The sequence below is a fragment of the Lolium perenne genome, chromosome 5 (genome assembly GCF_019359855.2).
Source record: "Lolium perenne isolate Kyuss_39 chromosome 5, Kyuss_2.0, whole genome shotgun sequence".
NCBI lineage: Eukaryota > Viridiplantae > Streptophyta > Magnoliopsida > Poales > Poaceae > Lolium > Lolium perenne.
Genome location: NC_067248.2, coordinates 62,657,835 through 62,729,923, shown reverse-complemented (window position 1 = coordinate 62,729,923; position 72,089 = coordinate 62,657,835). Strand labels below are relative to the sequence as shown.

General features: G+C 43.6%; 1 protein-coding gene across 1 annotated transcript; it reads right to left on the bottom strand.

Moving 5' to 3' along the window:
• Positions 1-32,130: 32,130 nt before the first annotated feature.
• Positions 32,131-33,377, bottom strand: LOC127304674 (protein PHOSPHATE-INDUCED 1-like). Its single transcript, XM_051335290.2, has one exon. It carries the CDS (start codon positions 33,346-33,348, stop codon positions 32,392-32,394), a length of 957 nt encoding a protein of 318 aa, XP_051191250.2. The 5' UTR covers positions 33,349-33,377; the 3' UTR covers positions 32,131-32,391.
• Positions 33,378-72,089: the final 38,712 nt, after the last annotated feature.

Sequence of the window (72,089 nt, the reverse complement as noted above, 5' to 3'; positions counted from 1 at the left end):
TGGTTCGATAACCTTGGTTTCTTACTGAGGGAAAACTTGCTGCTGTACGCATCAAACCTTCCTCTTGGGGTTCCCAACGGACGTGTGCTTCACGCGTTATCACACGACGAAGTGGGGTATGGACTGATTGTCCTGATGTCCAAGTTGGGAGACATTTTTTTTCTTTGCCCGCTCTATAGGACTGTCCAAGAGAGCGGTCATGATCACTTCTCGGCTCAGCTCTCTTTATTCTCGTCTCGGCAAAGTGCTTCATTGTATGCAGTGCAATAAACGTCTTCTTCGGCGCAAGAAACGCCTTTTGCTCATCAGTCTGCTCATGTGGTAACAACTCTGGAGTCTGTGCTCTCATCAGAGTTGATGATCTCTTTGGAGCTGTAGGAGGTGCTGCGGTTAGCTTCCTCTTTTGCTTAGGTGGAGGCGGCGGAGTCTCCTGACGAGGAGGAGGAGGTGGCGGAGTATTCTCACGCGTGGGAGCCGCCTGTGATTCATGAGGAGGAGACTGCTCATTGATACGTCCAAAACGTATCTACTTTCCCGAACACTTTTGCTATTGTTTTGCCTCTAATTTGTGTATTTTGGATACAACTAACACGGACTAACGCTGTTTTCAGCAGAATTGCTTTGGTGTCTCGTTTTTGTGCAGAAATCCAACTTTCAGGAAAATCCCCGGAATTAATGCCCAAGGGCTTATTTTTTCAGAAGATTCACGGAGCTAGAAGGACAAGCCAGGGGGGCCCCACGGCCCCCACACCATGGGCTGGAGCGGCCTAGGAGGGGGGCGCGCCGCCCTATGGTGAGGCCCCCTCGGCCGGCCTCCGACGCCCTCCTCTGGACTACTTAACGCCTTCGACCTAAAAACGCACGGGGGTTAGACGAAATCGCCAGACGACATCCAGAACGCCGCCACCATCGCGAAACTCCGTCACGGGACCAGAAACTCCGTTCTGGCACTCCGCCGGGACGGGGAATTGGAGGAGATCATCGCCATCATCACCACCAACGCCTCTCCATCGACCAGCCATTGTTTCCCCCATCCATGTGTGAGTAATTCCCCCGCTGTAGGCTGAAGGGGATGGTAGGGATTGGATGAGATTGGTCATGTAATAGCATAAGATTGTTAGGGCATAGTGCCTAGTGTCCGTAATTGGTACTTCTATGATATTGTTGCATCTTGTTATGCTTAATGCTTGTCACTAGGGCCGGAGTGCCATGATCTCAGATCTGAACATGTTATTGTTTCATGATGATATTCATTGTTTTATGATCTTACCTGCAAGTTGTATACACATGTCGCCGTCCGGAACCCGAGGCCCCAAAGTGACAGAAATTGGGACAACCGGAGGGGAAGGCGGTGATATGAGGATCACATGTGTTCACGGAGTGTTAATGCTTTGCTCTGGTGCTCTATTAAAAGGAGTACCTTAATTTCCAGTAGATTCCCTAGAGGCCCGGCTGCCACCGGCTGGTAGGACAAAAGATGGTGTGCAAGTTTCTCATTGCGAGCACATACGACTAATTATGGAACACATGCCTATTGATTGATTAGTACTTGGATACCGTTTTATTACTATCTGCAAATGCCCTACCTTGATTGTTACATGAGTTTCTCTCATCCATGCAACACCCGTTCATCCATCCCTGTGCCTACAGTATTTTAATCCTGTTGTTTACTATAATCACTACTGCTGTCTTTGTTACACTGTTGCTGATATTTCACTACTGCTACTGCTATAAAACTGTTACTACTGATAAACTCTTGCGAGCAAGTCTGTTTCAAGGTGCAGCTAAATTGACAACTCCGCTGTTAAGGCTTACAAATATTCTTTGGCTCCCCTTGTGTCGAATCAATAAAATGGGTTTTACTTCCCTCGAAGACTGTTACGATCCCCTATACTTGTGGGTCATCAAGACTATTTTCTGGCGCCGTTGCCGGGGAGCATAGCTTTATTTGCAAGTTCACTTGGATTGATATTGTTCGCTGCAAATTTTCCATCATGGGTAAACCTCGCGATACTAAAGTCGCCATATTACCATCCACTACAAGAAAAGGTACAACTCTGAGTACCTCTGCTGCTCTTGATTCACCATCTGTGATAGGTAAACTTGTTTCACCACCACAAGCTTCACATGCTGGTACTTCTGCTGAATCTGAAAATTCCTCTTATAATTTTGATGATGCTTCTGCTGTGCTTGATAATGATGGTTCATTAGGATCTTTTCTAGATGCTACAATTGCTAGGTCTAGACAAATTGAAAATACTGAAACTCCTAATGAAAATGCTGCTACACCTGTTAATTCACCTAAGTCTGTTGAATACTCTAGTGACGATCTTGATGAAGATTATGTAGAACTTGATGATGATTTCATTGATAAATGCAATGCTACTACTGATGCAAGTAATATTAAAAAGCTTCTTGCACAACGTGCTGTTAGATATAAATTGTCTCCTGATCCTAAATTTTCCACATCTCCTATAAACATTAAGGATAAGGATTATGATTTTTCTCTTGATTTATCTCATATATCTATTGTTGAGAAAACACCTTTTTGTGGTACTGAAAAAAAAAGTGTTGTAGAACACATGATTGAGCTGTCTACTCTAAGTAGCTTATTTTCTGATGATGTTAAGAAGTGTACTTATTTCGTTGCTAAAATTTTTCCTTTCTCATTAAAGGATGATGCTAAAACTTGGTATAATAATTTGCCACTTGATTCTATTAATAGTCCAAGTGATTTGCTTGATGTTTTCTTTCGGAAATACTTTTCCTGCTAGTGCTCAACATATTGCTTTGCAGAGAATTTATAATTTTGACCAGGAAGATGGAGAGAAATTGCCTGAGGCATGGGCGAGATTTTGCTCTCTTATCAGAGCTCGGCCTGGACATGATATGGAAAAAGCATGATTTACTTGATATATTTTATAGTGTACTAACCATTGAGTCTAGGGCATACCTGGATAGTTGTGCTGGTTGTGTTTTCAGGAAAAGAACTCAGGGCAATATTTGAAGAATTATTGGCTAGAATAGGCCGGAATCATGATGATTGGGCTACACCTGAACCAACCCCGACACCAATATTGAAGAAGAGGGGAATGATTAAATTAAATGATGAAGATATGAGGGAAGCCAAGAAATCTCTTAAAGAAAAAGGTATTAAATCCGAAGATGTGAAGAATTTACCTCCCATAGAAGATTTATGCAAGATAACTCCCCCTTCATCCATGATTGAGGTACACTCTCTTCAACGTTTTACTAGGGAAGATATTCCGTATTCAAAACCTCCTGCTCAATGCTTAGATGAGTTTGATAATTATATTGTTAAGCAAAATAATTTTAATATGAGAGTAGAGAATCATTTAATGGAAAATTCTCGAGCCATTAGTGAATTGCATGGTATTGTGGAGAGAACCTCCAATGATGTTAAGATGCTTTGTAAACATTTTCATATGGTTCAAACTCAAATTGATCAACTCACTAAAGTGCAAAATGACTTGTTAAAAAATAATTCTAAAGAAAAACATGCTTATGAAGTAACAACTAGAGGCGGTGTTTCTACCGAGGATCCTCTATATCCTGAAGGGCATCCCAAAAGAGTTGAACAAGATTCTCAACGAACTAAAACTAGTGCTCCTTCTAAGAAAAAGAAAAAGAAACATAAAACTGTTGTAGAATCCTCTGAGCATGTTAATGATCCTAATAGTATTTCTATCTCTGATGCTGAAACTGAAAGTGGTAATGAACATGATAAAGATAATGGTAAGAATGATACTTCTGATAAAGAAGAAGTTGAAGATGAACCTGAAAAGCATGCTAAAAATAAAAAGTATACTAAAGAAGATTTTATTGCTAAGAAACATGGTAGTGAAAGGGAACCTTGGGTTCAAAAGCAAATGCCTTTTCCTGCTAAGAAACTAAAATCAAAGGAAGAAGAACACTATAATAAATTTTGTGATTGGATGAAACCTTTATTCCTGCAAATCCCTTTGACTGATGCTATTAAATTGCCTCCTTATTCAAAGTATATGAAAGATATTGTCACTAACAAAAGGAAAATTCCTAATGAAGAGATTTCCACTATGCTTGCTAATTACTCTTTCAATGGCAAAGTTCCAAAGAAGCTTGGCGACCCAGGTATACCGACTATTCCTTGTTCCATCAAAAATAATTATGTTAGAACTGCTCTATGTGATTTGGGAGCAGGTGTTAGTGTTATGCCTTTCTCTCTTTATAAGAGACTTTATTTAGATAAGTTGATACCGACTGATATATCTTTGCAAATGGCTGATAAATCTACTACTATTCCTGTTGGTATATGTGAGGATGTTCCAGTTCAAGTTACTAATAATTACTTTATATTAACTGATTTTGTTGTGTTGGAAATGCCTGAAGATGATAATATGTCTATTATTCTTGGGAGACCTTTTCTTAACACCGCAGGGGCTGTTATTGATTGCAATAAAGGAAAAGTTACCTTTAATGTTGATGACAAGGAGCATACCGTTTATTTTCCCAAGAGGATTGACAAAGTATGTGGAGTTAATAGAATTTCTAATTTGAGAACCATCAAAGTGGGAACTATTGATTGTCCTATATATGAGCCTAAGCAAGGATATCAAAGTATTATGATTGGATCCATATCAATTCAATATAAGGTAACATGATTGATTTGAGGTTTATTTCTTCTTATGCCGTGTAAAATTTATTTGGTGGCAAGACTTGATCAACCTTGTTAACAAATACATTTTATATGCATAGAGGAGCTAAACAACATTTCTTTCTTCCTCCATTTGCTTTACTTGCTGTAGCACTACTTATTTTGCAAGATGCTTTGTTGCTTAGGGGTTTGAAAATCTTTTTCTGTCCTGTAATAATAATTTTGACACCCAGAAATGTGCATTTTTCAAAGTTCTCAAAAATTCACAAAAATTATACTGTTGGTCTTATTTTTCGAAGAGGCATCTGGGAGGACCTGGGGATGACCAGTGGGGCACCACAGGGCTGCACCCCACCAGCCGGCGCGGCCAAGGAGGGGGGCGCGCCACCCTGTGGTGTGGGCCCCTCCTTGCCCCACTACTTCATCTCTTCCTCCCATCTCACTCTCTCTCCCGAAAAAACTCGTACTCATTTTCTCTCACTCGCGTTTCTGCTCAAGAGCTCAAGATTTCTCGATCTCTTTGCTCAGCCCAGATTTCTGTCTGAAATTTGGCACATTTGCTCTCCGGTATGTGACTCCTTCGATTATCCAAGTAGAATTTTGTTTAGTTGAGTATATCTTTGATATTTTGCTGCTGTAGGTAACATGTTTAGTGAGCTTGCATGCTTGTTCTAAGTGATAAAAACTAGTTTTGATGCATGCTTAGTACCCTAGCAAGTTCCTATAGTAGTTTCCCTCAATTATATGTCACCAAATCAAATTTTATAATGTTTGTTGAAAAATTTCAGAAAATGGAGTGGAATAGGCACCAACTCAACCAACAAGAATTGGAGGTGCAACAGGTTATGAGAGTTCACCGCGAAGAGGGAGTATACCCCTCTTACTACCCATGCGTTGATTGAGAAGTGCAGGAATCTTGCAAGATGTTCAAAATCTGATTTCCAATGCAGGTTTGGGAAGTTTTGTTGTTGGTGAACCATACCAATATGCAAAACTGACCATGTCTGTAGTGCAGGATTTTGAATTCAATTGGTCCCAGACTAACCCCTTGGTTCAATACAAAATTTATAATAAAACTGTCAACTTGCCATTCGATGATTTTTGTGCAGCAATTAGAGTGCCACAATGAGGATCATGCGAGAAGATAAGGGGACTGCCGTAGGAGCTCTTGAATCTCTACAAGATGATTTTTCAAGGAAGGAGCTTCTCAGAGGATAGTGGTAAAATCAGTAGTATTCAATTCCCAGCTATTCGCTACTTTGCTTATTTCATCACCAAGTGCGTTCTTGCTAGAAAGAATGCAAGTAATTTATCTATCCAGGATTTGACTTTCCTAGTTGCTGCATTACAAGGTGATAGGACTTATAACTTGGGTGCTTTGATAGCCTATAGACTTGCTACTAACCGTGAGAAGGGAGGAATTTATGGAGGTCTCATCGCCTCTCGCTTATTAGCTATGCACGGTGTAGAACCTCACCATCTTGATATTGAGCTCTCCATGGAGAAACTTGACATTGTCTCTATGATTAAACATGACTTTGTTTCTGATTTGTCTAATTTAAGTAACCTGTCTTACAAGATAACATTTTATAAGAAAACTTGGAGAACAACTAAGAAAACTGAAAGGCTAGTAGGATTACCTGCACCTGCTTTGTTTAATCTTGATTCCAGGAAGGATTGGTCAGTCATTAAAGGTGAACTGAATGCATACATAGAAGGGGAAGGCCATCATGCAGGGGAAGGCACAGAGGAGGCCGAGGAACACCTCGACTTATCATCCGATGCAGCAAGTTCTTCGCATCAAAATTTTGGGCATGAGGAGCCTTCACCCTTTTCTTCTGCACCGGGACCTTATTATGATCACGCCATGTATGATCCACCGGCGTGGAACCCTGACCCTCGCTGGGGTTGATCTCCACTTAGGCCAAAAGCCTAAGCTTGGGGGGAGGTATACCGACATCACTCATTCTTTGCATATTATAGTTGTTGGATACTTTTACATACTTGTTTAGCTTCTTAAAGTGGTTTTCTAATGAGAGGGAGATGATATTTGGGGAAGTGCTGATTGAAAACAGATTCTGGACTGATACCAAAAAAATTCTCAAAACAGCCAGAACGTTATTTTGCGAAGCCAATTTTTGAGCATGTTCCCCAGGTTATTATCCAACTTTCATTAGTTGAACAATTTTCGAGCTGAGCAGCGGAAGAATTTCTTAAAAATCGATTACTGTACTGCTGTCAAGTTTGACGAATTTCTGCTGCTTTGTGTTTATGTGACTCTTTTAGTTTTCATTTTCTTGTTTTTGCTTTGTTTCTTTCCTAAAACACAAAAAGACCAAAAATATTTTTGTTTTTTCTCTTTACCATTTGTTTATTTTGGTTTCTTGCTTTTATTTTGCTTTGTTTGCTATCGTTGGTTTGCTATAAGAAAATCCAAAAAGATTTTGCTTTGTTTGCTTGTTTCCTTTTGTTCTTGTTCCAATTCGAAAACACCAAAAATATTTGCTGTTTTTCTTTGGTTTTGTAAAGTTCATTATGGAGTTCAGTGGTCTTTGGTGGCGGGAGCTTGGTTTTCATTCCATATTATTCAAGCTACACAAGTGAAAAGCAATAATGATGATCTACAACAATTCGACTGTGGTGAGAGGCTGGTATGAACTCTATTTGTTTTCATTTTTGTACATATACTCATCCATGTGAGCATGTTTAGTTGGTTCATGTGAGGTATATGTCATTTAAGAAAGTCTAGTAGTTCATGATCTCTCATGCTTAGCTCCAATTTATTAATATGAGTATCATATCATAAATATGTGCTTGCATTGCTTTATTCATAGATAGGTATGACATTGTGGTATCCTCCTCTGAATAATTCACTTGAATCAACTTGGCACATGCTCACGCATGCATATGACTGAACAAAAGTCAATTAAGCCTCGATGATTTACCTTACCTCAGAGTTCTTGTATCACTTTTATGCCTCCGTTAATTTATTTTGTCGCAAGCATGATTATGACGGTTATTGCTCTCTTGATTGTCGCTTCCCAGTCTATTGCTAGCCTTCACTTGTACTGAGCGGGAACGCTGCTCGTGCTTCCAAACCCCTGAAAACCAAGTTATTCCAAAGTGTCCACCATAAATACCTATGCATGGCATTTCAAACCATTCCAAGTAAATTCTCATGTGCTACCTTTAAACCTTCAAAATGCTTCTCATTTTGTGTTAATGTTTTATAGCTCATGAGGAAGTATGTGGTGTTTATCTTTCAATCTTGTCATTTACTCCTGACAGACTTTCATAATGGACTAGTGGCACATCCGCTTATCCAATAATTTTGCAAAAAGAGCTGGCAACGGGGTTCCCAGCCCCAATTAATCAACTTTCATTAATAATTCTCTTCACATGTTTTGCCCTGATTTATCAGTAAGCAACTTAAATTGCAAATAGACACTCCTCCATGGTATGTGATTGATGAAAGGCACCTGAGGATTCGGTTAGCCATGGCTTGTGTAAGCAAAGGTTGGGGGAGTGTCATCCATAATGAAACTAAAATATATGTGTAAACAAAAGAGAAGAGGGATGATTTACCTTGCTGGTAGAGATAACGTCCTTCATGGGAGCCTCTCTTGAAAGTCTGGTTGACGAGGTAGTTAGAGTACCCACTATCATTCGTTGACAACAACAAACACCTCTCAAAATAATTTTACTCCTGTTTTACAAATGAAAATCTCTAGCACATGTTAATCCCTGCTTCCCTCTGCGAAGGGTCACTCTTTTACTTTTACATTGTGTCTCCATCCTTTCTTTGAGCACCTTCTTGAGAGCACAACTGTCATTCTTAGTACAATATGCTTGTCCCAAAATGTGATTAACTGTGGTATAACTTTGATGCTTTTATCTTTGATAATCTCTACTTCCAGCCTTCCCATGAACTTCAAAGGTGCCCGAGCATTTACGTTTTGCTGTACAAATACGGGCAAGCGAGATACCACTTTATCATATCCTTTTATGAACATTGAAATCCTACTGATAGAGACATGATTCATGATGCTTATTATTAATTTGTTGGTACCTTTTCCATGATTGACATAGCTATTATATGATTTTATTTGCATGTATCTTATTATGAATTGCTTAAGTACTTGCCATATCATGAGAATATTTACATCACATGAACAAATGTGTTCGTGAAAGTACTTTTATCGCACTCAGTTGTTAACTGAATTGCTTGAGGATAAGCAATAAGCTAAGCTTGGGGGGAGTTGATACGTCCAAAACGTATCTACTTTCCCGAAAACTTTTGCTATTGTTTTCCCTCTAATTTGTGTATTTTGGATACAACTAACACGGACTAACACTGTTTTCAGCAGAATTGCTCTGGTGTCTCATTTTTGTGCAGAAATCCAACTTTCAGGAAAATCCCCGGAATTAATGCCCAAGGGCTTATTTTTCCAGAAGATTCACGGAGCCAGAAGGACAAGCCAGGGGGCCCACGGCCCCCACACCATGGGCCGACGCGGCCTAGGAGGGGGGCGCGCCGCCCAATGGTGAGGCCCCCTCGGCTGGCCTCCGACGCCCTCCTCTGGACTACTTAACGCCTTCGACCTAAAAACGCACGGGGGTTAGACAAAATCGGCAGAAGACATCCAGAACACCGCCACCATCGCGAAACGCCGTCTCGGGACCAGAAACTCCGTTCTGGCACTCCGCCGGGACGGGGAATTGGAGGAGATCATCGCCATCATCACCACCAACGCCTCTCCATCGACCAGCCATGTTTCCCCCATCCATGTGTGAGTAATTCCCCCGCTGTAGGCTGAAGGGGATGGTAGGGATTGGATGAGATTGGTCATGTAATAGCATAAGATTGTTAGGGCATATTGCCTAGTGTCCGTAATTGGTACTTCTATGATATTGTTGCAACTTGTTATGCTTAATGCTTGTCACTAGGGCCCGAGTGCCATGATCTCAGATCTGAACATGTTATTGTTTCATGATGATATTCATTGTTTTATGATCTTACCTGCAAGTTGTATACACATGTCGCCATCCGGAACCCGAGGCCCCAAAGTGATAGAAATTGGGACAACCGGAGGGGAAGGCGGTGATATGAGGATCACATGTGTTCACGGAGTGTTAATGCTTTGCTCCGGTGCTCTATTAAAAGGAGTACCTTAATTTCCAGTAGATTCCCTAGAGGCCCGGCTGCCACCGGCTGGTAGGACAAAAGATGTTGTGCAAGTTTCTCATTGCGAGCACGTACGACTAAATATGGAACACATGCCTATTGATTGATTAGTACTTGGATACCGTTTTGTTACTATCTGCAAATGCCCTACCTTGATTGTTACATGAGTTTCTCTCATCCATGCAACGCCCGTTCATCCATCCTTGTGCCTACAGTATTTTAATCCTGCTGTTTACTATAATCACTACTGCTGTCTTTGTTACACTGCTGCTGATATTTCACTACTGCTACTCCTATAAAACTGTTACTACTGATAAACTCTTGCGAGCAAGTCTGTTTCCAGGTGCAGCTGAATTGACAACTCCGCTGTTAAGGCTTACAAATATTCTTTGGCTCCCCTTGTGTCGAATAAATAAATTGGGTTTTACTTCCCTCGAAGACTGTTGCGATCCCCTATACTTGTGGGTCATCACTCATGCACAGGGGAATCATCATCGCGCATAGGAGAATCATCACGCGGAGGAGACTGCGCAGGTGGCGGAGGAGGCGGACGAGGTGGCCTGCTTGGTGGCTTCTCACCTGGAAACACAATGTTCTCCTTCCGCCATTGCACGGTGGTTCTACGGGCTTCTCCCAGTTCTTTGATTTCCCCATCTTCACCTGCAGGGTGCTCAAGCAAAAACTCCTCATAATCTCTCAACACTTCATCCACCATCACAACAGCAAAGTCGTCTTGGACCGAACGGCAATGGTAAGTCCTTGTAGGTAAGAGGATGCCGACCGCCGCCTTGAAGGATAGGTTGAAAACTTTAACATGCAGCTCACAAGGACGGCTCTCACTGAGATCATCCGGGGGGGGGGGTAGCGAGGAGGCTCGACCACCTGGTCATCATCATCATTATCCACCTGCTGAGTGGAAGCCACGCTGCTTTTCCAGTGTTGAGATTGCAGCGGGACGATAGCATTGAGCAATGCAGGATCTACAGCCTGCCCATGAGCCATCTGGGATGTAAGTACTTGGGTTACTATGGTTAATTGGGCTTTCATGGTGCTCATAGAATCCTCTAAGGATGCTATGCGGTCTGTTTCCCTTGTCTTTCTCCTCTCATGGCTTTTATCAGGAAATCTCTTCCTTTCCGCAGGAAACCCATACTTCCACGGAACGGAGCCTTCTGTGCCCCGTGTTCGTCCGCCGTGTTCTTTGTTCCCAAGGGCGCATGTCAGCTCATCGTTCTCTCTTTCGGGCTGGAACCTCCCATCCTCCATGTCCTTATGTGCTTGTTCCAGGGCTTCAATGGGCTGCTTCAGATGAGCTTTCTTATAGATGCACTTCCCTGTTTCTGCATCCAACTTTCTCCCAATCCTGTAGAACCACTCCTTTGACCGTTCAGTCCAACCGTGTGTCCCTAATCTGATCCCTTTCCTGGTTAGTTCCGCCTCAGCTGCCTGCCACTTAGGACGGTTAGCCCTGTATCCACCTGGACCCATAACTTGGTGATATTTCTTCAACGCAGCATTTGCCTTATTTTTTTCTGACCTTTTCTTAAATTCTTCTGACTCCGTGTTGTACTTCACGAATTCATCCCAGTGATTTTTTACCTTCTCACTGTCCGGAGTCTTGTGTTTCTTGATAAGGCCGCACAATCTTTTCTTGTGGTTCTTGAATAGTTCGGCCATCTTCTTCTTGGCAAAGTCACGGACTGCCTTCTCCATCTTTGCCTTTTCATCGGCATCCCCCTATGGAGGTACTATGTTGAAGTGTGCCATGATCTTGGTCAGAATGCTATCTTTGGCTACATCATCGATATAAAGACCTTGAGCTTCTTCCTCTGCAGACAGCACTAGTCCCTTCGGCTTGTTCCAATCTCGAACGGTGATCGGGACATGGTCCCTAACAAGCACTCTGCATTGAGCTATAAACGACTTTGCATGGTTCTCAGGAGCAATCGGTTTACCATCCTTAGTGATATGGGTGATGTCGTTCCTAACACCGTCATCCAACTTTTTGGCCGGGCCTCGCTTCTTCGACCTTACAGAAGAAGTGCTCGATCCGGAGGGCTAAAAAAGAAATAATTCATCGTCAGTACAATTTAATTAGTTAATGCATCTAGTCGATCAACAACGGCTTAATTTATATACCTAGGTGATAATTACGGTTCCGGAGCCATTATGATGATCTTCTTCCTCGCCGGAGCCATTAGGATCTTCTTCCTCATCGTAGCCATCTATTTTTCGCTCAATATTCTCCGCTCCCTCACCGGAGTCATCCAAAAAAGTTGCGGTGACATCGTCACCGCCATCATCTGGAATAACGTCTTCGTCGCGATCATCCAGAGTACCGTTGGCTATGAGGTCAGCCATGAATTTTTCTGAAGCTTCATGTCCGTGTCCCACCATGCTTTCTACAATGACATGCAAGTTATATATAGGAACCATCATATGATCAAATTAAGGATAATGCAGAAAACTGAAAATGGAGTTACATATGTAGTTCTTAACTAAGGACCGATAATATAGTGCTGAAAGCAGATAGTGCAGTTACATGCATACATAGATCGGGTTCATGTTTATTTAACCCTAATACATCAATCACAACTACAACCTCTCAACCGCGCCGACCGGGTCCTATAACATGCCGACCGGGTCCTGAGCCACGCCGGGTGAACCCCCAAAGCCATGGAACAGTCACGGGAGCATAGCTAACATGAGATCCCTACATTTCTGACCATCCGGTCCTATACATGGTGTCTAACGCATACATGTAACGGCGAACGTGCTCGTCCTCCGCTGCAATGCGCTGAGCTACCTCCTCCGGCGGGGCCGGCTCCCTCTGAAACGATCGTGGCCCATAAGACCTCCACCAGAGAATATCCGGGTCAACGACGGGACCCGGATTCCGCACCAAGGTGCGCGCCCCGGAAGCTAAGACCTCCCAGTGCCACCCCGGCGGAGCCCAGTCCCGTACCTCCCCCATCTGCTGCATCTCCTCTAGAATAGTCACACCACAGCACGGCGGCTACCGCAGCATCGTAGCTACGAAACCAAAGCATATATATATGTACCAACATAAATAAAGAAATTATAATATTGTGCTAAATAAAATAACTTTTGTACTAACAACTATTTCTAACATATAATTTCACGACCGCGTCCGGGGTTCGGGATCGACGCCGCGTTCCACGACCCCGGATCGATCGATCCGGATCGGGGGTCGGGAACGACAGCGGGAGCGGTAGCGGGAATTGAACGACAGTGTTTTGGGGGCGCCAGCAGGGGCGCCGGCACTACCGGCACCGCCACGGACTCGGCGCTCCTCGTCTCGCTCTTCTCTCTATTTCGCGACCCTAAATCTATGTCGCGGCGGTACCACCACGGACTCGGCGCTCCTCCTCGATGTCGCGGCGACACGGCCGGTGGTGGCACTAACATATAGGGGTATGGTACGGTGGCGGCACTAATTAACATATAGGGGTGCTGGCACTACCGGAGTATGGTGGCGGCACTAACATATGGTGGTGGCGGCACTAACATGTATCTAACTAGCCTAACTAACAAAATTATTTACTAACAAAATTATTTACTAACATGTATCTAACTAGCCTAACTAACATTATTTACTAATTAACTAGCCTAACTAACAAAATTAAAAAAAAGGAGGAGAGAAGGGTGGGGCAGCGGTGCTTACCGGCGGAGAAGGTGGCGGCGGCCGGTCGGCAGGGTGGCGGGGGCGCGGCGGACGGCAAGGAGGTGCCGCCGCGGAGGGAGGCGTGGTGGCGGCGGCGGCCGTCAAAGAGGAGGGAGGCGCGGTGGCGGCGCAGCGCGGTGGCGGCGCAGCGCGGCTCGGGCGGCTTGGCGCGGCGCGGGCGGCGCGTTGGGCGGGCGCGGTGGCGGAGGCGGTGGCGCATGGCGGCGGTGGAGGCGGTGGCACGGCGGCGATTCGGCAACCTGGCGGCGTCAACTGCTTCGTCTCCGCGGGATTGATCTCCGCGGAGATGAAGTGTTGGCTTATATAGCGGAGGACCCTTTGGTCCCGGTCCTTTGGTCCCGGTTTGTAATACGAACATGGACTAAAGGCCTTTTTTCTGCGATTTTCGCTGCGCGCGCAAAATAGGCCTTTAGTCCCGGTTTGTATTACAAACCGGGACCAAAGGCCAATTTTTTAAAAAAATTTCGTTCCCGCCTTATTTCAAATCAAAAAAAGGCCTCGTACTGGCCACCGCCGCCGCCGTACCACCGCCATCACCGTGCCACACGTGTCCACCGCCGCCGCCGCCACCGCCATGTACTGGCCACCACCGCCACCGCCATGTACTGGCCACCGCCGCCACCGCTGTGTACTAGCCACCACCGCCACCGCCATGTACTGGCCACCGCCGCCGCCGTGCCACACGTGTCCCTTCCCCGTGCGACGTGTCCCTTCCCCGTGGCACGTGTCGCCGCCGCTTCCACGTGCCTCACCCCACCACCGCCGGCGTGCGACGTGTAGATGCCGCGACCACGTGCCACACCCCGCCGCTTCCCCATGTCACGTGTCGCCGCCGCTTCCACGTGCCTCGCCCCGCCGCCGCCTCCTGTTTTGTTGACCCATTTGCACCTAAACAAAGGGACCCTAAAACAAGGTCCATAGTCAAGTTCCCATATATCCTCTATGTAACCATAATATGTGTCATTTGGGCCTTCATTCATTATTGCATCAAATCGGACACCACTGTTTTGGTTGTTGCTCTTTTTATGTTGGGCGATCATGTAAAATGTATTCCCATTTATCTCGTACCCTTGGAAAGTCACTACAGTCGAAGATGGTCTCTGGGCCAACAAGTACAGCTGATCTTCAATATCGATGTTATTCAGGAGATGTTTTTGCAACCAACCGCCAAAAGTTGACATGTGTTCACGTCTAATCCAATTGTTCGACTGCCCCGGGTTCTGGGAGCGTACAAAGTTCTTGTGGTCACCGATATACGGAGCCACCAATGTGGAACTTTGTAGAACTGTGTAGTGTGCTTGAGTCAAAGAAATCCCGTCCCTACATATCATTGATTTCCTTCCTAGCGTGCCTTTTCCACTTAGTCTCCCCTCATGCCGCGATTCAGGAACACCAATCGGCTTAAGGTCAGGAATAAAGTCAACACAGAACTCAATGACCTCCTCTGTTCCATAGCCCTTGGAGATGCTTCCTTCTAGCCTAGCACGGTTATGAACATATTTCTTTAAGACTCCCATGAACCTCTCGAAGGGGAACATATTGTGTAGAAACATAGGACCGAGAATGGAAATCTCATCGACCAGGTGAACGAGGAGATGTGTCATAATATTGAAGAAGGATGGTGGGAACCGACGTATCGATAATTTCTTATGTTCCATGCCACATTATTGATGATATCTACATGTTTTATGCATACTTTATGTCATTATTATGCGTTTTCCGGAACTAACCTATTGACGAGATGCCGAAGTCCAGTTCCTGTTTTCTGCTGTTTTTGGTTCCAGAAATCCTAGTAAGGAAATATTCTCGGAATCGGACGAACTCAACGCCCAGCATCCTATTTTTCCACGAAGCTTCCAGAACACCCGAGAGCCGCCAGAGGAGCGCCCTGTGGGCCCCAGACGACAGGGTGGCGCGGCCCAGGCCTTGGCTGCGCCCCCCTAGTGTGTCGTCGCCTCGTCGACCCTCCGACTCCGCCTCTTCGCCTATATAAAGGTCCCTGACCTAAAAACCTCGAGACGTTCGACGAAACCGGAAAAAACCTTCCAGAGCCGCCGCCATCGCGAAGCCAAGATCTGGGGGACAGGAGTCTCTATTCCGACACGCCGCCGAGACGGGGAAGTGCCCCCGGAAGGCTCCTCCATCGACACCACCGCCATCTCCATCAACGCTGTTGTCTCCCATGAGGAGGGAGTAGTTCTCCATCGAGGCTCGGGGCTGTACCGGTAGCTATGTGGTTAATCTCTCTCCTATGTGCTTCAATACAATAATCTCATGAGCTGCCTTACATGATTGAGATTCATATGATGATGCTTGTAATCTAGATGTCATTATGCTAGTCAAGTGGGTTTTACTTATGTGATCTCCGGAGACTCCTTGTCCCACGTGTGTAAAGGTGACAGTGTGTGCACCGTGTGGGTCTCTTAGGCTATATTTCACAGAATACTTATTCACTGTTATGAATGGCATACTGAAGTGCTTATTTATATCTCTTTATGATTGCAATGTGTTTTGTATCACAATTTATATGTGTGCTACTCTAGTGATGTTATTAAAGTAGTTTATTCCTCCTGCACGGTGTAATGGTGACAGTGTGTGCATCGTGTAGTACTTGGCGTAGGCTATGATTGTGATCTCTTGTAGATTATGAAGTTAACTATTGCTATGATAGTATTGATGTGATCTATTCCTCCTTTCGTAGTGTGAAGGTGACATTGTGCATGCTATGTTAGTACTTGGTTTAGTTATGTTGATCTGTCATGCACTCTAAGGTTATTTAAATATGAACATTGAATATTGTGAAGCTTGTTAACTCCGGCATTGAGGGTTCGTGTAATCCTACACAGTTAGTGGTGTTCATCATCCAACAAGAGGGTGTAGAGTCTAGCATCTACTACCTCCGTTTCAAGGAATAAGGCGCACGCGCATTCCAAGACGAACTTTGACCATAAAAATTAAGCAACAAAATCTTAATTATATTATATGCATGTAACACCGTTGGATTCGTATTGAAAAACACTTTCCAATGATGCTAATTTCACACAAACAATCTTTATATATTTGAAGTAATTCTTGGTCAAACAAAAAGCTCGTAAAACGAGGACGCCTTATTCCTTGAAACGGAGGTAGTATTTATTTATTCTGTTATGTGATCAATGTTGAGAGTGTCCACTAGTGAAAGTATGATCCCTAGGCCTTGTTCCTAAATACTGCTATCGCTGCTTGTTTACTGTTTTACTGCATCTATACTTCCTGCAATTTTACTACCATCATCTGCACGCCAGCAAGCACTTTTCTGGCGTCGTTACTACTGCTCATATTCATTCATACCACTTGTATTTCACTATCTCTTCGCCGAACTAGTGCACCTATTAGGTGTGTTGGGGACACAAGAGACTTCTTGCTTTGTGGTTGCAGGGTTGCATGAGAGGGATATCTTTGACCTCTTCCTCCCTGAGTTCGATAAACCTTGGGTGATCCACTTAAGGGAAACTTGCTGCTGTTCTACAAACCTCTGCTCTTGGAGGCCCAACACTGTCTACAAGAATAGAAGCACCCGTAGACATCAAGCACTTTTCTGGCGCCGTTGCCGGGGAGGAAAGGTAAACAGCACACACACACCGGACCCCGGCAACTAGCCACTTTTCTGGCGCCGTTGCCGGGGAGGAAAGGTAAAAGGCTCTCATACTCCGGTCCCAGGTAAAGTACTTTTCTGGCGCCGTTGTGTGTGTGCTCGAAGCTATTTCCTTTAGATCCTGCAATTGCATCTTTTTGTTTCTTGTTTACACTAGTTAGGCATAATGGACAACAATGAGCTTCTTATTCTATTTCCTGATTTAAGACATGGATGATTTGATGCGAAAATTAAAAAACCTATGGAACATATTAGTATGAACGCTTTGAACACCATTGTTGCTAATGATATGGAAAATTCTAAGCTTGGGGAAGCTGGCTTTGATGAGCATGATATTATTAGTCCCCCGAGCATTGAGGAGAAAATTTACTTTGATGATACTTTGCCTCCTATTGATGATGATTATAATGATATTGGTCTTTTAGTACCGCCTGTTATGGAGGATAAATTTGATTAGATTACAATATGCCTCCTATATTTGATGATGAGAATAATAATGATAGCTACTTTGTTGAATTTGCTCCCACTACAACTAATAAAATTGATTATGCCTATGTGGAGAGTAATAATTTTATGCATGAGACTCATGATAAGAATGCTTTATGTGATAGTTATATTGTTGAGTTTGCTCATGTTGCTACTGAAAGTTATTATGAGAGAGGAAAATATGGTTGTAGAAATTTTCATGTTACTAAAACACCTCTCTTTTTGCTGAAAATCTTGAAGCTGCACTTGTTTTATCTTTCTATGCTTGTTGCATCATGCTTCATGAATTTGTTTATTTACAAGATTCCTTTTCATAGGAAGCATGTTAGACTTAAATTTGTTTTGAATTTGCCTCTTGATGCTCTCTTTTGCTTCAACTATTATTTCTTGGGAGTGCATCATTGAAATTACTGAGCCCGTCTTAATGGCTATAAAGAAAGCACTTCTTGGGAGATAACCCATGTGTTTATTTTACTACAGCAATTTTGTTTTATATTTGAGTCTTGGAAGTTGTTACTACTGTAGCAACCTCTCCTTATCTTATTTTATTGCATTGTTGTGCCAAGTAAAGTCTTTGATAGTAATGTTGATACTAGATTTGGATTACTGCGCAGAAACAGATTTCTTTGCTGTCACGAATCTGGGCCTAATTCTCTGTAGGTAACTCATAAAATTATGCCAATTTACGTGAGTGATCCTCAGATATGTACGCAACTTTCATTCAATTTGGGCATTTTCATCTGAGCAAGTCTGGTTCCATTTTAAAATTCGTCTTTACGGACTGTTCTGTTTTGATAGATTCTGCCTTTTATTTCGCATTGCCTCTTTTGCTGTGTTGGATGGATTTCCTTGTTCCATTAACGTCCAGTAGCTTTGGGCAATGTCCAGAAGTGTTAAGAATGATTGTGTCACCTCTGAACATGTGAATTTTTGATTATGCACTAACCCTCTAATGAGTTTGTTTCGAGTTTGGTGTGGAGGAAGTTTTCAAGGGTCAAGAGAGGAGGATGATATACTATGATCAAGAAGAGTGAAGAGTCTAAGCTTGGGGATGCCCCCATGGTTCATCCCTGGATATTATAAGAAGACTTAAGCATCTAAGCTTGGGGATGCCCAAGGCATCCCCTTCTTCATCGACAACATTATCAGGTTCCTCCCTTGAAACTATATTTTTATTTGGTCACATCTTATGTACTTTACTTGGAGCGTCTGTGTGCTTTTATTTTTGTTTTGTTATTTTCATTCTCTGGATAAATACATGCTTGTGTGGGAGAGAGACACGCTCCGCTGGTTCATATGAACACATGTGTTCTTAGCTTTTAATGTTCATGGCGAAGGTTGAAACTGCTTCGTTCATTGTTATATGGTTGGAAACGGGAAATGCTACATGTAGTAATTGATAAAATGTCTTGGATAATTTGATACTTGGCAATTGTTGTGCTCATGTTTAAGCTCTTGCATCATATACCTTGCACCTATTAATGAAGAAATACATAGAGCTTGCTAAAATTTGGTTTGCATAATTGGTCTCTCTAAAGTCTAGATATTTTCTAGTATTGAGTTTGAACAACAAGGAAGACGGTGTAGAGCCTTATAATGTTTACAATATGTCTTTTATGTGAGTTTTGCTGCACCGGTTCATCCTTGTGTTTGTTTCAAATGGCCTTGCTATCCTAAGGCTTGTATCGAGAGGGAATACTTCTCATGCATCCAAAATCCTTGAGCAACCCACTATGCCATTTGTGTCCACCATACCTACCTACTACATGGTATTTCTCCGCCATTCCAAAGTAAATTGCTTGAGTGCTACCTTTAAATAATTCAAAATTTATCACCTCTTATTTGTGTCAATGTTTTATAGCTCATGAGGAAGTGTGTGGTGTTTATCTTTCGATCTTGTCATTTACTTCGGATAGACTTTCACCAATGGACTAGTGGCTCATCCGCTTATCCAATAATTTTGCAAAAAAGAGCTGGCAATGGGGTGCCCAGCCCCAATTAATTAACTTGCATTAATAATTCTCTTCACATGTTTTGCTCTGATCTATCAGTAAGCAACTTAATTTTGCAAATAGACACTCCTCCATGGTATGTGAATGTTGGAAGGCACCCGAGGATTCGGTTAGCCATGGCTTGTGTAAGCAAAAGGTTGGGAGGAGTGTCATCCATAAATAAAGAAAAACTAAACTAAAGTACATGTGTAAACAAAAGGGAAGAGGGATCATCTACCTTGCTGGTAGAGATAACATCCTTCATGGGAGCCGCTCTTGAAAGTCTGGTTGATAAGGTAGTTAGAGTGCCCACTACCATTCGTTGACAACAACAAACACCTCTCAAAATTTTACTTTTATGCTCTCTTTATGTTTTCAAAACCAAATCTCTAGCACAAATATAGCAATCGATGCTTTCCTCTTTGAAGGACCTTTCTTTTACTTTTATGTTGAGTCAGTTCACCTATTTCTCTCCACCTCAAGAAGCAAACACTTGTGTGAACTGTGCATTGATTCCTACATACTTGCATATTGCACTTGTTATATTACTTTACATTGACAATATCCATGAGATATACATGTTATAAGTTGAAAGCAACCGCTGAGACTTAATCTTCTTTTGTGTTGCTTCAATACCTTTACTTTGATTTATTGCTTTATGAGTTAACTCTTATGCAAGACTTATTGATGCTTGTCTTGAAGTACTATTCATGAAAAGTCTTTGCTTTATGATTCATTTGTTTACTCATGTCATTACCATTGTTTTGATCGCTGCATTCATTATATATGCTTACAATAGTATGATCAAGGTTATGATGGCATGTCACTCCAGAAATTATCTTTGTTATCGTTGACGAGGCGATTCCTCGGCAATGCCCACCATGAGGGGCTTGGGTTTTAGAGAAAGGCGACGACGGAAGTTCCGGGAGCGAGGCGGTACACGACGTACCCAGGTTCACGCCCCCGCGGTGGAGGGTCGCTACGTCCTGCTAGCAATCCACTATATGAATATATGTATACAGGGGGCCGCCATGGGCAGAGCAGTTGTATCTAGTCTAGTTCTAGTTCGCGGGTTACGATGTCTAGGCGTGTCGCCTCTATGATTATGCTTCTGATTGTGCTTGTCCCTAAGGGGTGCCCCTGCCTGGCTTTATATATCAGCCAAGCTAGGGTTTACAAGAGTCCTAGTAGGATTCATATTGGAGTCTTCTTTCCTTGTAGTCCAAGTTGAGGCGCGTGCAGGTCCAGCTTGTCGAGTCCTTGTGCTGGTCCATCTTCATAGTTTGCACCGGGTATGGCAACGTCGAGTACCCGAAGGGTTATGCCCACGTCAGTAGCCCCCGAGTGTCTGGCCGAAGTGAAGCTTCGGGCAGGGACTAAAGTTGTCTTCGCCGAATGTCTTGATCATCTGTTGAATCTTGTGCTTGATGTAGAGTCGAAGTTGCTTTTCTGTCGGGTGCGCGAAGCGCTCCCGATGGGAGTAGCCCCCGAGTCTATGGGCGGGTCTTTGCAGCCGCGCATAGACTCAAGTTGTACTACTGGAAGATCTTGATTGTTGATGCCGATGTCTTCAACTTTATTCTTCTTTGTCGGCGAGGTTGCCATATTTTTTATCGGGTGCGCGACTAGCGCTCCCGATGGGAGTAGCCCCCGAGCCTGTAGATAAATATGAAATAGTTATGTATAGGGTGTTAAAAAATGCTAAGTCAAATACCGTACATGTCCTCGCGTTCCGAGAACATGATGCCGATAACTCTGATGATTTCACTGATAGAGGAGTTGATGATTCAGATGATATCCCAGAGGAGCCGATGATTGAGATGATGGCCCTGAGGAGACGATGATTGGGATGATGGCCCAGAGGAGCCGATGATTCAGATGATGGCCCTGAGGAGCCGATGATTTAGATGATGGCCCTAAGGAGCCGATGATTTAGATGATGGCCCTAAGGAGCCGATGATTGGGATGATGGCCCAGAGGAGCCGATGATTCAGATGATGGCCCTGAGGAGCCGATGATTTAGATGATGGCCCTAAGGAGCCGATAATTTTATCGGGTGCGCATCCAGCGCTCCCGATGGAAGTAGCCCCCGAGTTTGGGCACTGATGCTTGCAACCGTGAGTAGACTCAAGTCGAGCAACCCGATGTTTACAGTTTTCTTCAGGTGCCGTTGACACATTATTGTTTATTTCAAGGGGAAAAACGCACCTTGAGCATCGTTGATGCCATTGTTTGTAAGTTTTTTGGTAGGTACATGTATATGCACTTTTACTGTGTCAATGCCGTTGGCAAATTTTGAAGGAGCAAATCTTAATTACCCGTTTAAGTGTATGTGTATTCGTTGGTCAGCAAATTGTTTGAGTGATCAGCTCGTGTTGCAGGTCTTGCTAAACCCGTTGTATGTAAAACTTTGCTTTCAACCGATGCATGTCTTGACCGTTGGTCATTTTCGTACGTGTTTCATGATCCTTGTTATCTGAAGCACTCTTTGAGGCATCTATAGCAACGGAAAAGAGCAAGGTCCCCGTTGCTTCATGATCTTTGCTATTTGCGGCACTCTTTGAGGCATCTATAGCAAAGGAAAAGAGCAAGGTCTTCGTTGCTTCATGATCCTTGCTATTTGCGGCGCTCTTTGAGGCATCTATAGCAAAGGAAAAGAGCAAGGTATTCGTTGCTTCATGATCCTTTGCTATTTGCGGCACTCTTTGAGGCATCTATAGCAAAAGAAAAGAGCAAGGTCCCCGTTGTTTCATGATCCTTGCTATTTGCGGCACTCTTTGAGGCATCTATAGCAAAGGAAAAGAGCAAGGTCTTCGTTGCTTCATGATCCTTTGCTATTTGCGGCACTCTTTGAGGCATCTATAGCAAAAGAAAAGAGCAAGGTCCCCATTGATTTTGCATCATAGCACTCGTAGTTTCAGAGGCTTTTTTAGGGTGCAATCTCTGGGCGTATTTTCCATCGCACCGATGTTTGTTGGAATATACGAACCTGACGATGTAGTTCGGGTGTCCCGAATTACTGCAATTCTTCAAAACTTGAGTCTTCATATCTTCTTGGGTCCGGCGCTCCCGATGGGAGCAATAGTCTTCATATCTTCTTGAATTCCAATACACCGGTGCTCCCGATGGGAGTAATAATTCCAGCACACCGGCGCTCCCGATGGGAGTAATAGTCTTCAAATCTTCTTGAATTCCAATACACCGGTGCTCCCGATGGGAGTAATAATTCCAGCACACCGGCGCTCCCGATGGGAGTAATAGTCTTCAAATCTTCTTGAATTCCAATACACCGGTGCTCCCGATGGGAGTAATAATTCCAGCACACCGGCGCTCCCGATGGGAGTAATAGTCTTCAAATCTTCTTGAATTCCAATACACTGGTGCTCCCGATGGGAGTAATAATTCCAGCACACCGGCGCTCCCGATGAGAGTAATAGTCTTCAAATTTTCTTGAATTCCAGCGCTCCCGATGAGAGTAACCGCAATAGTCCGAAGATACTCCAAGAGCCCCCGAGTAATTCCAGTGCTCTCGATGGGATCGCATTGGGTCGATATTAAATAAGATGATATCCATTGAATATTCCAGATGATGAATCCACCAACCCGAGAGTGCATCGGGAGAAGATATATCCAGAGCCGAAGAAGATAAATCCATCGAGTGATCATAGATGATGGAGAAAATAAATCCACTGATTCGGAGAAAATAAATCCACCAAGTAATCGAGAGTACTGGAAGTAACGATGTAATGGTGCCTCCCCAATCATCGGGTGTGGCGAAAGAAAGAGGAACACTTAGTTCTGCAGGCGCAGTCGAAATAATTGCACAGCCAAAGATAGTTCGTGCGGCGGGCGCAGCCGGAATAATTGCGCCATCCAAGATAATTCACGCGGCGGGCGCAGCCAAGATAATTGCGCCATCCAAGATAATTCATGCCGGCGGGCGCAGCCGAAGTAATCCCGCCATCCAAGATAGTCCATGCGGGCGCCAGGCAAACGTGGTCGATGACGAGGACGCGGTTGTCATAGCCGATCCGCTGCGGGTGAGCATCCGAATATATCGGGTCTGTAATGTCGTGCTCACGACAGACGAGTCTCAGTATGACGAGTGCGTGACGGCGGGCGCGGTCAGCCGAGCAGAGCAGTCGACGAGCGAGCTCCCGAATATATCAAGTCCACGATGCAACAAGCAGGGTCCCGAGTGTGGCGATTGTGCGCGGTGAAGTAGTCGAAGTAGTTCCGTGGCCAGAGATAGCCCATGCAGCAGGCGCAGACGAAATAATTCCGCCACCCAAGATAATCCACGCGGCGGGTGCAGTCGAAGTAGCGGACCCGCGACAGGTGAGCATTCGAATATATTTGGTCCGTAATGTTGGGTCCATGACACGCAAATTCCCGAGTACGGCAAGTGCACAACAGCTGGCGCAGTGACAGGGCGCAGTCGACCGGGCAGAGCAGTCGAAGATTATGCCCGATTGATGATCTTTGTATCGGATGGTTATCCCTGATTTAACTTGTGATATCTCTTTACTTGTTTGTATGCAGCATCACCTTAATTAGAACTTTGTAATATAGACCTCAGCAGCGCAGCCCAAGCCATTTGTTTCTTTCATTCTTTTCTTCTTGTACGGAGTATGATACTGTACATGATATCAGACTTGATGTCGGTCCAAGTCCAAGCAAATCCTTTTCTTTCCTCTTTGCAGTTTCCTTTTGTAATAGCCAATTGAGATAATAGCGATCCTCCAAACAGAGGCCCAGCCCTTAATCGTAGACGCCCGTGGTCCTTGAGAGGCCTTTCCTTTTTCTTTGCACTTGCCTTTTCCTTCTTTGTGAAGTAGAACCGATCTGGCACTGATTTGGCGGATCAGGCGGTCGCGAGTTAAACCAAACCGCCACTTAAGAATCAATGGAACTGGATTTGAGCAGTAGGATACGAGGGCGTAATTGCGCAGAGCCCCCCGTACGTAGCAGACGCAGATGGCGATTGATATCATGAATAGTAGACCATGTTCTGCGTGTTTGAAGACATCAAAAGATCCCGCCCGGATGATAAAATCCAGTCGCCGCGTTTCCCACAGACGGCGCCAATTGACGAGGCGGTTCCTCGGCAATGCCCACCATAAGGGGCTTGGGTTTTAGAGAAAGGCGACGACGGAAGTTCCACGAGCGAGGCGGTACACGACGTACCTAGGTTCACGCCCCCGCGGTGGAGGGTCGCTACGTCCTGCTAGCAATCCACTATATGAATATATGTATACAGGGGGCCGCCATGGGCAGAGTAGTTGTATCTAGTCTAGTTCTAGTTCGCGGGTTACGATGTCTAGGCGTGTCGCCTCTATGATTATGCTTCTGATTGTGCTTGTCCCTAAGGGGTGCCCCTGTCTGGCTTTATATATCAGCCAAGCTAGCGTTTACAAGAGTCCTAGTAGGATTCATATTGGAGTCTTCTTTCCTTGTAGTCCAAGTTGAGGCGCGTGCAGGTCCAGCTTGTCGAGTCCTTGTGCTGGTCCATCTTCATAGTTTGCACCGGGTATGGCAACGTCGAGTACCCGAAGGGTTATGCCCACGTCAATCGTTTACCTGTTCGGGACGAGCAGGAACTAAGCTTGGGGATGCTAATACGTCTCCGACGTATCGATAATTTCTTATGTTCCATGCCACATTATTGATGATATCTACATGTTTTATGCATACTTTATGTCATTATTATGCGTTTTCCGGAACTAACCTATTGACGAGATGCCGAAGGGCCAGTTCCTGTTTTCTGCTGTTTTTGGTTCCAGAAATCCTAGTAAGGAAATATTCTCGGAATCGGACGAAATCAACGCCCAGCATCCTATTTTTTCACGAAGCTTCCAGAACACCCGAGAGCCGCCAGAGGAGGGCCCTGTGGGCCCCAGACGACAGGGTGGCGCGGCCCAGGCCTTGGCTGCGCCCCCCTAGTGTGTCGTCGCCTCATCGACCCTCCGACTCCATCTCTTCGCCTATATAAAGGTCCCTGACCTAAAAACCTCGAGACGTTCGACGAAACCGGAAAAAACCTTCCAGAGCCGCCGCCATCGCGAAGCCAAGATCTGGGGGACAGGAGTCTCTGTTCCGGCACGCCGCCGGGACGGGGAAGTGCCCCCGGAAGGCTCCTCCATCGACACCACCGCCATCTCCATCAACGCTGCTGTCTCCCATGAGGAGGGAGTAGTTCTCCATCGAGGCTCGGGGCTGTACCGGTAGCTATGTGGTTAATCTCTCTCCTATGTGCTTCAATACAATAATCTCATGAGCTGCCTTACATGATTGAGATTCATATGATGATGCTTGTAATCTAGATGTCATTATGCTAGTCAAGTGGGTTTTACTTATGTGATCTCCGGAGACTCCTTGTCCCACGTGTGTAAAAGTGACAGTGTGTGCACCGTGTGGGTCTCTTAGGCTATATTTCACACAATACTTATTCACTGTTATGAATGGCATACTGAAGTGCTTATTTATATCTCTTTATGATTGCAATGTGTTTTGTATCACAATTTATCTGTGTGCTACTCTAGTGATGTTATTAAAGTAGTTTATTCCTCCTGCACGGTGTAATGGTGACAGTGTGTGCATCATGTAGTACTTGGCGTAGGCTATGATTGTGATCTCTTGTAGATTATGAAGTTAACTATTCCTATGATAGTATTGATGTGATCTATTCCTCCTTTCGTAGTGTGAAGGTGACAGTGTGCATGCTATGTTAGTACTTGGTTTGGTTATGTTGATCTGTCATGCACTCTAAGGTTATTTAAATATGAACATTGAATATTGTGGAGCTTGTTAACTCCGGCATTGAGGGTTCGTGTAATCCTACACAGTTAGTGGTGTTCATCATCCAACAAGAGGGTGTAGAGTCTAGCATCTATTTATTTATTCTGTTATGTGATCAATGTTGAGAGTGTCCACTAGTGAAAGTATGATCCCTAGGCCTTGTTCCTAAATACTGCTATCGCTGCTTGTTTACTGTTTTACTGCATCTATACTTCCTGCAATTTTACTACCATCATCTGCACGCCAGCAAGCACTTTTCTGGCGTCGTTACTACTGCTCATATTCATTCATACCACTTGTATTTCACTATCTCTTCGCCGAACTAGTGCACCTATTAGGTGTGTTGGGGACACAAGAGACTTCTTGCTTTGTGGTTGCAGGGTTGCATGAGAGGGATATCTTTGACCTCTTCCTCCCTGAGTTCGATAAACCTTGGGTGATCCACTTAAGGGAAACTTGCTGCTGTTCTACAAACCTCTGCTCTTGGAGGCCCAACACTGTCTACAAGAATAGAAGCACCCGTAGACATCAGGAACACCAGCTCAAAACTAACGAGACATTGGACCATATCATTCTGCAACCTCGGTAGAATTTCTGGATTTATTACCTTCTGAGAAATTGCATTGAGGAATGCACATAGCTTCACAATGGGCAGTCGAACATTTTCCGGTAGAAGTCCCCTCAATGCAATCGGAAGCATCTATGTCATTATCACGTGACAATCATGAGACTTCAGGTTCTGGAATGTTTTCTTCTCCATATTTAGTATTCCCTTTATATTGGAGGAGAAGCCAGACGGGACCTTGTTACTGCTCAGACATTCAAAAAATATTTCCTTCTCTGCTTTTGTAAGAGCGTAGCTGGAGTAATGACAGTCCTTTATCTGTCTCATGCAGTTTTTTGGGGTCTTTCCTACGTTGCTGGTCCTCCCGTGCTTCTGGTGTATCTTTTGTCTTCCCGTACACGCCTAGAAAGCCTAGCAGGTTGACGCAAAGATTCTTCGTCACGTGCATCACATCGATTGAAGAGCGGACCTCTAAGACTTCCCAATAGGGTAGATCCCAAAATATGGATTTCTTCTTCCACATGGGTGCATGTCCGGCAGCGTCATTCGGAACAGACCGTCCGCCAGGACCCTTTCCAAATATTGCATCTAGATCCTTGATCATACCAAATATATCAACACCATCACGATGGGGAGGCTTCCTCCGGTGATCAGCCTCACCGTTGTAATGCTTGCCTTTCTTTCTTACGGGATGGGTATGCCTAAGAAATCGACGATGCCCCAGGTACACGACCTTCTTACATTTTTCCAAATAATCACCTTCGAGCTCATGTAAACAGTGCGTGCATGCATTGTATCCCTTGTTTGACTGTCCTGAAATGTTACCAAGAGCAGGCCAGGCATTGATGGTTACGAAAAGCAGCGCTCTTAGGTCAAATTCCTCCTGCTTGTGCTCGTCCCACACAGGTACACCTGCTATGGACCACAGCTGTAGAAGTTCTTCGAGTAATGGCTTCAGGTACACATCAATGTCGTTCCCGGGTTGCTTCGGGCCTTGTATGAGCACTGGCATCATAATGAACTTCTGCTTCATGCACAACCAAGGAGGAAGGTTATATATACAAAGAGTCACAGGCCAGGTGCTATGGCTGCAGCTCTGCTCTCCAAAAGGATTCATGCCATCTGTACTTAGACCAAACCTTAAGTTCCTTGCATTCTGTGCAAAGTTTGGGAACTCTCTATCGACTTTTCTCCATTGGGATCCATCAGCAGGGTGCCTCAACATCACATCTTTCTTACGGTCTTCTTTGTGCCATCGCAACAACCTAGCGTGCTCTTTATTTCTGAACAAGCGTTTCAGCCGTGGTATCATGGGAGCATACCACATAACCTTGGCAGGAACCCTCTTCCTGGGGCGCTCGCCCTCAACATCACCAGGGTCATCTCGTCTGATATTATACCGCAATGCAGTGCACACCGGAGATGCATCCAAATTCTCGTACTCACCGCGGTAGAGGATGCAGTCATTAATGCATGCATGTATCCTTTGCACATCTAATCCTAGAGGGCAGACAATCTTCTTCGTTTCGTACCTACTGGCGGGCAATTCGTTACCCCTTGGAAGCTTCCTCTTAATTATTGTCAGCAACTTTCCAAATCCCGAGTCAGTGACACCGTTCTCTGCCTTCCATTGCAACAATTCCAGTGTGCTACCTAGCTTTTTATGGCCATCTTCGCAAGTTGGGTATAACAATTTGTTGTGATCTTCTATCATCTTGTCGAAGGCCAACCTTTCCTTTTCAGTTTCACATTCTCTCCTTGCATCAGCAATGGCCCGACCAAGGTCATCATCAGCAGGCTCATCTGGTGCCTCTTGATATTCTGCTTCATTGCCTTCTGCATTCTCTTCCATCATCATCCTCTTCCTCTTCTTCATTCTCTTCCATCATAACCCCTCTTTCTCCGTGCTTGGTCCAACAATAGTAACTGGGCATGAAACCATCCCGCATAAGGTGGCCATGAATGGTACTCGAGTGAGCGTAATTTACGGTATTCTTGCAGTCAACACATGGACAATACATGAAGCCACCATGTTTGTTTGCCTCAGCCACGGCCATAAATTTACTGAGGCCCGAAGTAAACTCGTCAAAGCATCGGTCAATGTACATCTATTGCCGATTCATCTGCATGATATAATTAAGCTGATCAAAAACCATTACAGAACATCACGATGTATATATACACATGCATTTTATCAATTACAGATGAAAGGATAAAGTTGTTAACCTCGATGGAGAAGAAAAAAGCAAGTTAAGTGTGGCTTGATTTGTGTAAACTCAAGTGGAAAATCCTCTTAAGCATTTCATCGAACACCTCTTGTGCATGTGAAGAAGAGAGCAAAGCAATACACCCCTCTTGTGAAGAAAGTGAAAAAATGGCTAAGTGTGACTCACACTTGGGCCGGGGCAAGGTTATATAGGCAGATTGGGGACTTTGTCCCGGTTTGAATTACAAACCGGGTCCAAAGGGTGGGCCTTTGGACCCGGTTTGTACTACAAACCGGGACTAAAGGTTCCTGAGGCCTGACACGGCCTGCCGCGCCCTGCCACCGACCCTTTAGTCCCACTACAAACCGGGTCCAAAGGCCGCTAACGGACAGGCGCCAGCGAGTGGGGTCGCCCACCGCGAAACGAACCGGGACCAATGCTCACCTTTAGTCCCGGTTTGGTTCAGAACGGGGACATTTGTTCCCAGAGGCTTGGGACCAAAGGTCTCTTCTCCACTAGTGGAGGGGCAAAGGAGCGGGAGCATGCAGGGATAGAGAATTAGAGATGGATATATGTACCATTGCATATGAGGAGCGCACCAGTGAAGCAGGCGGAGACAAGGAGCGGGACGACGAGCAACCAGGTGCCAAGCCAGGGTTTTAACATAGGGGGTGAAAGAGACGATAATCCCAAATCAAATACTAGTACATATCATCCACTACCATTAAAATATGAAGTCGCACATGTTTTATTTATCTTTTCAACAATTGTGGCTTATTAGCTCTGTGATTACCTACTAGATTGTGTGATTTTGCAAATATAAACAAATATTGAAAAAGCTATTGGTTTAAATTATCTATGCCATTACCTACAACTACAAGATTGTGTGAGTTAATATTTCATCAGGGCTGACTGAATCTAAATCCCAATTTTCAGCGCTGAAGGACTTGATCTTTTGAAGCGCTCATCTAAACTAACTAATGAATTAATGATTTAGGCATTACGGCATCAAATCAGATTAGCAGTACGCGTGTACCTTGAGAGGTAATCTGGTGATGGGTTCCCACGAGACGATGGTACTGGCGGGCGGCAAACCGGCGACGGTGATTGGTGGTGGCCGTCGAGGCATCGACCACGGAGGAGGAGCAAGCGGCAAAGCTAGTGCACAAGCGGCGGCAGCGGCAGCGGCGAGATCGGTCAACTTGCATCGACCACGCCTCATATATACTTTTTTTTAGGGTGGACCACGTCTCATATATAGTATAGTATGTAGCTGTATAGGTGTTGGGGCATCTAATTCATGAGTTTGCTAGGGTTGGCCCATGTGGCATTAAGGCGCATGGTCTAATGCCCGTAAATAAGTGGTAGGATTAACACAACTGGTAGGCACATGCCATATAGAAAGTGGGATTTTTTTTCTTTCGAAATGGGGTTTCACTCTAGCCGCTGCATGAAAATGATGCATATGGCTGATATAGAAAGTGGGATAAGTGAGATAAATGAGAACCGAGGTTGGATAGTTAATAGGGCAGTAGCACCTCTATTCCATCAGAGTTTTAATCTTAGATTTGACACTTTGACGTCTTATTATAAGGCGAAATATTCTTCAGTGGGATGCGGTGTTCCCTTCGACAGCAAGACCCTCATGGTGACTTCGTTAATCTCAAGGTTTGTCGGATCAGTTTATTGAACTCTGATGTGACTTCGTCAATCTCAAAATCTGTTGGGTCAGTTTATTGGACTCGGTCTCTCGGAAGTGTTCTCAGGTGTGAGTGTATGTTCATATGTGTGAATGTCTACATCTATATTGTGTTTCACAAAAAAAAAAGTGAGATAAATGAGATAAATCAAATCATCCTTTATTGAGAAGCAAAATGGGAGTCTAGATGAAAGTCAAATGAAACTCAATTCACTATTCCACTTATCACATTTGTCCCACTTCTACATCATTGGCCATACTTCAGGTGACCGGTTCATTGGGGTTGGGTTTCCCACGAATTCACCAAGGAGTAGACATATAATCTGATTACAGGGGAAATTGGAAAGGAAATAAAGGGGAATACAATAGTTTTCTTCTGTTCGAACTGAGATGAATGAGGACGGTAGCTTAAGAGTGGTCATTGTTATTTTTAAATACAATACTACTCCTATCTAGGACGACGTTCTAAGAGGAGTAATAAATCTAGGATAACCATAATTAGGAATTTCAAAAAAAATGATGAGAAAAAATGCATTATATTGGGAAGGTGGGAGTTCCAGGGACACGCAAATTTGCAAGTTCCAACTCATATTTATTCCAGGGTTATGCTTTGGGGACTAAGCCATGCGACGCCAAAACTTTTCTAGGGACTTACCTGCAAAATTACAGCCCCAGTCAGCGCCAGGATGGCTACCACGTGCCAGTTTCGGATTGATTGGGTCTCATTTACACAATTAGACAAGGTTTAGGACGACCGAGCCCCATTCTAGAAGTAATAGGATGAAAATGCACATCCATGCCAACTTGTTGGACGGCAGGTGTATTTAACTCTTATGTAAAAGTCAAATTAAGCAATGAATAGTAGTGCTTGCCATTGGAAAAATCAATCAATGTTTTTTCATATACATTTTGCCTTTTGGTACTATTTATTGGTCAGTTTGGCATTTTTATAGCTCCTAAACAATTTTGAGTTTCAACATGAACATTTATCGTGTGTGTAAAACTATACCTTCCCAACATAATGTGTTTTCCTTGAATTTTTTCAGATGTTTCAAACATGATTTTTACGTGGTTTTCATGGGTTTCCTTCGAAAGTTGATTTTCACGTGCGCGAAGGACTTCAGCGGGCGCATTCCGCCTTTAGAATTTCCCAAAATAATTAATTGTTTTTCTCATTCACAAGAGAAACATCAAAACCGAATGTATGGATAACAATTTGAAAACATGTTATAAATGTGTCGATTTAGCGCAAAATACATGCAAGTCTTGCGAAATCTGCTCTATATATGTCCCGAACGGAGGTCATCTTCATCCTGTGCTGCATCCTTAACCACGCAAGTCTAGTGTGTTATGACTCTGCGTGTGCACGTACGTGACAATGTAGAGATCGATGAACGCCAGCAAGCGAATTTCATGAAGTCTCCTCTATAAACGCGCAGGACTCGACGGCTTGGTTGATGAGTCGACTAGGCCATGATCAGGCAGGAGTAGTTGGTAGGATCGACCAGGGCCGGCACGAGGTACCTCCTGCCGTTCCTGCCCACCGCGTTGTACCCGGGTAACCCGGCGCCCGTGGTCGTGTCCAGCCTCACCTTGCCGGGATAGCCGGGGTACGCGCCGCGGCCGTACACGCCGGGACACCCGGCGCCCACCTCCACCGGCGCGCCCGCGTCGCCCTGGAAGTACCCGTGCCCGTACGGGTTCGTCACCGCGCCGGCCAGCAGCGCCGCCAGGTTGATCACCATGCCGTCCACTCCGGCGTCCCCGTTGGGTGCGCGGAGCGTGTCGCCGCTCCTGTGGCCCCCAATAGGGTAGCCGTCCGCGGCGTGGAACGGCCACGCGCACCTGCCCGGGCACTGCACCGCCGCGTTACCCACCCACACGTGCACAGACCCGCCGGGCGCCGCCGAGCCGTGCAGCCCGCAGGAGCTCTCGCAGAACCCTTCCACGGCGACGTCCGCGGCGGTGAGCACGACGGCCACGCCCCCGGGCGCCACGCCGAGCCGCGCCGCCAACTGCTCGACCTGGAGCCGGGACAGGCGCTTCCCCAGCGAGCACCCTTCGTCGGAGACCTGGTTGGTCAGCAGCACACGCGTACGCTCCCTGCCGGCCCTCTGCACGTACCGGTCCACGGTCTCCCACCACCGCGCCACCGACGGCGACGCGGCCGCCGGGGCGCCGAAGGCGTGCGGGCGCGCGCGCGGCGAGAGCGAGAGCAGGAAGTCGGCCAGGATGGCCTTGTGGTGCGGTGAGAAGGCGCCGTAGTAGAGCACGGACACCGGCACGGTGCCGTCGAGCACCGCGCCGTGGTGGTAGGCCATGACCGGTGGCGGGGGCACGTAGAGGGAGGCCGTGCACGGCGACGGGCGCGTCAAGCCGACGAGCAGGGCAAGGAGGAGGGAGCACACCGCGTGCGATTTCATCTTCGTTAATTGTTGTAAGCGTAGAACCATGCAATGCAGCTAGGGCTTATAGGCAATTGTGGTGATGGTGTGGTTTACATGCTTGATCCGTTGGTCTGTTTCTTGCACGAGCGAACGAGTTGCACTGGATCGGATACCCAGCGTGCTCCTGATTGGAGTTCCTTCCAAGGCAGGTTTACGCGCCGTGCTGGTTACAAATGCTGCTCCCTCCGTTTCATAGAATTTATTTTAATTTTGTTTAATTTTAGATGTGTCTAGACATTAGGTACATCGAAATTTAGAAAAAAATACGAATTGGAGGCTAGTATGATTTTCACAGTCGACTAAAGCTTAAGTCATATAGTATTTCAAATATAGTATAAATTTAGCGCACTATTTTTTTCCTAGGCTATCTCTACTATTAAGAGCAAACTGGTGAATGCCTGGTGTCACATTTTCAGGATGGACAATAATACCCCCCACGTCCTCAATTCATATTTCCTCCCTCAAACCACCCGGTCCGCACTCCTCAAAAATAGCTAACCATCTTATCTTATCTTATCTTATCTTGCTAATAGGAACACCTACCTTGATGGAGTTATCACAGTTTGACTCAATTTACCACATGCATATCATCATGGCAACCCATCGTTTCCGACTCTGGTGGCGTGGCATCGCCGCACCGATGGGTGGGACTGCCAGGCGCAAATCTGGAAGGTGTAGCAGTGCGAGTCGGCTTTCCCATGGTGCGTGCACGTCGCGGCCGCCGGTAGCTCTTTGGATGAACGGGGTGACTGAATTTTTTCGGCTCTTTGGATGGAGGAGGGAGGGAGTAGATCGAGGGTTAAGCAGCGACCATGGCGTGTGGTCTACCGCGTACGCCTCATTTGCCGTGCGCAAGAGAAATTGAGAAAAGAGATGAGAATAGCTGGAGACATAGATTTGGCTTGTGTGTTTACTGCTGCTGCCGCTGACTGCTAGCGTGTGTGTTTGCCTGCCAATTGCAAAGGTGTGTTTCCGCTTCGTCTTATTTTATCTCAGAATGAGCGCGTGTGCTTTCTTGTGTATGTCGCGGCTGCTAATTGCTATTGATGCTGCTTGCTAGCACGTACAGGAGTGTTTGCTTTCCTGACTGCTGTAAAACTTTTTGTTTCCCAGCGCCTTAGGCCGGCAACCAGCGGGACACGCCTCCATTTAACGGCACCGCGTTCAGGTTTTTTTGACATACGAAGTGGTGATCCTATTACTGCTTTGTTGACTTCTGTCATGTCTTTGTCATGTCTTTGGATACTTCACCGTTCAGATTATGTGGTGATCTTGCTTAGCTTATGTAAGTAATTAGTCTGAGATGTTTGATTTATTGAGATTGCAGATTCGATATTTTTTTTCTCTCCCCTGAAGTCTCCGATCTGTTTATTTGTTCTATAATTGCTTTTGGATTCTGTATTTTCCTGTTTTTATCACCGATGTATTCATGGATCCTGGATCCCCCAAAATATGTTTTGCTTGTTTGTTAATATATGCAGAATCTGTGATATATTCATGATAACCTGTGACCGTGGAACATGATTGTAGCCTGATGTAAATTTCTGACGTGGAGAGGGCTCACGTTGGTCCATGCATCTTATTTATCTACTTCATGTTGCAGAAAATTCTTGTTCATATACTCCATTATATTTATTGAGCCAATCGTTCTTGTTCAAACAGATTTTTTTGTTGAAGGGAATCTCAAGAACAAATGCTTCAGATCCAAATGTCAATGGATGGTTTGTTCTGAATAAAACTTTTGTTTAATCTCCATATGTGTAAATCGTGTTGGAATTCTGTACCATTTTTTATGGGTAATATCAGAAATTAATTTCGTATCATATAAAAAATATGGCAATGTCAGAAATAAATTTCTATCATATGAATTTTTTTGTTGTGCCATGAGAATGGGAAAGAGCGGAGAAAAATGAACGGTAAAGTTTGTGTATTATAAACCAATTTTACGGTTCAAACTAATCTATTGAATGATTCTGGTTCATGCCATATTAATTTCCCATTCTATCCTGGACAGAACTACATCGAGGTCGACCTTGTTTTTGCTTATAGTCAGGTCACCGAAACTATCCATTTGTGGTAAAGGAATATTTCCAAAAATAGTAATAGTGGGCCCGCGTGGGAACCAAAGGAAAGCACGGGCAACTCTTCAACGGCGGAGTAACAACCGTGCGGCTGATGGAGGAGTGGTTTAGCTCCGGAGGGCGGGGAGGTCGGCAGCCTGAACCGTCCGCCGAATGGCAGGGAGGCAGGCAGCCGAAACCGTGCGCCGGGGGGTGTGGAGGCCGACGGTGAGTGGCTTGGCGCTGGAGGATGGGATGGACGTGAGAGAGCTAGCCGTGGACGGGCGCCAAACAGCGAGTGACCTTGGCGGCGTGTGTGGCCACAGGCGGCAGGAGTAACCCATGCGGTGGTGTCGGGAGAATGTGAAATCGGGAAAAGTTTGTTATTTTAAAATTAAAGTTGGGGAAATTTGGGTGAGGAAGAAAGCAGGATTGTCCGACTTTTTTCAGTACTCCAATACCAACAAGCACTGACATGTGGTTTTCTGTGGTTATCATTACAAAAAAAGTATTATCATCCTAATGACCAAGAGATAATAATATTTTCCATTTATTTGCAAAAAATTGTTTGGTTACTTAGTATTTTCTTTTATGCTTTCATGCGATAAATGATTTGTTCATCCAATTTGCACCGGGAGTACTTTATGTTCACATTCTTATATTTTTATGAAAATAAAACTTCATGCTAACTCGATAGATTGATTGTGCAGGATGGCTACGAGTTGACAAAGAGATTTTTGATACACATACTCAAGTACCTTGCTAATGACATTGAAAATAACATACATGATGTTGTGCGAGCATATGTTATTCACGATCAAGAGAGCATGGATTTAATAAATAATATAAGAAATAATATGTCGGTCTCGTTGCCTTTTTTATAATTATTACACTAAATTATGTGATATGATCTTATGATATTTTAAATATTATGTGGTTATTTTTATGTACTTAAATATTTTTGCGCATCATTTACACTTGTAATATTTGTGAAACTACATAAAGTAGAGATCCATGTAATATTGTGACTGGCATAAGGTAGGGAGCCGTGGCGAAGCACGAGCATTCCACTAGTTGGCATTTTTTTTCGAAATGGGGAGTGAAAACCCCGGCTTCTGCATCATGATGATGCACACGGCCTTTTATTAAACGGTTAAAAGTACTAGTTGGCATAAAGTCCTGAGTTCCCTTCTTAAGAAGAAGTAGCTTCCTTTTAGCCATGGTGATAAAGATGAACTGTAATGTGCTGGTTCTTCTGAATTGGAAGATGCCGATGACATCCCTAATGATGGTGATTCTATGTTGTGTAGTCGTGGCATGTTGATAGGAAAACTATTCTTGCATGTGGTTATGCATGTATTTGTTAAACGACAGTTCAGATCGTGATAGGAGCGCTTCATAGCCGTGACTTGCACGCTAAATTGTAGAGAAGAGATTCATACGAATCTAGTTCTGGTTGTTGTAGATCTGAACCATCGTGATGTATATCTATCCTGTACGTACATGAGCTGTATATATATATGACAAAGGCCGATGCATTGAAGCACGGCAAACCAATCTCATCTCGTCTCTTTTTATGGTATCAGAGCCTACGCTCCCAATCGACCTAAGCCATGGCTCCCAACACATCTGGAACCCTCACCACCTCCAGCGCTGCCTCATTGAGCTCCACCGCATCTGCTAGCTCCTCATCTCTGCCGCCCTTTGCTAGCTCCATTACCATCAAACTCGATCAGGAAAACTACCTTCTGTGGCGTGCCCAGTTCGTCCCTGCTCTCCACGCCCATGACCTGATGGGCTTCGTCGATGGGACGATCAAGGAACCAGCGAAGATGATCGCTGGTGCAGGAGATGATGCCGCCAAGGTACCTAACCCCGTTTATTCAACCTGGTTTCGTCTTGACCAGCAGGTCCTGAGCGCCATCCTGGCGTCGCTCACGCCCGGACTTCTCGGGCATGTCCTCTTCATGGCAACTGCGGAGGAGGCATGGAAGGCGCTGGAGCAGATGTTCGCCTCTCGCTCCAGGGCACGTATCGTTCAGCTGCGCGTGCAGCTCGCCACGACATAGAAGGGCGACATGTCGATGGCCGAGTACTACCACCGCATGAAGAATCTGGCCGACACCATGTCGTCGATCGGCCAGCCACTCAGCTCCGCTGAGATCGTCTCCTACATGCTCGCCGGCCTCGGCGACAACTACGACAACCTCATCACGTCGCTCACCTCCCGCACCGAGGACGTCTCCATCGGTGAGATCTATGCTCATCTCATGAGCTACGAAGCGCGCCACCCGACGCGTGATCAGATCTTCCAGCACTCCGCCAACAACTTCATGCGCGGCGGTGGCCGCGGTGGTGGCTGTGGCCGCGGCGGCGGTGGTGGGCGCAACGGCGGTTTTGGCCGTGGTGGTGGCGGCCGTGCTCCCAGCCACGGCGGCCGTGCCGGAGGAAACAGCGGAGGCCACGGCAATGGCGGCGGCCGTGGAGACTACGGTGGCCGTGGAGACTACGGTGGGCGCGGGAATGGCAATGGCGGCCGTCCCAAATCCACGTGCCAGATATGTGGCAAATACGGCCACGATGCTCTTCGCTGCTACTCCCGCTTTGACCACGCATACCAGCCGGAGACGAAGATGGCTGGACACACAAGCACGAGCTCGGATTCCTATGGCGTTGATCCGAATTGGTACATTGATACCGGAGCAACTGACCATCTCACCAATGACGTCGAGAAGATGAACGTCCGGGAGACCTACAAGGGTAACGACCATGTCCAAGTAGCTAACGGTAATAGTCTCTTTATTTCACATGTTGGTAATTCTGTTTTATCCAGCTCGTCCCGATCATTACATCTTAAGGATGTCTTACACGTTTCTATGTGCTAATCCAGTATTTCATGCACGAACAAAGCATATCGAAATAGATTTCCATTTTGTGAGGGAAAAGGTGGCAGCAGGAACACTTCGAGTTCAGTTCATTCCTTCACGAGACCAGCTTGCTGATATTTTCACGAAAGCTCTTGGTCGAGAAGCTCTGGATCGTTTGAAGTTCGATCTCAATCTGGTGCACACCAGTTTGGATCAGGGGGGGCTGTTAAACGACAGTTCAGGTCGTGATAGGAGCGCTTCATAGCCGTGACTTGCACGCTAAGTTGTAGAGAAGAGATTCATACGAATCTAGTTCAGGTTGTTGTAGATCTGAACCATCGTGATGTATATCTATCCTGTACGTACATGAGCTGTATATATATATGACAAAGGCCGATGCATTGAAGCACGGCAAACCAATCTCATCTCGTCTCTTTTTAGTATTCTTCTGGAAGTTTTGGACTACATCCTTTATTCATGCTGAAATACTTCGTTTTTTTGCTATATGTATTTTTTGAAATAACTATTTATGAGATAGCACCATATTAATACGATATATCATGTATAACATTGATCACCATAGGATGTGCCACATGCAAAAGTCCCCTCTACTAAGATTATATCTCCATTGTGGTGGGGATTTGTTTGCCTTTTCCTTGACCGCGTGAATACCATAGATGCACATGGGTGGTGGTTCTAAAGGGACATGTGTCGCTCTAGGAAGGCGGGGGATCGGAGAAATTATCCCCTGAGAGACGCTCAATGCTCACCATGAATAAAAAGCAGTGCAACATATGTATCTTACAATAAATAAGGCTACAAGGATAAATAAGATTTTAATGTATTGACATCATCTTTATCCAACAAGATATCATTAAGAAACCGTGATAAAATTGCCCTATTTTTTAGAAAGTATTGATCGGTTCGTTGCATGGAAAACAAAAAATTTCTACCGTGAACATGAACAAAAACCAAGATCCAATCTAGGAAGAAGCAAGATCTAATCTATCAAGATCGAAGCAACGAGAAGATTGCGAGACTAACCCTCGAAGATTCCAAAGCCTATGAGATTACATCTCGTTGTTGATGTAGTCGACCGTCCGTGCTAAATCCGGCAGCACTTCCGTACTCGGTCGTGCGTACGGTGTCGATGAAGCCCGTCCTCTCCCCGTTCCAGCGGGCAGCGGGGGTGTGGTAGATCTCCTCGGAATCCCAGCAGCACGGCGGCGTGGTGATGGTGGAGGAGAAAAGATGCAGGGCTTCGCCAAGCCGGAACAGCAATATGGTGGAGGAAGGGGGCGGCCAGAGCTTAGGATGAAGGGGTGGCTGCGCCCCCTGCCCCCTCCCTTCATTATATAGGGGGGAGGTCGGTTGGTGTGGCCCCCCCTTGCTCATCTAGGGCTAGGGCCGGCGGCCAAGTGGGGGAAGAGGGAATTCTTCCCCCCCAGGTTGATCCCCCCTAGGGCTTTGGGGAAACCCTAGGGGTTTGGCCGGCTGGGCCTTGGGGGGAATGTGCCCCTGGCCCATTAGGCTAGGGAGCATCCCCTCGGCCCATGCTAGCCTCCTAGGGTCATGGGCCCACTGGTGGAACCCCCGAAACCTTCTAGAACCTTCCCGGTCTTCCACCGGAAAAATCCCGAACTTTTCCGAAACCTAGAAATCAACTTCCCTTATATGAATCTTATTCTTCGGACCATTATTCCGGACCTCCTCGTGATGTCCTGGATCCCATCCGAGACTCCGAACAAACTTTGGTCTCCATCTCATATTCCGAATCTACTTATGCGACATCGAACCTTAAACGCGTCACCCTACGGTTCGTGAACTGTGCAGACATGGTCGAGACTCCTCTCCGACCAATAACCAATAGAGGGATCTGGAGATCCATAATGTCTCCCACACATTTAACGATAACTTAGTGATCGATTGAACCATTTACATACGATACCGATTCCCTTTGTCACGCGATACTTTACTTGTTCGAGGTTCGATCATCGGTATCTCCATACCTAGTTCAACCTCGTTACCGATAAGTACTCTTTACTCGTATTGTGGTATGTCATCTCTTCTGACCTAGTCACATGCTTGCAAGCTAATCAGACGACATTCCACCGAGAGGGCCCAGAGTATATCTATCTGTCATCGGGATGGACAAATCCCACTCTTGATCCATATGCCTCAACTCGCACTTTCCGAATACTTAATCCCATCTTTATAACCACCCATTTACACAATGGCGTTTGATGTAATCAAAGCATCCTTCCAGTGTAAGTGATTTACATGATCTCATGGTCGAAGGATTAGGTATCTATGTATCGAAAGCTTATAGCAAATTGAACTTAATGACTTGATCTTATGCTATGCTCATTTGGGTGTGTGTCCATTACATCATTCAACCAATGACATAACCTTGTTATTAATAACATCCAATGTTCATGATCACGAAACCATGATCATCTATTAATCAACAAGCTAGTTATACAAGAGGCTTACTAGGGACTCATTGTTGTTTACATAACACACATGTATCAATGTTTCGGTTAATACAATTATAGCATGGTATGCAAACATTTATCATAAACACAAAGATATTATAATAACCACTTTATTATTGCCTCTTGGGCATATCTCCAACAGTCTCCCACTTGCACTAGAGTCAATAATCTAGATTACATTATAAGGTACCTAACACCCAAGGCATTCTGGTGTTGGTCATGCTTTGCCCTAGGGAGAGCTTTAGTCAATGGATCTGCCACATTCAGATCTATGTGTACTTTGCAAATCTTTACTTCACCATCTTCGATGTACTCGCGAATCGAATGAAAACGCAGCTTCATATGCTTTAGCTTCTTGTGTGACTTTGGTTCTTGTGCATTGGCGATGGCACCCATGTTGTCATAATAGATGACTAATGGGTCCAATGCACTAGGAACCACACCAAGCTCAACAATGAACCTCTTCATCCATACCGCTTCCGATGAAGCCTCCGAAGCCGCTATGTATTCAGATTCAGTTGACGACTTCGCCACCGTGCACTGCCTGGAACTCATCCAGCTTACCGCAGCACCATTCACTATAAACACGTACCCAGACTGAGACTTAGAGTCATCAGGATCAGTGTTCCAACTTGCATCGGTGTAACTGGTTACAACAAGCTCTTGGTCACCGCCATAACAAAGAAACATATCCTTAGTCATTTTCAAGTACTTCAGGATATTCTTGACCGCTGTCCAGTGTTCCATTCCTGGATCACTCTGATATCTGCTGGTCAAACTAACAGCATGTGCGATATCCGGTCTAGTACACATCATGGCATACATGATAGAGCCTACTGCCGAGGCATAGGGGATCTTGTTCATCCTCTCTCTTTCTTCTGCCGTAGCGGGACCTTGAGTTTTACTCAAGACCTTACCTGGCAACATAGGCAAGAACCCTTTCTTGCTTTCATCCATTCTAAACTTCTTTAGAATCTTGTCCAGGTATGTACTCTGTGAAAGCCCTATTAGGCGTCTTGATCTATCTCTATAAATCTTGATGCCTAAAATGTACGCTGCTTCACCAAGGTCTTTCATTGAAAAACACTTATCAAATAACCTTTAACACTGGTTAGTAGTTCTATATCATTCCCAATCAATAATATGTCATCTACATATAATATCAGGAACGCTACAGAGCTCCCACTCACTTTCTTGTAAATACAGGCCTCACCATGAGTCCGTATAAACCCGAAGTCTTTGATCACCTGATCAAAGCGTCGGTTCCAACTCCGGGATGCTTGCTTCAGTCCATAAATGGAACGCTGAAGTTTGCAAACCTTGTCAGCATTTTTAGGATCAACAAAACCTTTGGGTTGTACCATATACAACTCTTCCTCAATATCACCATTAAGGAACGCCGTTTTGACATCCATCTGCCAAATCTCATAATTGAAAAATGCAGCTATTGACAAAATCCTCACAGATTTTAGCTTCGCTGCAGGTGAGAAAGTCTCATCGTAGTCAACTCCTTGAATTTGTCGAAAACCCTTTGCGACAAGTCGAGCTTTATAGACAGTAATATTACCATTGGCATCTGTTTTTCTTTTGAAGATTGTGGTGACCCTACATACCACTGCATGTTGTAGTATGCCAGTCGTTGATATAACATTCACGAAGTACCATTCCGCAAATATTACATCCCTCAGAGTAGTACAACAGAACATAGCAGGGTCCATAACTCATTCACTTATTATTACAAGCATCAAACATATATTGTCTTGGAGCTCCTCTTGAGTCCTAAGAGGGATACTCCTGGGTTCGAGGTGAACCCAACTCAGCTTACAATATAGGAGTCTCATTAAACTATTCATTTATTGCCTCGAGCAGCTAAATACTAAGAGTTCGGGCTGCTCGGCTACTACTACTACTCTCGGATATCTCTAGGCTTGTTCTCCTCCGGAAGCCTCCCCGGATCCGTAGACTATGAGATAGTCTACGCCTTCAACTCCTCCTGAGAGGTCTGGTTCATCGTAGCCGATGATCTCGGCTCCTTCATTGTTGTCGTAGTCCTCCTCCAGACGATTCAGACAATCTAAGCATGGGATTTAAGAGTGGTATGAGTACGAGCGTACTCAACAAGTTCATTATAGATAAGAGGTGTTTAATGCACTAGCTACGATATTAGACCAGAAAGTCTAATACCAATGCAAGTTTTGATAAACATTTCTTCAAGAGATTGCTTTTATTTCAAAGAGCTATGTCCGTCAGCCTTCACCGGTTTACTAGAACTTCATGGAGCTCCTTTCCGGCCGCGTTCGCAGTTCCTTATCCCGGAACAGGGAGTGACAGGTCACGGTTCTTTACACTCTGCAGAGGTGTGTTGCTTTACCCATAAGAGATCTTAACCTTGGTGCCAACCGGGCAGCTTTCCCGTCCACACTTCCTTCGGTGTGAGGCCCGGTATAAGGTCTAGCCAATCATGTTCCTCCGCTACCTCGCACACCCACCCTTTGTTGCATACCCCGAACCTGGGTCCTCGTCGGTCCCATTATTCCCATAGATTTCAGGGTGGACCCCGACCACGACGACAGTTTGGGACTCGTTAACCAAACTCCTTCGCCGGTAGCTGCAACCCATCATAGACCACTTACCGTGGGGAATTAGAATGGGATCCCCACCCCACCGCTTGCCCAACCTGGGTCAAGTGTCTACGGTAAGTGCATCCGTTGATGTACGAGAGGTGGAAATACTTTTGACTACTCCGTCCCACTCCAGATCTTATGGTTAACACGGGTATTACGGCACAAGAATCACTGGCGACATTTGTTGTTTAATCCTAGATGGATATTAACCCTTGCAATGGAACCTCCACCATATCAACACAATCCATGGTTCCATTGCCCACCACATAGTCATATTCATAGTTATGAAAGTAGTGGTTTTGGTTTTTATGCAATAGTGATAACCATAATACTTTGCAAGTAATTTGATAGAAATACTCAAATGACATGAGCAAGTGATGAACTTGCCTGAACACTGCAAAGTTTTGCAGTTGGATGGTGTGGACTGACTCTTGTCCCCTGGTTCTGAAAAATAGCATCATTGTCCGATAAGGGCAATGGTTAAAGAAGCAATTATGCATGATTCCATTTTTAGGGTTTGTTCCCCCCTTCCGATGTTGTTATTATTTCATGTAAGAGGTTAATACTAAGAATAATTTGGGGATACTTGATTTAAAGTAAAATACAACCTTGAAATGTTGTCAAGGTGTTTTTTGAAGTCCCCATTCATTAATGGACTTATTTTTATTAATGAAAATTTTATGTGTGATTTAAATGATTATTTAAATCATCAAATGAAGACTTATTCTTAATTGTCTTCAAAAATTCTCTTTTGTATTTTATTATGATAGAGAATTTTATGCTGATTTATTTTCATATTTTTAATTATTTTTTTAGAGCTTTAAATAATTTTCTATTGAATTTCAAAGTTTTATGTTTTTATTGAATTGTGAAAAGTCCTCTTTGCCCCTGGGCCCACCTGTCAGTGGAGCCCAGTGAGTTGGGCTAGACCAGCTCGGGTCCAACCGACCCGAGCGGTCGCTTGCTCACTCCCTCTCCCCGCGCCGCTCGACCTAACCCTAATCCCCTTCGCCTCTCTGGCGATTTCCTCGTCGCCGCCCCCTTCTCGGAATTTCTCCGGCCAACTCAGGCCGCCGCCACCGGCGAGATCAGGTGGATCTGATCCGCCTTTCGACGGCGGACACGGTGGTCTGCGTCGATCTGGATTTCATCCACGCCACCATGCGGCCCCAACTCGCCTGCAACCCTGGCCGCAAGGATTCATGGCGATGCGCCGCCTGCCTGTGCCCCTGATGCTGCGGTGTTGCTGTGCCTGGCCGTGGTGCTGTGGTGCTGCCATGGCCTAGCTTGGCCTGGCGCCGCCGCGCTCCGGCGTGTGCCGCCGTGGCCGCCATGGCTGCGATGTTCTCCTCGACTCCGGGTAAGTGCGCCTCCTTTCCCGCTCCCCTCATGTGCCTGACCTTCTTCCTCCTCTAGACCTGCTGCTGTGATGTGCTTGCCTGCGCAAGAGTTGCTGTGTTCTTCTGCAGCGCCATGTTTGCCTGCTCCTGCTATGCTATGTTGTTGCGCTATGCGTGTGCTACTGCGCAAGATTGCTAAGCTATGTGCCTGTGAAAGCTTGCTTTACTTGCTAGATTTCTCCCCTGTGCCTCTGTTCTTGTTTCTATGCTTACTTGACATCAAATGTGTTCATATATACTGCTCTGGCTTGATTGCAGTGTGCAACTCTTGCAAATTTGCAAGAACCAGTGCACCTGGGTGCTGTTCAGTGTGCTATAATTCATGGACATGCTCCCTTGAGCATGCTTTTGGTCTAGACAATACCCTCTCTTGATGATGTGTTACTGCATACAATTATTTGTCATATATTTGATTGTCTGCTATGCCATTGTTCCTGTTCTGTGGCCATTTAATTTATATGCTTAAAGTGTTGATGCGGCTTGGTTCTAGCATGCTTGGTCAAGTCCAGATGATCTTATGATCATCAGTTGCTTGGTGAATGGCTGCTGTTTCATTCTTGTGTCTAGCTGATGCTCTCCTGATGTCAGTGTAACACACTGGCTTGTGTTTGTACTCCTTGGTGTTTGCTCAAGCCCCTGCTACTATCTGCAATGATCCATTGGATCATCTGCATGGCCTGGTGCATAGCTTACTTCTCTGTTTCATTTATCTGTGTAGCTTTGATTCATTAAGTAGATAAATGATGTGAACTGCTCTGCAGTGATGATCATATGAATGAATTTAGTTAAGCTAGAGGGATGCCAATCATATATTGGGGACCCTAGCTTCATTTGAACCCTTCTGGGTAATGATATATGTGCTGGCTTGATGGTTTGATTACTTAAGTGGTAGAGGTTGCCTCAACAGCCATTCTTGACTGTTCAGGAAGCTCCCACCTCTTGTTGGCTTGCTGTGATTACTAGATGCTTACTGGTTGATCCAGATTTGGACTTCCAGTGGCTCTTTGCTATTGACAAACTTAAATAGACACATATTGTCTATCAGTCTGATGGAATGAATAGCTATAGGTGTTGAGTATGTGGCTAGGCTAGCTGTGTTTTCATCTGTTGCTGGATTTCTTCAGTTATGCATTAATTTACATAGCTGCTGTTCCCATAGGATGATTTCCTAATGGCCTTTACCATATTTGCTTGCACCAAATGGCTTAGTGACCAGATGATGACACAAACAGGGTACTCACACCCTTTTGCTTCTGTGTGTTTGATGCACATGCTTATTTATGAACAAAACCATCTGGTTTGTTCATGTTGATTTGTATACCTCACTCCAGCTCCTAGATTTTTATGTTGGTGTAGAGGTTTTGCTTCAGTGTTGATCTTATGGTTGAGTTGCTTGCCCTGCTCCTCCTGGTGAGCTTGTGAAGCTTGGTTTATTTTTTTGGTGATTGGGAATAGATGAAACAGCTCTAGCTGTTCATCTGTTCTTGGCTGTTCTTGATGTCTGGTGACTTACCCTGCTGCTCGGTCGATGAATGAGCTAGGGTTTGTTGTGGAAAAGTTTTTATATGGTTAGCTCTTGCTCCTCTGGTCGACAGCTCCACCTTTCCCTTTGGGTGACTCACTGGGTATGTGTGCTGCATGCACACAGCTTGGTGAGCAGTCTGGCTGTGTGTGTGTGCACATGCTTGGTATCTGGCTTGTGTCTAGGCTGAGAGTGGATCAGCTCGGCAGCCATGGGCATATCCCTTCCTATTTCATTTGATTTCTAACCTGCCAAGTGGCTATGCCACTTGGCATAACTTCTTTTTGATGTGATTTTGTGCAGGGATCAACAATTGATCACAATGGACATGGAGGTTATTCAAATCCAAGATCAAGTGAAGATGATCTTGTAGTATTTAGACTAGGATACATCCTTGTACTTTTCTTTGTTGTAATTTTCTTTTGTTTTTCAATTTCACTAGTTCTTGTAATGTGTTGTAATATTCATTTATTTCCATTATGAATATTGTAAAGCCAATGTATCTTGTGTGTTAATCAATAAAGCTCAAAGTTTTCTCTAATGAGCTTTACTTTACTTTAATTGCTTATATTGTTTAAAATTTATATTTTACTTAATGAATTTCCTCACAATTCAATATTTAGGGTATTTATTTAATATTTGAATTTGAAATTCAAATTCATCATTGGTTTGAATTCAACCATGTCACTTTATTTAGAATTCAATTATGCAAGCTCTCCCCTCTCTTCTCAAAACCCTAAACTAGTGGAGTGAGTTGCAAGTTTGTCGCACTCTCGAAACCCTAACCCTGTAAGGTGTCGAGAGAGAAACTTGTCCCCCTTCGATGCAGTTTTTGTTTAAAAGCGCGAAATTTCCCCAGAATTTACTATGCAAGGCACAACCCTTTCTAAAATCTACCCCTCGATCGTCTCTAAACCTGGGACATTACAAAGATCCATTTATTCTCAATAGCCTTGCGGATATCAGGTAAGTCCACCAAAGTCCATACTTGGTTATCATACATGGATCTATTTCGGATTTCATGGCTTCTTGCCATTGATACGTCTCCAACGTATCGATAATTTCTTGTGTTCCATGCCACATTATTGATGTTATCTACATGTTTTATGCACACTTTATGTCATATTCGTGCATTTTCTGGAACTAACCTATTAACAAGATGCCGAAGTGCCAGTTGCTGTTTTCTGCTGTTTTTGGTTTCAGAAATCCTAGTAAAGAAATATTCTCGGAATTGGACGAAATAAAAGCCCAGAGGCCTATTTTTACACGAAGCTTCCAGAAGACCGAAGACGAGACGAAGAGGGGCCACAGGGTGGCCAAACCCTAGGGCGGCGCGGCCCCCCCCTGGTCGCGCCGGCCTGTGGTTTGGGCCCCCTGTGCCGCCTCTTGACCTACCCTTCCGCCTACTTAAAGCCTCCGTGACGAAACCCCCAGTACCGAGAGCCACGATACGGAAAACCTTACTGAGACGCCGTCACCACCGATCCCATCTCGGGGGATCCTGGAGATCGCCTCCGGCACCCTGCCGGAGAGGGGAATCATCTCCCGGAGGACTCTACACCGCCATGGTCGCCTCCGGAGTGATGAGTGAGTAGTCTACCCCTGGACTATGGGTCCATAGCAGTAGCTAGATGGTTGTCTTCTCCCCATTGTGCTATCATTGTCGGATCTTGTGAGCTGCCTATCATGATCAAGATCATCTATATGTAATTCTATATGTTGCGTTTGTTGGGATCCGATGAATAGAGAATACTTGTTATGTTGATTATCAAAGTTATGCTTATGTGTTGTTTATGATCTTGCATGCTCTCTGTTATTAGTAGATGCTCTGGCCAAGTAGATGCTTTTAACTCCAAGAGGGAGTACTTATGCTCGATAGTGGGTTCATGCCTGCATTGACACCTGGGACAGTGACAGAAAGTTCTAAGGTTGTGTTGTGCTGTTGCCACTAGGGATAAAACATTGATGCTATGTCTAAGGATGTAGTTGTTGATTACATTACGCACCATACTTAATGCAATTGTCTGTTGCTTTGCAACTTAATACTGGAGGGGGTTCGGATGATAACCTGAAGGTGGACTTTTTAGGCATAGATGCAGTTGGATGGCGGTCTATGTACTTTGTCGTAATGCCCAATTAAATCTCACTATATTCATCATGATATGTATGTGCATTGTCATGCTCTCTTTATTTGTCAATTGCCCAACTGTAATTTGTTCACCCAACATGCTGTTCGTCTTATGGGAGAGACACCTCTAGTGAACTGTGGACCCCGGTCCAATTCTCTTTACTGAAATACAATCTACTGCAATACTTGTTTTTACTGTTTTCTCTGCAAACAATCATCTTCCACACAATACGGTTAATCCTTTGTTACAGCAAGCCGGTGAGATTGACAACCTCACTGTTTCGTTGGGGCAAAGTACTTTGGTTGTGTTGTGCAGGTTCCACGTTGGCGCCGGAATCCCTGGTGTTGCGCCGCACTACATCTCGCCGCCATCAACCTTCAACGTGCTTCTTGGCTCCTCCTGGTTCGATAAACCTTGGTTTCTTTCTGAGGGAAAACTTGCTGCTGTGCGCATCATACCTTCCTCTTGGGGTTGCCCAACGAACGTGTGAAATACACGCCATCAAGCTCTTTTTAAGGCGCCGTTGTCGGGAGATCAAGACACGCTGCAAGGGGAGTCTCCACTTCTCAATCTCTTTACTTTGTTTTTGTCTTGCTTAGTTTTATTTACTACTTTTTTTGCTGCACTAAATCAAAATACAAAAAAATTAGTTGCTAGTTTTACTTTATTTGCTATCTTGTTTGCTATATCGAAAACACAAAAAAATTAGTTTACTTGCATTTACTTTATCTAGTTTGCTTTAATTACTGTTGCTAAAATGGCCAACGCTGAAAATACTAAGTTGTGTGACTTCACAACCACAAATAATAATGATTTCTTATGCACACCTATTGCTCCACCTGCTACTACAGCAGAATTCTTTGAAATTAAACCTGCTTTTATCGAATCTTGTTATGAAAGATCAATTTTACGGAATTAGTTCTGATGATGCTGCTGCCCATCTTAATAATTTTGTTGAAATATGTGAAATGCAAAAATATAAAGATGTAGATGGTGATATTATTAAACTAAAATTGTTCCCTTTCTCATTAAGAGGAAGAGCTAAAGATTGGTTGCTATCTCTGCCTAAGAATAGTATTGATTCATGGACTAAATGCAAGGATGCTTTTATTGGTAGATATTATCCCCCTGCTAAAATTATATCTTTGAGGAGTAGCATAATGAATTTTAAACAATTAGATACTGAACATGTTGCTCAAGCTTGGGAAAGAATGAAATCTCTGGTTAAAAATTGCCCAACCCATGGATGACTACTTGGATGATCATCCAAACCTTCTATGCAGGGACTAAATTTTTCTTCACGGAATTTATTGGATTCAGCTGCTGGAGGTACCTTTATGTCCATCACTCTTGGTGAAGCAACAAAGCTTCTTGATAATATGATGATCAACTACTCTGAATGGCACACGGAAAGAGCTCCACAAGGTAAGAAGGTAAATTCTGTTGAGGAATCCTCTTCCTTGAATGATAAGGTTGATGCTATTATGTCTATGCTTGTGAATGATAGGACTAATATTGATCCTAATAATGTTCCGTTAGCTTCATTGGTTGCACAAGAAGAACATGTTGATGTAAACTTCATTAAAAATAATAATTTCAACAACAATGCTTACCGGAACAATTCTAGTAACAACTATAGGCCATATCCTTATAATAATGGCAACGGCTATGGTAATTCTTATGGAAATTCTTACAACAATAATAGGAATTCACCCCCTGGACTTGAAGCCATGCTTAAAGAATTTATTAGTACACAAACTGCTTTTAACAAATCTGTTGAAGAAAAGCTTGGTAAAATTGATATTCTTGTTTCTAGAGTTGATAGTCTTGCCTCTGATGTTGATCTTTTGAAATCAAAAGTTTTGCCTAATGAGAATTATCATAATAAAATTACTACTACATCAAATGCCATTCAAGTTAGAATTAATGAGAATATAAGATTAATGGCTGAACTGCGTGCTAGGTGGGATAGAGAAGAAAATGAAAAACTAGCTAAAGAGAAGAATATAGCTAAAGTTTGGACTATTACCACCACTAGTAATGCTAATGCTACACATGTTGCTGCACCTCCTACTCATACTAATAAAAGAATTGGTGTTAGCAATGTTTCCACTTCTAATGCAAAGCGCGAAAAACTGCTGAAAGCTGCTAAAACTGCTGAAATCGCCTGTGATAAAGCTGCTGAAATTTTTCCAACATTGGGGATGATGATCCCATTGCTTTAGATTATAATGGTTTGAATTTTGATGATTGCCACATCTCTGAAGTTATAAAGTTCTTGCAAAAACTTGCTAAAAGTCCTAATGCTAGTGCTATAAATTTGGCTTTCACGCATCATATTACAAATGCTCTCATAAAAGCTAGAGAAGAGAAATTAGAGCGCGAAGCCTCTATTCCTAAAAAGCTAGAAGATGGTTGGGAGCCCATCATTAAGATGAAGGTTAAAGATTTTGATTGCAATGCTTTATGTGATCTTGGTGCAAGTATTTCTGTTATGCCTAAGAAAATTTATAATATGCTTGACTTGCCACCGCTGAAAAATTGTTATTTGGATGTTAATCTTGCTGATCATTCTACAAAGAAACCTTTGGGTAAAGTTGATAATGTTCGCATTACCGTTAACAATAATCTTGTTCCCGTTGATTTTGTTGTCTTGGATATTGAATGCAATGCATCTTGTCCAATTATATTGGGAAGACCTTTTCTTCGAACTGTTGGTGCTATTATTGATATGAGGGAAGGTAATATAAAATATCAATTTCCTCTCAAGAAAGGTATGGAACACTTCCCTAGAAAGAGAATAAAGGTACCTTATGATTCTATTATTAGAACAAACTATGATGTTGACACTTCATCTCTTGATAATACTTGATACACACTTTCTGCGCCTAGCTGAAAGGCGTTAAAGAAAAGCGCTTATGGGAGATAACCCATGTTTTTACCTACAGTACTTTGTTTTTATTTTGTGTCTTGGAAGTTGTTTACTACTGTAGCAACCTCTCCTTATCTTAGTTTTGAGTTTTGTTGTGCCAAGTTAAGCCGTTGATAGAAAAGTAAGTACTAGATTTGGATTACTGCGCAGTTCCAGATTTCTTTGCTGTCACGAATATGGGTTTATCTCCCTGTAGGTAGCTCAGAAAATTACGCCAATTTACGAGCATGATCCTCAGATATGTACGCAACTTTCATTCAATTTGAGCATTTTCGTTTGAGCAAGTCTGGTGCCATTTTAAAATTCGTCAATACGAACTGTTCTGTTTTGACAGATTCTGCCTTTTATTTCGCATTGCCTTTTTCGCTATGTTGGATGAATTTCTTTGATCCACTAATGTCCAGTAGCATTATGCAATGTCCAGAAGTGTTAAGAATGATTGTGTCACCTCTGAATATGTCAATTTATATTGTGCACTAACCCTCTAATGAGTTGTTTCGAGTTTGGTGTGGAGGAAGTTTTCAAGGGTCAAGAGAGGAGTATGATGCAACATGATCAAGGAGAGTGAAAGCTCTAAGCTTGGGGATGCACCCCGTGGTTCACCCCTGCATATATCAAGAAGACTCAAGCGGCTAAGCTTGGGGATGCCCAAGGCATCCCCTTCTTCATCGACAAATTATCAGGTTCCTCCCCTGAAACTACATTTTTATTCGGCCACATCTTATGTGCTTTTTCTTGGAGCGTCGGTTTGTTTTTGTTTTTGTTTTGTTTGAATAAAATGGATCCTAGCATTCACTTTATGGGAGAGATACACACTCCGCTGTAGCATATGGACAAATATGTCCTTGGTTTCTACTCATAGTATTCATGGCGAAGTTTCTCCTTCGTTAAATTGTTATATGGTTGGAATTGGAAAATGATACATGTAGTAATTGCTATAAATGTCTTGGGTAATGTGATACTTGGCAATTGTTGTGCTCATGTTTAAGCTCTTGCATCATATGCTTTGCACCCATTAATGAAGAAATACATAGAGCATGCTAAAATTTGGTTTGCATATTTGGTTTCTCTAAGGTCTAGATAATTTCTAGTATTGAGTTTGAACAACAAGGAAGACGGTGTAGAGTCTTATAATGTTTTCAATATGTCTTTTATGTGAGTTTTGCTGCACCGGTTCATCCTTGTGTTTGTTTCAAATAAGCCTTGCTAGCCTAAACCTTGTATCGAGAGGGAATACTTCTCATGCATCCAAAATACTTGAGCCAACCACTATGCCATTTGTGTCCACCATACCTACCTATACTACATGGTATTTTCCCGCCATTCCAAAGTAAATTGCTTGAGTGCTACCTTTAAAACTCCATCATTCACCTTTGCAATATATAGCTCATGGGACAAATAGCTTAAAAACTATTGTGGTATTGAATATGTAATTATGCACTTTATCTCTTATTAAGTTGCTTGTTGTGCGATAACCATGTTTACTGGGGAACGCCATCAACTCATTGTTGAATTTCATGTGAGTTGCTATGCATGTTCGTCTTGTCTGAAGTAAGGGCGATCTACACTGAGTTGAATGGTTTGAGCATGCATATTGTGAGAGAAGAACATTGGGCCGCTAACTAAAGCCATGATCCATGGTGGAAGTTTCAGTTTTGGACAAACATCCTCAAATCTCTAATGAGAAAAGAATTAATTGTTGTCAAATGCTTAAAGCATTTAAAGAGGAGTCCATTATCTGTTGTCTATGTTGTCCCGGTATGGATGTCTAAGTTGAGAATAATCAAAAGCGAGAAATCCAAATGCGAGCTTTCTCCTTAGACCTTTGTACAGGCGGCATAGAGGTACCCCTTTGTGAAACTTGGTTAAAGCATATGTATTGCGGTGATAATCCAGGTAGTCCAAGCTAATTAGGACAAGGTGCGAGCACTATTAGTACACTATGCATGAGGCTTGCAACTTATAAGATATAATTTACATGATGCATATGCTTTATTACTACCGTTGACAAAATTGTTTCATGTTTTCAAAATCAAAGCTCTAGCACAAATATAGCAATCGATGCTTTTCCTCTATGAGGACCATTCTTTTACTTTCAATGTTGAGTCAGTTCACCTATTTCTCTCCACTTAAAGAAGCAAACACTTGTGTGAACTGTGCATTGATTCCTACATACTTGCTTATTGCACTTATTATATTACTCTATGTTGACAATATCCATGAGATATACATGTTACAAGTTGAAAGCAACCGCTGAAACTTAATCTTCTTTTGTGTTGCTTCAATACCTTTACTTTGAATTATTGCTTTATGAGTTAACTCTTATGCAAGACTTATTGATGCTTGTCTTGAAGTGCTATTCATGAAAAGTCTTTGCTTTATGATTCACTTGTTTACTCATGACATACACATTGTTTTGATCGCTGCATTCTTTACATATGCTTTACAAATAGTATGATCAAGATTATGATGGCATGTCACTCCAGAAATTATCTTTGTTATCGTTTTACCTGCTCGGGACGAGCAGAACTAAGCTTGGGGATGCTGATACGTCTCCAACGTATCGATAATTTCTTGTGTTCCATGCCACATTATTGATGTTATCTACATGTTTTATGCACACTTTATGTCATATTCGTGCATTTTCTGGAACTAACCTATTAACAAGATGCCGAAGTGCCGATTCTTTGTTTCTGCTGTTTTTGGTTTCAGAAATCCTAGTAAAGAAATATTCTCGGAATTGGACGAAATAAAAGCCCAGAGGCCTATTTTTACACGAAGCTTCCAGAAGACCGAAGACGAGACGAAGAGGGGCCACAGGGTGGCCAAACCCTAGGGCGGCGCGGCCCCCCTGGCCGCGCCGGCCTGTGGTTTGGGCCCCCTGTGCCGCCTCTTGACCTACCCTTCCGCCTACTTAAAGCCTCCGTGACGAAACCCCCAGTACCGAGAGCCACGATACGGAAAACCTTACTGAGACGCCGTCACCGCCGATCCCATCTCGGGGGATCCTGGAGATCGCCTCCGGCACCCTGCCGGAGAGGGGAATCATCTCCCGGAGGACTCTACACCGCCATGGTCGCCTCCGGAGTGATGAGTGAGTAGTCTACCCCTGGACTATGGGTCCATAGCAGTAGCTAGATGGTTGTCTTCTCCCCATTGTGCTATCATTGTCGGATCTTGTGAGCTGCCTATCATGATCAAGATCATCTATATGTAATTCTATATGTTGCGTTTGTTGGGATCCGATGAATAGAGAATACTTGTTATGTTGATTATCAAAGTTATGCTTATGTGTTGTTTATGATCTTGCATGCTCTCCGTTATTAGTAGATGCTCTGGCCAAGTAGATGCTTTTAACTCCAAGAGGGAGTACTTATGCTCGATAGTGGGTTCATGCCTGCATTGACACTGACAGGACGATGTGAGAAAGTTCTAAGGTTGTGTTGTGCTGTTGCCACTAGGGATAAAACATTGATGCTATGTCTAAGGATGTAGTTGTTGATTACATTACGCACCATACTTAATGCAATTGTCTGTTGCTTTGCAACTTAATACTGGAGGGGGTTCAGATGATAACCTGAAGGTGGACTTTTTAGGCATAGATGCAGTTGGATGGCGGTCTATGTACTTTGTCGTAATGCCCAATTAAATCTCACTATATTCATCATGATATGTATGTGCATTTTCATGCTCTCTTTATTTGTCAATTGCCCAACTGTAATTTGTTCACCCAACATGCTGTTCGTCTTATGGGAGAGACACCTCTAGTGAACTGTGGACCCCGGTCCAATTCTCTTTACTGAAATACAATCTACTGCAATACTTGTTTTTACTGTTTTCTCTGCAAACAATCATCTTCCACACAATACGGTTAATCCTTTGTTACAGCAAGCCGGTGAGATTGACAACCTCACTGTTTCGTTGGGGCAAAGTACTTTGGTTGTGTTGTGCATGTTCCACGTTGGCGCCGGAATCCCTGGTGTTGCGCCGCACTACATCTCGCCGCCATCAACCTTCAACGTGCTTCTTGGCTCCTCCTGGTTCGATAAACCTTGGTTTCTTTCTGAGGGAAAACTTGCTGCTGTGCGCATCATACCTTCCTCTTGGGGTTGCCCAACGAACGTGTGAAATACACGCCATCAGCCATTTGTTGGAATCTGGGCTCATCATTTCTTCTTCATACGTCGCAGGGTCTTCATCATTGTTGTCCACAATCATGATATTTAGACAGGGATCATACCAATCAGGAGTGGTACGCTCCGTCGTCGATCTGCGAGGTTCAGTAGCTTCCTCATTCAAAGTTTCATGATCATTATCATTTGCTTCCTCTCCTATCGGTGCAGGTTGCACAGGAACATCTTCCGGCACTGCGCTAGTCTGATCTATGAGAGAAGGTTCAATAACCTCGTCGAGTTCTACTTTCCTTCCAGTCACTTCTTTAGTGAGAAACTCCTTCTCAAGAAAGGATCCGTTTTTAGCAACAAAGATTTTGCCTTCGGATCTGTGATAGAAAGTGTACCCAATTGTTTCTTTAGGGTATCCTATGAAGACGCATTTCTCCGCTTTGGATTCTAGCTTGTCAGGTTGTAACTTCTTTACATAAGCTTCACAACACCAAACTTTAAGGAACGACATCTTAGATTTCTTTCCAAACCATAATTCATACGGTGTCGTTTCAACGGATTTAGATGGTGCCCTATTTAAAGTGAATGCGGCTATCTCTAATGCATAACCCCAAAATGATAACGGCAAATCGGTAAGAGACATCATAGATCGAACCATTTCTAAGAGAGTTCGATTACGACGTTCGGACACACCATTACACTGTGGTGTTCTCGGCGGTGTCAACTGTGGAAGTATTCCGGATTTCTTTAAATGCATGCCAAACTCATAACTCAGATATTCGCCTCCACGGTCAGAACGCAGAAACTTAATCTTCTTGTTACATTGATTTTCTACTTCACTTTGGAATTCCTTAAACTTCTCGAAAGTTTCGGATTTATGTTTCATAAAGTAAATATACCCATATCTACTCAGATCATCCGTGAAGGTTAGAACATAACGATAACCACCGCGCGAATCCACACTCGTTGGTCCGCACACATCGGTATGTATGATTTCCAACAAGTCTGTAGCTCGCTCCATTGTATCAGAGAATGGAGTCTTAGTCATTTTTCCCATTCGCATCTATCAAGTGACTTAAGAAGTCCATCGGAATGGAGTTTCTTCATGCGCTTCACTCCAATATGACCAAGACGACAGTGCCACATATAAGTAGAATTATCATTCAATTTAATTCGCTTAGCATCAATGTTATGAACATGTGTATCACTACTATCGAGATTTAACAAGAATAAACCATTCATCTCAGGCGCATGACTGATGGCGTGTATTTCACACGTTCGTTGGGAACCCCAAGAGGAAGGTATGATGCACACAGCAGCAAGTTTTCCCTCAGAAAGAAACCAAGGTTTATCGAACCAGGAGGAGCCAAGAAGCACGTTGAAGGTTGATGGCGGCGGGATGTAGTGCGGCGCAACACCAGGGATTCCGGCGCCAACGTGGAACCTGCACAACACAATCCAAAGTACTTTGCCCCAACGAAACAGTGAGGTTGTCAATCTCACCGGCTTGCTGTAACAAAGGATTAACCGTATTGTGTGGAAGATGATTGTTTGCAGAGAAAACAGTAAAATAAGTATTGCAGCAGATTTATATTTCAGTATTAAAAGAATGGACCGGGGTCCACAGTTCACTAGAGGTGTCTCTCCCATAAGATAAAAGCATGTTGGGTGAACAAATTACAGTCGGACAATTGACAAATAGAGAGGGCATAACAATGCACATACATGTCATGATAAGTATAGTGAGATTTAATTGGGCATTACGACAAAGTACATAGACCGCCATCCAACTGCATCTATGCCTAAAAAGTCCACCTTCAGGTTATCATCCGAACCCCCTCCAGTATTAAGTTGCAAAGCAACAGACAATTGCATTAAGTATGGTGCGTAATGTAATCAATAACTACATCCTCGGACATAGCATCAATGTTTTATCCCTAGTGGCAACAGCACAACACAACCTTAGAACTTTCTGTCACTGTCCCAGGTGTCAATGCAGGCATGAACCCACTATCGAGCATAAATACTCCCTCTTGGAGTTAAGAGCAAAAACTTGGCCAGAGCCTCTACTAATAACGGAGAGCATGCAAGATCATAAACAACACATATGTAATAACTTGATAATTAACATAACATGGTATTCTCTATCCATCGGATCCCGACAAACACAACATATAGCATTACAGATAGATGATCTTGATCATGTTAGGCAGCTCACAAGATCCAACAATGAAGCACAATGAGGAGAAGACAACCATCTAGCTATTGCTATGGACCCATAGTCCAGGGGTGAACTACTCACCCATCATTCCGGAGGCGACCATGGCGGTGTAGAGTACTCCGGGAGATGAATCCCCTCTCCGGCAGGGTGCCGCAGGAGATCTCCAGAATCCCCCGAGATGGGATTGGCGGCGGCGGCGTCTCTGGAAGGTTTTCCGTATCGTGGTTTTTCGCATCAGGGGTTTCGCAACGGAGGCTTTAAGTAGGCGGAAGGGCAGAGTCGGAGGGCTGACGAGGGGTCCACACCATAGGGCGGCGCGGGCCCCCCTGGCCGCGCGGCCCTATGGTGGCGGCGCCTCGTCGCCCCACTTCGTATCCCTTTCGGTCTTCTGGAAGGTCCGTGGCAAAATAGGACCCTGGGTCTTGATTTCGTCCAATTCCGAGAATATTTCGTTACTAGGATTTCTGAAACCAAAAATAGCAGAAAACAGCAACTGGCACTTCGGCATCTTGTTAATAGGTTAGTTCCAGAAAATGCACGAATATGACATAAAGTGTGCATAAAACATGTAGGTATCATCAATAATATGGCATGGAACATAAGAAATTATCGATACGTCGGAGACGTATCAGCATCCCCAAGCTTAGTTCTGCTCGTCCCGAGCAGGTAAAACGATAACAAAGATAATTTCTGAAGTGACATGCCATCATAAACTTGATCATATTGTAAACATATGTAATGAATGCAGCGATCAAAACAATGGTAATGACATGTGTAAACAAGTGAATCATAAAGCAAAGACTTTTCATGAATAGTACTTCAAGACAAGCATCAATAAGTCTTGCATAAGAGTTAACTCATAAAGCAATAATTTAAAGTAAAGACATTGAAGCAACACAATGGAAGATTAAGTTTCAGCGGTTGCTTTCAACTTATAACATGTATATCTCATGGATAATTGTCAACATAGAGTAATAGAGTAATATAACAAGTGCAATATGCAAGTATGTAGGAATCAATGCACAGTTCACACAAGTGTTTGCTTCTTGAGGTGGAGAGAGATAGGTGAACTGACTCAACATAAAAGTAAAAAGAATGGTCCTTCAAAGAGGAAAGCATCGATTGCTATATTTGTGCTAGAGCTTTTATTTTGAAAACATGAAACAATTTTGTCAACGGTAGTAATAAAGCATATGAGTTATGAAAATTATATCTTACAAGTTGCAAGCCTCATGCATAGTATACTAATAGTGCCCGCACCTTGTCCTAATTAGCTTGGACTACCGGATCATCGCAATTCACATGTTTTAACCAAGTGTCACAATGGGGTACCTCCATGCCGACTGTACAAAAGTCTAAGGAGAAAGCTCGCATTTTGGATTTCTCGCTTTTGATTATTCTCAACTTAGACATCCATACCGGGACAACATGGACAACAGATAATAAACTCCTCTTTAATGCATAAGCATGTGGCAACAATTATTATTCTCATATGAGATTGAGGATATATGTCCAAAACTGAAACTTCCACCATGAATCATGGCTTTAGTTAGCGGCCCAATGTTCTTCTCTAACAATATGCATGCTCCAACCATTAAGGTGGTAGATCTCTCTTACTTCAGACAAGACGGACATGCATAGCAACTCACATGATATTCAACAAAGAATAGTTGATGGCGTCCCCAGAAACATGGTTATCGCACAACAAGCAACTTAATAAGAGATAAAGTGCATAAGTACATATTCAATACCACAATAGTTTTTAAGCTATTTGTCCCATGAGCTATATATTGCAAAGGTGAATGATGGAATTTAAAGGTAGCACTCAAGCAATTTACTTTGGAATGGCGGATAAATACCATGTAGTAGGTAGGTATGGTGGACATAAATGGCATAGTGGTTGGCTCATGGATTTTGGATGCATGAGAAGTATTCCCTCTCGATACAAGGTTTAGGCTAGCAAGGTTATTTGCAAACACAAGGATGAACGGTGCAGCAAAACTCACATAAAAGACATATTGTAAACATTATAAGACTCTACACCGTCTTCCTTGTTGTTCAAAACTCAATACTAGATATTATCTAGACTCTAGAGAAACCAAATATGCAAACCAAATTAGCAAGCTCTAAGTGTTTCTTCATTAATGGGTGCAAAGTATATGATGCAAGAGCTTAAACATGAGCACAACAATTGCCAAGTATCAAATTATCCAAGACATTTTAGAATTACTACATGTAGTATTTTCCAATTCCAACCATATAACAATTTAACGAAGAAGAAACTTCGCCATGAATACTATGAGTAGAGCCTAAGGACATACTTGTCCATATGCTACAGCGGAGCGTGTTTCTCTCCCACAAAGTGAATGCTAGGATCCATTTTATTCAAACAAAACAAAAACAAAAACAAACCGACGCTCCAAGCAAAGTGCATAAGATGTGGCCGAATAAAAATATAGTTTCAGGGGAGGAACCTGATAATGTTGTCGATGAAGAAGGGGATGCCTTGGGCATCCCCAAGCTTAGACGCTTGAGTCTTCTTAGAATATGCAGGGGTGAACCACCGGGGCATCCCCAAGCTTAGAGCTTTCACTCTCCTTGATCATATTGTATCATACTCCTCTCTTGATCCTTGAAAACTTCCTCCACACCAAACTCGAAACAACTCATTAGAGGGTTAGTGCATAATAAAAATTCACATGTTCAGAGGTGACACAATCATTCTTAACACTTCTGGATATTGCATAAAGCTACTGAACATTAATTGATCAAAGAAATTCATCCAACATAGCAAAAGAGGCAATGCGAAATAAAAGGCAGAATCTGTCAAAACAGAACAGTTCGTAAAGATGGATTTTATTAGGCCACCAAACTTGCTCAAATGAAAATGCTCAAATTGAATGAAAGTTGCGTACATATCTGAGGATCATGCACGTAAATTGGCTTAATTTTCTGAGCTACCTACAGGGAGGTAGACCCAGATTCGTGACAGCAAAGAAATCTGGAACTGCGCAGTAATCCAAATCTAGTACTTACTTTACTATCAAAGACTTTACTTGGCACAACAAAACATAAAACTAAGATAAGGAGAGGTTGCTACAGTAGTAAACAACTTTCAAGACTCAAATATAAAACAAAGATACTGTAGTAAAAATATGGGTTGTCTCCCATAAGCGCTTTGCTTTAACGCCTTTCAGCTAGGCGCAGAAAGTGTATATCAAATATTATCAAAGGTTGGTGCATCTACAGCGGGGTTTGGAGTTTTCTCAACCATGCATAGTATATTGGATACGTAAGTTTCAGCGTCTCCCTTCTCATTAGTCTTGGGCTTTCTACTCTCATCGAACAAATTTTCAGGAACAAGCCAAGCATAGTTATTTTCTAGTGCATCATTCATAGCTATGAGTTTACATGGTATTGGTGTTTTGATCTCCCCACCATCATTAGCATTATTAGTGTACCTTATTCTATCCATTTCCATTTTTTCAAGGAGACTAACAAAATTAGTATGAGAACCAATCATATTAAATTTAGCAAAGACCTTTCTAGCCTCTCTTGCTAGACCACCAAATTCTCTAAGAAGGGTTTCTAAAACAAAATCTTTCTTTTCCCCCTCTTCCATATCACAAAGTGTAAGAAACATATGTTGGATTATAGGATTGAGATTAACAAATTTAGTTTCCAACATGCGAACTAAAGCAGCAGCAATTTCATAAGTAGGAGCAAGTTCTACCAAGTGTCTATCTTCAAAATCTTCAACGGTACTAACATGACTGAAAAATTCTTCTATATTGTTTCTCCCAATTATAGACCCGCGTCCTACCGGTATGTCTTTTGTGGTAAAATTAAAAGGAAACATGATGAAATAAGTAGAGTAAATGCAAGTAACTAATTTTTTTGTGTTTTTGATATAATGCAGCAAACAAAGTAGTAAATAAAATAAAGCAAGACAAAAACAAAGTAAAGAGATTGAGAAGTGGAGACTCCCCTTGCAGCGTGTCTTGATCTCCCCGGCAACGGCGCCAGAAAATATGCTTGATGGCGTGTATTTCACACGTTCGTTGGGAACCCCAAGAGGAAGGTATGATGCGCACAGCAGCAAGTTTTCCCTCAGAAAGAAACCAAGGTTTATCGAACCAGGAGGAGCCAAGAAGCACGTTGAAGGTTGATGGCGGCGGGATGTAGTGCGGCGCAACATCAGGGATTCCGGCGCCAACGTGGAACCTGCACAACACAATCCAAAGTACTTTGCCCCAACGAAACAGTGAGGTTGTCAATCTCACCGGCTTGCTGTAACAAAGGATTAACCGTATTGTGTGGAAGATGATTGTTTGCAGAGAAAACAGTAAAATAAGTATTGCAGCAGATTTGTATTTCAGTATTAAAAGAATGGACCGGGGTCCACAGTTCACTAGAGGTGTCTCTCCCATAAGATAAAAGCATGTTGGGTGAACAAATTACAGTCGGGCAATTGACAAATAGAGAGGGCATAACAATGCACATACATGTCATGATAAGTATAGTGAGATTTAATTGGGCATTACGACAAAGTACATAGACCGCCATCCAACTGCATCTATGCCTAAAAAGTCCACCTTCAGGTTATCATCCGAACCCCCTCCAGTATTAAGTTGCAAAGCAACAGACAATTGCATTAAGTATGGTGCGTAATGTAATCAATAACTACATCCTCAGACATAGCATCAATGTTTTATCCCTAGTGGCAACAGCACAACACAACCTTAGAACTTTACATCCTTTGTCCCAGTGTCAATGCGAGCATGAACCCACTATCGAGCAGAAATACTCCCTCTTGGAGTTAAGAGCAAAAACTTGGCCAGAGCCTCTACTAATAACGGAGAGCATGCAAGATCATAAACAACACATATGTAATAACTTGATAATTAACATAACATGGTATTCTCTATCCATCGGATCCCGACAAACACAACATATAGCATTACAGATAGATGATCTTGATCATGTTAGGCAGCTCACAAGATCCAACAATGAAGCACAATGAGGAGAAGACAACCATCTAGCTACTGCTATGGACCCATAGTCCAGGGGTGAACTACTCACTCATCACTCCGGAGGCGACCATGGCGGTGTAGAGTCCTCCGGGAGATGAATCCCCTCTCCGGCAGGGTGCCGGAGGAGATCTCCAGAATCCCCCGAGATGGGATTGGCGGCGGCGGCGTCTCTGGAAGGTTTTCCGTATCGTGGTTTTTCACATCAGGGGTTTCGCGACGGAGGCTTTAAGTAGGCGGAAGGGCAGAGTCGGAGGGCTGACGAGGGGCCCACACCATAGGGCGGCGCGGGCCCCCTGGCCGCGCGGCCCTATGGTGGCGGCGCCTCGTCGCCCCACTTCGTATCCCTTTCGGTCTTCTGGAAGGTTCGTGGCAAAATAGGACCCTGGGTCTTGATTTCGTCCAATTCCGGGAATATTTCGTTACTAGGATTTCTGAAACCAAAAACAATGAAAACGACAAGCGGCACTTCGGCATCTTGTTAATAGGTTAGTTCCAGAAAATGCACTAATATGACATAAAGTGTGCATAAAACATGTAGGTATCATCAATAATATGGCATGGAACATAAGAAATTATCGATACGTCGGAGACGTATCAATGACCATAAAAGATATTATTCATATAAATAGAACAACCATTATTCTCTGATTTAAACGAATAACCGTCTTGCATTAAACAAGATCCAGATATAATGTTCATGCTCAACGCCGGCACCAAATAACAATTATTGAGGTTTAAAACTAATCCCGAAGGTAGATGTAGAGGGAGCGTGCCGAAGGCGATCACATCGACCTTGGATCCATTTCCAACGCGCATCGTCACCTCGTCCCTCGCCAGGCTTCGTTTATTCCGCAGCTCCTGTTTCGAGTTACAAATGTGAGCAATGATACGTCTCCGACGTATCGATAATTTCTTATGTTCCATGCCATATTATTGATGATTCCTACATGTTATATGCACACTTTACGTCATATTCGTGCATTTTCTGGAACTAACCTATTAACAAGATGCCGAAGTGCCAGTTCCTGTTTTCTGCTGTTTTTGGTTTCAGAAATCCTAGTAACGAAATATTCTCGGAATCGGACGAAATCAAGACCCAGGTTCCTATTTTCACCGGAAGCATCCAGAACACCCGAGAGCCGCCAGAGGGGGGCCCTGTGGGCCCCAGATGATAGGGTGGCGCGGCCTAGGCCCTGGCCGCGCTAGCCTATGGTGCCGCCGCCTCTTCGACCCTCTGACGCTGCCCTTCCGCCTATTTAAAGCCTCCGTCGCGAAAACCCTATTACGAAAGAACGAAACCCACAAAAACCTTCTAGAGCCGCCGCCATCGCGAAGCCAAGATCTGGGGGACAGGAGTCTCTGTTCCGGCACCCTGCCGGAGCGGGGAAGTGCCCCCGGAAGGCTTCTCCATCGACAGCGCTGCCATCTCCACCGCCATCTTCATCACCGCTGCTGCTCCCATGAGGAGGGAGTAGTTCTCCATCGAGGCTCGGGGCTGTACCGGTAGCTATGTGGTTCATCTCTCTCCTATGTACTTCAATACAATAATCTCATGAGCTGCCTTACATGATTGAGATTCATATGATGATGCTTGTAATCTAGATGTCATTGTGCTAGTCAAGTGAGTTTTACTTATGTGATCTCCGGAGACTCCTTGTCCCACGTGTGTAAAGGTGACAGTGTGTGCACCGTGTGGGTCTCTTAGGCTATATTTCACAGAATACTTACTCACTATTATGAATGGCGTAGTGAAGTGCTTATTTATATCTCTTTATGATTGCAATGTGTTTTGTATCACAATTTATCTATGTGCTACTCTAGCAATGTTATTAAAGTAGTTTTATTCCTCCTGCACGGTGTAATGGTGACAGTGTGTGCATCCGTGTTAGTACTTGGCGTATGCTATGATCATGATCTCTTGTAGATTGTGAAGTTAACTATTGCTATGATTGTATTGATGTGATCTATTTCCTCCTACATAGCGTGAAGGTGACAGTGTGCATGCTGTGTTAGTACTTGGTTTAGTCGTGTTGATCTTTCTTGCACTCTAAGGTTATTTAAATATGAACATTGAATTGTGGAGCTTGTTAACTCCGGCATTGAGGGTTCGTGTAATCCTACGCAATGTGTTCATCATCCAACAAAAGAGTGTAGAGTATGCATTTATCTATTCTGTTATGTGATCAAAGTTGAGAGTGTCCACTAGTGAAAGTCTAATCCCTAGGCCTTGTTCCTAAATACTGCTATCACTGCTTGTTTACTATTTTACTGTGTTACTACTGCTGCGTTACTATTGCTACCATATTACCACCATCAACTACACGCCATTACTACTGCTCATATTCATTCATACCACCTGTATTTCACTATCTCTTCGCCGAACTAGTGCACCTATTAGGTGTGTTGGGGACACAAGAGACTTCTTGCTTTGTGGTTGCAGGGTTGCATGAGAGGGATATCTTTGACCTCTTCCTCCCTGAGTTCGATAAACCTTGGGTATCCACTTAAGGGAAACTTGCTGCTGTTCTACAAACCTCTGCTCTTGGAGGCCCAACACTGTCTACAAGAATAGAAGCTCCCGTAGACATCAAGCACTTTTCTGGCGCCGTTGCCGGGGAGGAAAGGTAAAAAGGCACTCATACTCCGGTTCCAGGTAACAGTACTTTTCTGGCGCCATTGTGTTTGTGCTCGAAGATATTTCCTTTAGATCCTGCAATTGCATCTTTTTGTTTCTTGTTTACACTAGTTTGGCATAATGGACAACAATGAGCTTCTTATTCTATTTCCTGATTTAAAACATGGATTGTTTGATGCGAAAATTAAAAAACCTATGAAATCTTATTTGCATGCTGGTAGTAATATTAGTATGAACGCTTTGAACACCATTGTTGATAATGATATAGAAAGTTCTAAGCTTGGGGAAGCTGGTTTTCATGATCTTTTTAGTCCCCCAAGCATTGAGGAGAAAATTTTCTTTGATGATACTTTGCCTCCTATTTATGATGATTATAATAGTGGTCTTTTGGTACAACCTACTATGGAGAGTAAATTTTATTGTGATTATACTATGCCTCCTACACTTGATGAGAATAATATTGATAGCTACTTTGTTGAATTTGCTCCCACTACAACTAATAAAATTGATTATGCCTATGTGGAGAGTAATAATTTTATGCATGAGACTCATGATAAGAATGCTTTATGTGATAGTTATATTGTTGAGTTTGCTCATGATGCTACTGAAAGTTATTATGAGAGAGGAAAATATGGTTGTAGAAATTTTCATGTTACTAAAATGCCTCTCTATGTGCTGAAATTTTTGAAGCTACACTTGTTTTATCTTCCTATGCTTGTTACTTTGCTCTTCATGAACTTGTTTATTTACAAGATTCCTATGCATAGGAAGCATGTTAGACTTAAATTTGTTTTGAATTTGCTTCTTGATGCTCTCTTTTGCTTCATACTCTATTTTTCATGCGAGCATCATTAAAACTGCTGAGCCCATCTTAATGGCTATAAAGAAAGAACTTCTTGGGAGATAACCCATGTGTTATTTTGCTACAGTACTTTGTTTTATATTTGTGTCTTGGAAGTTGTTTACTACTGTAGCAACCTCTCCTTATCTTAGTTTTGTGTTTTGTTGTGCCAAGTAAAGTCTTTGATAGTAAAGTAAATACTAGATTTGGATTACTGCGCAGAAACAGATTTCTTTGCTGTCACGAATCTGGATCTAATTCTCTGTAGGTAACTCAGAAAATTATGCCAATTTACGTGAGTGATCCTCAGATATGTACGCAACTTTCATTCAATTTGGGCATTTTCATTTGAGCAAGTCTGGTGCCCTTTTAAAATTCGTCTTTACGGACTGTTCTGTTTTGACAGATTCTGCCTTTTTATTTCGCATTGCTTCTTTCGCTGTGTTGGGTGGATTTCTTTGTTCCATTACCTTCCAGTAGCTTTGAGCAATGTCCAGAAGTGTTAAGAATGATTGTGTCACCTCTGAACATGTGAGTTTTTGATTATGCACTAACCCTCTAATGAGTTTGTTTCGAGTTTGGTGTGGAGGAAGTTTTCAAGGGTCAAGAGAGGAGGATGATATACTATGATCAAGAAGAGTGAAAAGTCTAAGCTTGGGGATGCCCCGGTGGTTCACCCCTGCATATTTCAAGAAGACTCAAGCATCTAAGCTTGGGGATGCCCAATGCATCCCCTTCTTCATCGACAAATTATCAGGTTCCTTCTCTTGAAACTATATTTTTATTCGGCCACATCTTATGTACTTTACTTGGAGCGTCTGTGTGCTTTTGTTTTTGTTTTTGTTTGAATAAATGCTTGTGTGGGAGAGAGACACGATCCGCTGGTTCGTATGAACACATGTGTTCTTAGCTTTTAATTTTCATGGCGAAGTTTCTTCTTCGTTAAATTGTTATATGGTTGGAATTGGAAAATACTACATGTAGTAACTCTAAAATGTCTTGGATAATTTGATACTTGGAAATTGTTGTGCTCATGTTTAAGCTCTTGCATCATATACTTTGCACCCATTAATGAAGAAACACTTAGAGCTTGCTAATTTGGTTTGCATATTTGGTTTCTCTAGAGTCTAGATAATATCTAGTATTGAGTTTTGAACAACAAGGAAGACGGTGTAGAGTCTTATAATGTTTACAATATGTCTTTTATGTGAGTTTTGCTGTACCGTTCATCCTTGTGTTTGTTTCAAATAACCTTGCTAGCCTAAACCTTGTATCGAGAGGGAATACTTCTCATGCATCCCAAATACTTGAGCCAACCACTATGCCATTTGTGTCCACCATACCTACCTACTACATGGTATTTATCCGCCATTCCAAAGTAAATTGCTTGAGTGCTACCTTTAAAATTCCATCATTCACCTTTGCAATATATATCTCATGGGACAAATAGCTTAAAAACTATTGTGGTATTGAATATGTACTTATGCACTTTATCTCTTATTAAGTTGCTTGTTGTGCGATAACCATGCTTCTGGAGACGCCATCAACTATTCTTTGTTGAATATCATGTGAGTTGCTATGCATGTCCGTCTTGTCTGAAGTAAGAGAGATCTACCACCTTAATGGTTGGAGCATGCATATTGTTAGAGAAGAACATTGGGCCGCTAACTAAAGCCATGAATCATGGTGGAAGTTTCAGTTTTGGACATATATCCTCAATCTCATATGAGAATAATAATTGTTGCCACATGCTTATGCATTAAAGAGGAGTCCATTATCTGTTGTCCATGTTGTCCCGGTATGGATGTCTAAGTTGAGAATAATCAAAAGCGAGAAATCCAAAATGCGAGCTTTCTCCTTAGACCTTTGTACAGGCGGCATGGAGGTACCCCATTGTAACACTTGGTTAAAACATGTGCATTGCAAAGATTCGGTAGTCCAAGCTAATTAGGACAAGGTGCGGGCACTATTAGTATACTATGCATGAGGCTTGCAACTTGTAAGATATAATTTACATAACTCATATGCTTTATTACTACCGTTGACAAAATTGTTTCATGTTTTCAAAATAAAAGCTCTAGCACAAATATAGCAATCGATGCTTTCCTCTTTAAAGGACCATTCTTTTTACTTTTATGTTGAGTCAGTTCACCTATCTCTCTCCACCTCAAGAAGCAAACACTTGTGTGAACTGTGCATTGATTCCTACATACTTGCATATTGCACTTGTTATATTACTCTATGTTGACAATTATCCATGAGATATACATGTTATAAGTTGAAAGCAACCGCTGAAACTTAATCTTCCATTATGTTGCTTCAATGTCTTTACTTTAAATTATTGCTTTATGAGTTAACTCTTATGCAAGACTTATTGATGCTTGTCTTGAAGTACTATTCATGAAAAGTCTTTGCTTTATGATTCACTTGTTTACACATGTCATTACCATTGTTTTGATCGCTGCATTCATTACATATGTTTACAATATGATCAAGTTTATGATGGCATGTCACTTCAGAAATTATCTTTGTTATCGTTTTACCTGCTCGGGACGAGCAGAACTAAGCTTGGGGATGCTGATACGTCTCCGACGTATCGATAATTTCTTATGTTCCATGCCATATTATTGATGATTCCTACATGTTATATGCACACTTTACGTCATATTCGTGCATTTTCTGGAACTAACCTATTAACAAGATGCCGAAGTGCCAGTTCCTGTTTTCTGCTGTTTTTGGTTTCAGAAATCCTAGTAACGAAATATTCTCGGAATCGGACGAAATCAAGACCCAGGTTCCTATTTTCACCGGAAGCATCCAAAACACCCGAGAGCCGCCAGAGGGGGGCCCTGTGGGCCCCAGATGATAGGGTGGCGCGGCCTGGGCCCTGGCCGCGCCAGCCTATGGTGCCGCCGCCTCTTCGACCCTCTGACGCTGCCCTTCCGCCTATTTAAAGCCTCCGTCGCGAAAACCCTATTACGAAAGAACGAAACCCACAAAAACCTTCTAGAGCCGCCGCCATCGCGAAGCCAAGATCTGGGGGACAGGAGTCTCTGTTCCGGCACCCTGCCGGAGCGGGGAAGTGCCCCCGGAAGGCTTCTCCATCGACAGCGCTGCCATCTCCACCGCCATCTTCATCACCGCTGCTGCTCCCATGAGGAGGGAGTAGTTCTCCATCGAGGCTCGGGGCTGTACCGGTAGCTATGTGGTTCATCTCTCTCCTATGTACTTCAATACAATAATCTCATGAGCTGCCTTACATGATTGAGATTCATATGATGATGCTTGTAATCTAGATGTCATTGTGCTAGTCAAGTGAGTTTTACTTATGTGATCTCCGGAGACTCCTTGTCCCACGTGTGTAAAGGTGACAGTGTGTGCACCGTGTGGGTCTCTTAGGCTATATTTCACAGAATACTTACTCACTGTTATGAATGGCGTAGTGAAGTGCTTATTTATATCTCTTTATGATTGCAATGTGTTTTGTATCACAATTTATCTATGTGCTACTCTAGCAATGTTATTAAAGTAGTTTTATTCCTCCTGCACGGTGTAATGGTGACAGTGTGTGCATCCGTGTTAGTACTTGGCGTATGCTATGATCATGATCTCTTGTAGATTGTGAAGTTAACTATTGCTATGATTGTATTGATGTGATCTATTTCCTCCTACATAGAGTGAAGGTGACAGTGTGCATGCTGTGTTAGTACTTGGTTTAGTCGTGTTGATCTTTCTTGCACTCTAAGGTTATTTAAATATGAACATTGAATTGTGGAGCTTGTTAACTCCGGCATTGAGGGTTCGTGTAATCCTACGCAATGTGTTCATCATCCAACAAAAGAGTGTAGAGTATGCATTTATCTATTCTGTTATGTGATCAAAGTTGAGAGTGTCCACTAGTGAAAGTCTAATCCCTAGGCCTTGTTCCTAAATACTGCTATCACTGCTTGTTTACTATTTTACTGCGTTACTACTTCTGCGTTACTACTGCTACCATATTACCACCATCAACTACACGCCATTACTACTGCTCATATTCATTCATACCACCTGTATTTCACTATCTCTTCGCCGAACTAGTGCACCTATTAGGTGTGTTGGGGACACAAGAGACTTCTTGCTTTGTGGTTGCAGGGTTGCATGAGAGGGATATCTTTGACCTCTTCCTCCCTGAGTTCGATAAACCTTGGGTATCCACTTAAGGGAAACTTGCTGGTGTTCTACAAACCTCTGCTCTTGGAGGCCCAACACTGTCTACAAGAATAGAAGCTCCCGTAGACATCAAGCAACCGAACCGGTATAAAATACCCAGGCACTACTACGAGAACCAGTAAGATAGACATCAATAACATGTATATCAAATATACCTTTCTTCTTGATGAGGCCGTTCTTCAGATCAGCCAAGTATTTGGGGCAATTACGCTTCCAGTGCCCCTTCTCCTTGCAGTAATAGCACACGGTATCAGGTTTAGGGCCATCCTTAGGCTTCTCAGGAGGCGCAGCAACTTTCTTGCCGCCCTTCTTGAAGTTGCCCTTGTTGTTAGGCTTGCCCTGCTTCTTGAAACCAGTGGTCTTGTTGACCATCAACACTTGGTTCTCTTTCTTTATCTCAACTTCAGCAGATTTCAGCATGGAGAAGAGTTCAGGTAACTCTTTGTTCATGTTCTGCATGTTGTAGTTCATCACGAAGTTCTTGTAACTAGGTGGCAGTGATTGGAGGACACGATGAATACCCAGCTGGTTAGGAATCACAATTCCCAAGTCACTAAGCTTCTTCGCGTCCCCGGACATAGCGAGCACATGCTCACTAACGGAGCTACCCTCTTCCATCATACAGCCAAAGAAGTGTTTCGAGGCCTCATAGCTTTCCACGGCCGTATGAGTTTCAAAGATAGCTTTTAGCTTATGGACCAGCTCATAAGGATCGTGGTGCTCAAAACGCTTTACATCCTCAGATACTGCAGGTGGTGGTGGGGGACCTAGCGGTGCTTCGAGCACATACTGTAGATTTCCACCATTGAGGAAAATCCTCACATGACGGAACCAGTCGGTGAAGTTGCTACCATTGCTTTTAAGCTTTTCTTTCTCTAGGAACTGGTTAAAACTCATGGAGGGGGATGCTGTCCACAACTGGCGCGTGGTTGACGTGGGAGGTAGAAATCTCTGTGGTGTAGCTTTTCTTCGTTCCCCGGCAAACGGCTGTTTGACGCGATTTTGTGCAAGTCGCGGGCAATATATTATTGGCTGGCAAATTGGCAAGGAAAGAAAATAGTCGAGGTTCACGTACAAGTGCAGATCGATTCATGTGCTAGTGTGTGGATATCATGCAAGCGAAACTAGTATTGAACAAGATGTGTGCATGTACACCTGAAGCTGGCCATTAAGTTGATACATGAAGCTAGTAAATTGGCAATTGATCGATCTATCCAGCTTTATGGGCACGTACACGTATACGAGCCATAATACTACGGCCTACTTACGGTCCGGCCGGCCGGCCACGTGCGTGCGTGCTGCCTACGTACGGGATTTGTTAGCCGCAGCTAACAGAGTGGAGGCGATAAGCATCGCAGCTGGAGCAAACTCGCGGCTGATGAGATAAAGCATATCTGCACCTAAACCAGTTCCGCAAGATACGGCAATCCATCGCAGTCCATCGCGATCCATTCAGCAGCGACTGCTTATAAAAGGAGACCGGTGGCAGGACGCAGGGAGGACGAGAGTAGAAGCACCTGAAGACTCACGCACAACTCCCAGCAGCCGGAGGCAGGACGCAGAGCTCAAGCACCTGAAGACTCACGCATAGCTCTCGGCTTGGAGGAAGAAAGGGAAATCAT

Excerpts from the sequence above, each read along its gene's own strand:
- LOC127304674 (XM_051335290.2), bottom strand. The coding sequence starts at position 33,348 with ATGAAATCGCACGCGGTGTGCTCCCTCCTCCTTGCCCTGCTCGTCGGC.